This window comes from Glandiceps talaboti, chromosome 6, assembly GCF_964340395.1.
Source record: "Glandiceps talaboti chromosome 6, keGlaTala1.1, whole genome shotgun sequence".
Taxonomy (NCBI): Eukaryota; Metazoa; Hemichordata; class Enteropneusta; family Spengelidae; genus Glandiceps; species Glandiceps talaboti.
In genome coordinates, this window is record NC_135554.1 from 13,465,274 (window position 1) to 13,537,362 (window position 72,089).

General features: G+C 36.6%; 3 protein-coding genes across 3 annotated transcripts; all 3 read right to left on the reverse strand.

Annotated features, from left to right (window-relative positions):
• Positions 1 to 6,721: 6,721 nt before the first annotated feature.
• Positions 6,722 to 9,876, reverse strand: LOC144436866 (fucolectin-like). The gene is made up of 5 exons (XM_078125727.1): positions 9,834 to 9,876; positions 9,485 to 9,538; positions 8,833 to 8,859; positions 7,925 to 8,167; positions 6,722 to 7,197 (listed from the first exon to the last, which is right to left on the reverse strand). Exons 1-5 carry the CDS (start codon positions 9,874 to 9,876, stop codon positions 6,974 to 6,976), a joined length of 591 nt encoding a protein of 196 aa, XP_077981853.1. The 3' UTR covers positions 6,722 to 6,973.
• A 4,470-nt stretch (positions 9,877 to 14,346) lies between these two features.
• On the reverse strand, positions 14,347 to 15,231 carry LOC144436867 (uncharacterized). The gene has a single exon (XM_078125728.1). It carries the CDS (start codon positions 15,229 to 15,231, stop codon positions 14,347 to 14,349), a length of 885 nt encoding a protein of 294 aa, XP_077981854.1.
• Positions 15,232 to 15,342: 111 nt separating this feature from the next.
• On the reverse strand, positions 15,343 to 29,360 carry LOC144436868 (macrophage mannose receptor 1-like). Its single transcript, XM_078125729.1, has 12 exons — positions 29,162 to 29,360; positions 28,660 to 28,830; positions 24,661 to 24,955; positions 22,337 to 22,404; positions 21,674 to 21,968; positions 20,647 to 20,714; positions 19,501 to 19,795; positions 19,255 to 19,322; positions 18,770 to 19,064; positions 17,247 to 17,314; positions 15,874 to 16,056; positions 15,343 to 15,524 (listed from the first exon to the last, which is right to left on the reverse strand). Exons 1-12 carry the CDS (start codon positions 29,358 to 29,360, stop codon positions 15,343 to 15,345), a joined length of 2,187 nt encoding a protein of 728 aa, XP_077981855.1.
• Positions 29,361 to 72,089: the final 42,729 nt, after the last annotated feature.

Below are 72,089 nucleotides of genomic sequence, written 5' to 3' on the forward strand. Positions count from 1 at the left end.
TTATAGCTGCGGTAATTTTTACCGTCCGTAAGAACGGTTATACTTTAGGCATGAAAGGTGTGTGTACATGTGTGTGTGTTTGTTTGTGTGTGTGTGTGTCTGTCTGTCTGTCTGTCTGTCTGTCTGTCTGTCTGTTTATATGCCTGTTTGTCTTTGTATCTTTCTTATGACATTGGAACACCTAATGAGGAAACGTAAATCATAGATATTACACTTTTTAAATAAATATTTTCGACGGTAATTCTGAAATCAATAGCTTAGCTTGTTTGACTTAGCATGGGAAGTCGGAGATAGCATTTAAGGAAATAACGAACACGACACAAATAAAAGAATTATGATGATTATGATCAATATACACGGTATGATGAAATTCTGTAAAGTACTATATTTACTTTGGAACTGGAAACGAATGCGATTTTTCGTTCCGTCTACAGCATTAATGTCTCTCTCCGAACTTGCTGAATGGCTAGCAAGCAACTTTAATTTTCGGACATATTCTTATGCATTGCATTTCAATTTCACGTTTTAATGAGTTATTTTACTTGTTTTCAAAATTACTATTATTGCAATATAATGACATTAGGCTATTGCTAACGTTTGGTAATGGAGAGTTGGGTCAATGTCGTCAACATCATCTGTAGATTAACAATTATAGAAGTACCCACTTCAAAATTTCAAACCCATCCGCTAATTAGTTTTTTAGATACAATTTTTTGGTGAAAAAAGTCACATTCTTAGATTAAATTTGCATATCACTGATGCGATCATCATATAAACAATTCTTATTTTTTTATTTACATATCCCTATGGGAATTCTCGCCATATTTCATAACAATAATTAATCAGCCCAGTGTTTTTTATCTTGATTTTGATACCAAAAATAACGTTTTCACCGAAAGTACTCACTCATGGAGCGATCATTTTGAACAATTTTCACACTTGACACCAAAAGTAATATCCCCATCAAATATCACAGTAAGCGGTTTTGGAGTTGAAGTCAGCCCTCCCTTTCTATATAGCTACTAACACACACGCACACAAACACCGACAGACAGGCATACAGCCAGATAGAACAATACCTATAGCAATACTGAACATTACAGTTCAGTTGTGCTAAAAAAGACACAAAATATTGTTTTTACTATATAAATCATGTGATGGATTTGACATAACGTGGGAAGTTGGGAATGAAATTTTGCAAAACAGTTAAACACAAATATTACACTAATAATAATTTTGCTGGTAAGGATCAACTTACACAGGATGATAAAATTTCTCTGCGAGACTCTTCATAGTGTAGAGATTATTTCATCACGCTTAATACAACATTGAACTTCAGATTAATGACACAGAATTCAAAACTTACGTTTGTCATAATACACCAAAGAAGTTGATTTTCATTTCTAGTTTCATTTTAAAGTTTATTTTCCAAAACTAATTTAACATGGTGTTGGGGCGGTCATTTTGGATCCTAAAATAGCCTAATTTCGATAAACGTTTACCTCTTATTAGAGATAATATATAAATGTGTGCTAATTAAACTATGTTGATGTATAATTTATATACAGTTGACTCCTAATCAGCATATGCAATGAAATCTTCCTTGATGTCAATCAAGTATAAAGGAGAATGTGGCTATTGGTGTAACGTACATATTTACATCCCACTCACATTATCTGTCGGACTACTGCATCATTTTTTAAGGAACTTGCTATATATCGTTCTTATGTCATTGAGACCTCATGAGTAAACATATATCGTAGATATTATACTTTTTAATACATAATTTTAATGGTCATTTCTGATATCAATAGCTTGACTTTTTGATTACACATAGACATAGTGTCAGGTGATGACCTACTTCTACCTTGCCTTGGTAACCTTTGTTAAAGGATATTCATTCAAAATGTCAGTGTAACCTACTCTATTTGTCACTTTTTGAGTATAAGATTTAGTTGTTAATACATGTGTCAAGTATTTCTCAGTACAAGCTTGTAACGGAGGGTTGTATGTCGCCATCAGGTGACAGGGTGAGAGAGGACAACCACGTGTCAGGTCTTGCTACGTCAGCACATTCCATCAAACTATTTCTTGAGTGAACGGAGAAACTTGGTTCTCTGTCTGTTATTTGTATTTCCCTCAAGATTTACCGTAGTTACTCATTCATCCTACATTAAGTAACAACTCTCTACTTCTTTCACAGGTACGTTTAGCGATAGTTTCCAAATGTCCCGTTATTTAACCTATCCTCCCTAGTCTGATGATAGTGGAGCTTTACTTGATATAATGAACCATGGAAAGAGTGGGAAATCATGATACCATGATGAATGAAACAATAGTCCATCATTTGTTGTCTCTTTCCAAGTGTTCACTTCCTAATAAAACTGGTGTGACTCGTCGACTGTTCTGTTGTTGACCAGGTGAACGAAATAACTGCTTATAAGTACCAAACAGGCTCGTTACAACTCCAACTGACCAGAAACCTGAATTTAGATGAGTTTCTACATAACCAATATTCTAAAAACCTACAAATCTACGACAGAATATAGTGTTCTTCAGAAAAAATGCAAATGTTAAAGATAGTACGGAATAAATGCAATCTTCAAATTTCATATACTTTGGTGCATATAATTTCTTATTTGAGAAATAGTGCACGCAGCACGTGCATATGTGGAAAATATGGATAAGGGGAGAATAGGGAAGGTGTAGATTTGGACAAATTACTGATGTTCACGAGTCTTTTCATGGCACCAAAATGACGCTTGTCGTTTTCAAGAATGACTACCCTCTATGTAGTGTTTTCCAAAATGAACCCCACTTCAAGTTACTTTTTTCCCTTCAAAATGACCCCCCCCCCCAACAAAAACACCAGCCACTCCCCCTTCAGTCTCAGTCAGTTACAATGCCCATCTCCTTACAATGGAAGTTTAAGCCTTTAAGAAAACAAACCGTGTCATGAAAGAGCAAGAACTGGGCATCACCTACCTGTGAACTTTATTGGGTCTAAAATTAGTATTACAAAACAAACTGACTGGTGTATAGTTATTAGTAAAATGATATACACCGCACACTAAAATTATTCTAGTCATGACACGATTTGACGCCATATCCAGACACTTGACTCAATAGATACTGATAAATATAGGTTCCATGCAATAGACTTAAGATGATATACTTTGATGTCAACACATCCCTCTTTTGATTATTACAGTTACTCTTGCCAAGATCTATAACAAGTTCACACTTTAAAAAAATGTTATGCACTTTTATTCAAGTGGAATTTATAAGCTTTTAACTGAAGAGAAAATACTCACATGAAACATTGATTAAAATATTCTAGTGTAATGTTGATATCGATACTTGCATTCTATAGATGGCATACAGTGTCTTCTAATTCTGCTGGCATTGTTAGAACAGTTGGTTGCATTGTACTGATTTCATCGACATTTTTATGGGTATAATTAATTATCATAATATAAATAAACACAACATCTGTTTATAGTAATAAGTAACGGTTACACAAAGACTTGAAATAAAAATATACATTACTATGTAGTTCTCTATAAACTGTTTCAAAAGGTGTAAAAGTATAAAATATTTTCATAAGTCATCCATCTTATGCAGTCACTACTGTCACAATGAAAATCCACTAGAAATAAGGAAGAGCATTCATAAACAAAATATTGTTTCACATTAAAATATTACACTCACTTTATGGTCATTCTGTCGCATATCATTTGAGTAGCAACCCTCCCCTTGGTAATAATGGGCACAGGTGTAAATTAGGGCCACATACTCCAAAAATGTATTTAAAAAAATTAAAAAAAATTAAAAAGCCTTCATTTCAGCCAGAATATAACTAAGGGTGAAATGTCTACATTCTGCCACAAAATATAGAGTCGAAAGCCTTGGATAAATGTGAAAATGGTCAACCTGGAAACTACTCAGATCTGTTGGTAAAGATAATCGCAGTGAATGCAGCAAGTATTGTTTGAATAATGTTTATGAATCCTTTTAATTGGGTCTTTAGTCCAATTTAAATCCGACCTTTCAAAAACATGACTACGAACGATGACGAAAAAAGGTACATTCCAAGATTGGTGGCGCTGTTATGTTGTTTCCAGTCTAGTCGAACGCATGCGGTGTACGCGCGTGTACGGTAATTCGATTCGAAATGTTCTAGTAAAGCTCATAGTAATATGGTGACGGCAGATCACAACAAATGAGAAAAATAAAAACATACTACCACTATAATATTCGAAGGCCCTTCATCAACGTTTGTGCAGTGTTACAATGGAGACCAACATGATAACAAAAATAGCTCAATGGGATTTAAACCATTCAGACATCCGGCCAAAGTCAACAAAGAGTGTTGTATGGATATTTGCTCCAATGCCGTACAGTACACAATGGTATCCGTACTAACCGTAGACGGAGAGAAGTTCCTACCGATGCATATATTTCTAGACAAGCGTTCACTGAAGAGAGAGAGAGAGAGAGAGAGAGAGAGAGAGAGAGAGAGAGAGAGAGAGAGAGAGAGAGAGAGAGAGAGAGAGAGAGAGAGAGAGAGAGAGAGAGAGAGAGAGAGAGAGAGAGAATTTTAGGCGTCTTGCCTTAGTCTTAACTCTGTCTTAGTTTAATTTTGATTAGAGAAGAATGGACAAGATGTTTTTATTTAGTCAATAAAGAGAGAATTATATACAGTTGATAGAGAGAAAACTAGCCAGGGAAAGAACGAAAGAACGTTTTATATCACCACAACAATTAATTTTTCAATTGATCTAACATTCAACCAACCAACCAACCAACCAACCAACCAATCAATCAATCATTAGTTCGATCGATCAATTACACGCTTGCTGCTCCCTGTGTAGGCATCGATGGATAGCATCGAATATGTTTAATATTCATCACTTGATGGACTTTAACCCCACCCCTTGTCTCTTTCCCGATGGGTAAGGATATTAAATACTTGTTAATCCGTCAACATTGCATAATTTCATGGATTCTTGCATATTTCATCAGCACATACACATCGTATATCAATGTAAGTGTGACCTTTTCGTCCAGGGTTGGGGTGGGGGGTTTGGGGTTGAATCTTATGGTCAGATATTAGAGTTTTCATATAAAAACGTCGTGTAAACGCAGCCTTTGGTCAAACTTTAAAAAGACAACTCAAGGGCTCGCGTTTACTAGTAGATTCAAGTCTTTTCTGTACCGAATCACTTCTGTATTCACTTGGAATACACATACATCCATTATATTGATGTTGTTTTGCATGTTATAAGTTAGACTAATTGGTTACACGTGTTCGTAAGAATAAAAGGGTGTAAAATGTTTGAAGAGAAATTTAGAAGTGCAGTGTGCTAGCTCAGACGGGTACTAGGCATATTATGTTAAAAATTGAAAAGAACGAATTAATGATAACATGACCAAATGAATGGTGGAAGTAAAGTGGACAAAATAAGTCTTTCTTTCTCACCCTCCTCCTCCTCCTCCTTGACCACCCCTCCCCTCCGTCTCGTTCTTGTGGTTGATATATATAATTCTTCTTCACACAGTCACGTTTTACTATGATGCATGTTGAATGGAGGAGTTTAACTTTTCTATCTTAATGAACACAAAACCATCGTCAACCAGATTTAAACTCAATGCCTTCTGTAAGGGTAGTCTTGCGTGTGTATTCTTCCTACACATAACAATTGTCTGATTACAAAAATCTTGGATATAGTAGATGATATAACCCTCAATTGGCAAACAGGTGTGCCAGGCCAAACCGTAAGAAATCTGAAAGGAATGTGTGCTATCAATCTATCAAGTATGTAGTTGAACAGGTGTAATGGTTTTTTAAATGAAATTATTCAAAATTATATCAAATCTTAATAAATTATAACATACCTTTTAATAAAAGCAACCCAACGTTTTTTAAACAACCAAGGACGAAGTTAATCAACCGAAAATTGATCAATTCAAGCACAGAGTACAGAGTCAAACATAACAACATTTACTTTTTGCATTGTCCTGATTATGTTAATAAATGCACTGTGTTTTGGCAGCAAACTCACTCCTCAGTATCGAAATATGTATATAAAAAAATATTTTCAATTTTGATCGAAGAAGAAATTGTATGATTTATCTTGGCGAATTTTCCAGCAAGATTGCCCAAAGATGTGTTTTATTAACATGGTGTTCAAAGTTTAGCTCATTGGGTCAATATTCAAATGAGATAGGTCAAACCGTAACAAGAGTTTCCAACAGTTTACAGTTCTGCCATGCTCATGTGACCTATATGCTAATTAGCGGAAACTTAAATTACGTAAATAGTTCATTAATATTCATGGTATGTTTACCAAAACCTAATCAGTTCTTGCCACTACCCTAAAGAATATGTGCACCGAATTTCGGTTGAGCCAGCCGCTTTTTAAGAAATGTTGAGAGAGAGAGACAGACAGAGAGACAGACAGTGAGACAGACAGACTTTTCATCCCTACTATAATACCTTACGGAAGATAAAAATCAGTGCCTTACAAAATTAAAGATAAACGCGACAGTTTAAACATTTCCCCCTTGTTTAAATTCACAAAAGCAGGCGAATAAATGACGAGCATTAACTCCGTTTGTTGCAGATACTTTATTCCAAAGATTAGACTCTCCAATAAAGAAAACATTTTCCTAACTAAGCCTACAATATTTGCATAATAATTATATATTCTACATCCTATCACTTCAAGGTAATTTCACCTTGGTTCTCTTCATCTGCATGCTTTATAATCATATATACCAAATGTATACCGTCTGTGTCTAGATGATTGATTATAGTGAAGACCTTACATCTAAGCATTTAAGCAAACATTCTGGGATAACTTAGATCTACATCATATATTTTAAATATATAAAGAGTATTCTAATGTCTGGTAAGTAGAGAATGATGTAATCCGTCTCGTCATGTATTTATTACAATTGTGTGTCATTATTAGACGGGTACCATAACTTCGATTTCACAGAAGTTCAAAATCGTCTCCCTGTCAACAGCTGCAACGCTAACGTATCTGCCTTTCAATGGTGTATTGCAACCGCAGCGCACGTGTATTGTTTCTGGTCTAACCATAGAACCAGTTAACGACAGCCCGCACTTAGCGTTGTTACTGAAGTTTGAACTGTCACCAACTCGAACTTCGGTAAACTTCAGATGAAAAGCTAGAATAGGAAAAAGAAAATAGACAAAGATCAGTGAGGCCATACTTGTTTCTTTTAATTACATGAATAACCTTTGCCATGGGTATCGTAAATGAAGAATGGATCACAGAGGCTTGGAATTGGCCACATTTCTTTACAAATAGTTGTTTTGGTTTATTGTTTTTTTACAAGGACTATTGTTTTGTTTATTGTGTATCTTTTTTTGCTCTTTAAAAATATCTCTTCCCTACAAATGGTGGTGTTTTTTTCTAAATTAATTTTAGCTTGTTCTTTTGTTGGTTTTAATAAAACCAGCTTTACTATGACTACCTTATTAATTATTTATGAGTTTGTTCTACTGAGCGCCCTCAAGCATTGACCTTCATCCCCACACACCATGAAAAAACCTATTACATGGAGAGTGGGGACGAGGAGGGGTCACCGGTTGAGGTTTACTGGGTTATTGAAACCAGCAAAAGAACAAGTTGACATTGATTTAGGAAAAAACGACACCAGATTATCAAATCATTATTTTATTACATGACACCTTGTAGGAGATATTTAAAGAGCAACAGAAAACAATAAACAAAAAGAATTTTTAAAAACGCTATCTGTAAACAAATTTGACCAATTCCAAGCCCCTGTGCATGGATTGAAGATATGTATTAAGTTTTTATTGTTTCGATGCTGGCCACATAATACAATTGAAATATTGGGAGATATTAACGATTTTGAAGTGTCGACTTACCACAGCAGTCCTGTCTGTTGGTAATGACGATTTCATAGACATCATAACTTTGACCTAAGTCTACAACCCACCATGGATCTTGTTCTCTCTGAGTCTGAATACAAGACTGTCCATTCTTCATGTCACTGTTCTTGTTTCCATCAACTGCCTTTTCGGCTTCACCCTTCTTCTTCGTGTTTGTTGAACTTTGACTGACGGCTTTGCCTTGTGCTACATTCTTCAAATCATATGGAAAGACACATGCTGTAAGAAATGATAGCATATCACCTAATAATTCGAAGTACACACACACACACACACACACACACACACACACACACACACACACACACATATATGTATAGATGTATAATTCGATTTTTATGATAATTATTTAGCCAGTCTCTCTAGATCTTGTGAGTGGTATTTTTTCCTCTCCACCAAGTTTTCACCAGCTGTTGACATGAGACCTGCTACACCATGGTCACATTTTCAAGAACGTCACAAATGAATTGGAAAGTGAATGATCCCACACAAAAGGGGTGTAGGTTAAGTGGTTGAAAAGAGTAAAAGGAATTGGTAGTCGTGAAGGTGGTTTGTTATCCTATTCTTTATTTTTACGTTCAAAAATGTAGTTTATTGCTTTCCATACAACATTTTGTCTGTATTTTGTACTTTGCAATCTTTTTCTCCTTTTTATTTTTTTATTAAGTTCAACTTTTTCCCCGTTCACATCTTTTCTCTAGCTGCGTTTGATCTCTCAATTTCCTTTCACCTGATTCCCTGATATCTAAAAAAAAAAGAGAAAAAAAGAGGAGGCTATATCCCCTCGATAGCTAACATACTCCATCAATCACAGTTAGCCTGTAGATTGTCATCACCATTAAACATATACAATCTAATACAAAAAGAAAGCTAGTCATACTTACGAGGGTACGTTGGAACTGAAGTTGTAGCTGAAATGATAAGGAAAATATGACTTATAAAAGAGTAACTAGATCGGTTCGTGACCAGTTGCGGCCAACCTATTTCGTGTTTGTTAATTAAATGCCCATGGTTGTTACGGATCCAAATCACTAATAATCATTTTATTTATATATCACACCATGTAAGTACATACAAAGCCCTTGAAATATGACTGAAACATTAATGTGTACCTTTAATAAGTTAACAACAATGCCCTTGGTAAAAATATATATAAGTATCCATTTCATCACCATTTTGATACCTTTTTAAAAAAAAATGCCATCATGTCGTTTATGAAGCAATAAGACATAATGGCAACAGGAACATATACGACTGGACTAAGTAGTTATATCTCATCAATTGACAGAACGTTCAAAACTTCAGAAATTATGAAAAGACATGATATATATTTCTGTGTTATTTCAATGGTTTCGTTAGAGATGAGTACATTAAAAAGATTTTGTTCATAGCAGTTTGTTTAGAACGTTCTATTAGGGATTATATTTACTTTTCAGCTGAGTACAAACGTTTTGCTTGCTTAAGCAAGAACATAGTCCTGGTTTTGTATTATGCCATACTTTCAAGATCAAAAGTCAATTGCAACTATATACTTACCCAAATATGTTACAGTTGTAGCAGCTGGTTCTGGTGGAACAGTTTGTACCGGTACTGAAATTGTTGAGAAATGCAAAACTTGGTGAGCACTCAATCAATGTAAGGGAAAGGTAGACAATAACAAACTTTAGGACGATAAGTGAATGCTTCCCGGCAAGAAAGACGGAAAAGCTAATCTTTACATTGATATGTCTCTTCACTTTGCCTGTGCATAAACTTGCAAGTGCTTTGAAGTGTGAAGGAAAGCGTACGATGCCTTCTTTTGATAAACGAAAGCAACACGGTCTGAAAAAAAGTTTGGATCTGGTAAATTTGTTGAATGATGGACAATAGTGTAATACTTTGGTACCTATCCCAATGTTGTTGTGATGTCCCCAATTTATTATTGACATAATGTAATGTACATTTAATAAATCATACCTCTATAATCAATGCAACCATCGCAATCACAGTGTGCCGCTGTATTACCACAATAATCTACTGATGAACAGCATGGGGATTGTGAATCGGGATCACACTGTGCTGGGATACCATCGGACACGGGATAGTTGGGTCCACAGCGGCCGTCATCTCTCCATTTCTTGGGAGCTATTACATTAGACAGAGAAAATCTGATGGTTATTTACCAACCCAATTCATATCTCTACCTAACTCTTGTACATATTGTTACAAAGTTATCCTTGACCCCATTTATGCATTTAATAAATCTTACCTCCATTATCAATACAATCATCAAAATCACAGAGTGCCACTATGTTACTACATACACCATTCATATGGTGAACAGCATGGGGAAAGTGAATCAGGAACACACTGTGCTAGGCTACCATCGGACAGGGGATAGTTTGATCCACATTGGATGTCATCTCACCATTTCTTGGGAATATATTACATTAGACAGTGAAAACGTGCAGCAATTTAAATACAAAATCATGATGTGCCCGAAGGGATGCAAAATGTCCTCATCGCGGTGGGGCAAATGGTATAGCCAATGAGAATTCGTCTTTGGACACAGCAGAAATTTGATACTGTACATAATCCCCCCCCCAAAAAAAAAAAAAAAAAAAATCACTCCTTAACACTTTTAAAAGCGCTCCCAAAACCTGTCTGTGGTACACTCTTGGATGTCTACAAAATTAGCTGGTTATTTACTAACCCAATTCTTAACTCTACCTTACTGTTGCACATAGATGCAAAGTTATCCTTGTCTGTATTTATATATTTAATAAATCATACCTCTATAATCAATGCAACCATCACAATAACAGTGTGCCGCTGTATTACCACAATAATCTAATGATGAACAGCATGGGGATTGTGAATCAGGATCACACTGTGCTGGGATACCATCGGACACGGGATAGTTGGGTCCACAGCGGCCGTCATCTCTCCATTTCTTGGGAGCTATTACATTAGACAGAGAAAATGTGATGGTTATTTACCAACCCAATTCTTAACTCTACCTAACTCTTGTACATATTATTACAAAGTTATCCTTGACTCCATTTGAATTGAAATTGAATTGAAATTTATTCCACCAGAAGAGAAAAATATATACACAAACTCTGAAAGCAACGGATAAAACATTTCTGGTGAGGGCCATGGAAATAGTTCGTAGGAACTAATCAATGTCCATGGACCGTACATGTAGATAATAAATACAAATTTGGGCTGGTACGAGTTTCACAATAACAACAAAAATACAATTCTTAGTAAATAAGGAGAAGTGTTGGTGGCAAAATTAAATGGAAGCTTATAAACGTAACGGAAAAAAATAGTAAAATAAGAACAGGTAACAAGCACAAGTTCTAATATACAGAAATAAAATTACAGTGGCAAATTGAAAGAGACAACAGATAAAGGTTATTCCCTCAGAAGATACTGCTTTAAGTTTTTCTTAAAATTATGTCTATTGTTTATCGTTCTTACAGACATAGGCACAGAGTTCCAGGTTTTAATAGATGCGTACTTGAAGTTGTGTTGACTAATTGAGAGGTTAACCTTAGGGATTGGAAAGTTACCACTGTTGTTAGCACTGGTTGGATAGCTATGGGACAACTGGTATGTGATGTAATGGTCAAGAGTGTGTGTAAAGCGGTTATGGTTTAGATCGTAGATGAACATGCAAGTCTGAAGTTTACAAAGTTTATAGATGTCAAGAATATTAAGTTGGTTAAAGAGAGGAGTAGAGTGTGCATGGTAGTCAGAGAAGGTTATGAGACGAACTATTTTCTTTTGTAGACGGTAAAGTGGGTCAAGGGCTGTTGGATAAGTGTTTCCCCAGATTTCAACACAATAACTAAGGTGGGGGAGAATTAGACTATTATAGAGGAGGATGAGGACAGATTTAGGAACATAGTGCCGAATGCGTGAAATTATGCCAACTTTCGGGCTGATTGTGTTCCTCACTTTTTCAATATGTGACTTCCAAGTAAGGGAGGGGTCGATTGCTACGCCTAGGTATGTGGCTGACAACACTCCCTTCACGGGTGTATTGCCAATACAAAGACGTCCTTCCAAATGGGTGGATTTTTGGGGCGTTTTTATGACCATATAGTTTGTTTTTTCGATGTTAATTGTAAGTTTGTTTGCATTGCACCAGAGGTTGACTTTGTCAAGAGGTTTACTGAGAAGAGAAAGGTTAATATGGGTGGATGTCATGTATTTGAAAAGATTAGTATCGTCAGCAAATAGTCGAATGTTGAAAGCATCAGTAGATTTGTTAATATCGTTAATATAAATCAAGAAAAGGATAGGTCCCAAGATAGATCCTTGCGGTACGCCACATTTGATCTGTCTTGGGTTTGAAGTGAAGCCGTTGATATTAACAACCTGTTGACGATTTTCCAGATAGCTTTGGAACCAGCGGAGAGGTACACCTCTGATTCCATAGTAAGAAAGTTTTTTGAGTAGAATTTGGTGGTCAATAGTATCAAAAGCCTTTTTAAGGTCAATAAAGATGCCAAATGTAATTAGACCGTTGTCCATTTTGTCTGTAATGTCGGAAACCAAATCAGCTAAAGCAAGTTTTGTACTATATTTTTTTCGAAATCCATATTGGGTATTTATAATAATATTAAATTTGTCGAGGAAAGTGGTTAGCTGGTCAAGTACAATTGATTCGAAAACCTTACTGAGTATCGGTAGAATAGAAATGGGCCTATAGTTACTGGCTTCAAGCACTGAGCCTTTCTTGTAGATTGGTGATATTTTTGCAAATTTGAGTGGGTCTGGAAATATGCCTTCAGTGAGAGAACAGTTAATAATGTGGGTTAGTGGACGAGAAATGTAATGAACAGAATCAATGATGAGTTTAGGATGAATATGATCGTGTCCCATAGCTTTCCGGGGATCTAAGCGACTGATTTCCTTGGCAACATCGTTTTCATTAACTGGACGAACAAAGATTGAATTGGGGTAATTGTCAGTAAGGTAACTATCAAAACTTTCGGGAGAATTTATATTTGCTGCAAGATTAGGTCCAATATTTGAAAACAAGTCATTAAAAGTTTCAGCTATGTCACTGCTTTCTGTCAAGATTACATCAGTATGGTCACAGGCTTTTATTTGTTTTGGGGATGACAAGTTTTTGCTATTTTTGTTTAAAATCTCGTTAATTGTTTTCCAAATTTTGTTTGTGTTTCCTGTATTGGACAGAAACTTAATGTGGTAATAGTGCCTTTTCGCTGATTTGAGAAGTTTTGTCAGTATGTTACGATATAATTTGTATTTGTTCCTGATATCGCTATTATTGGGTGATTTCTTTACTTTTGAGAATAATTTGTGTTTAGTCCTGGTCGAAATTAGCAAGCCCTTTGATAGCCATGGCTTGCGAAATCCAGAACCTTTAATGTTAAAGTGCTTAATTGGGGCGTGTTTCGAGGAAAGTTGATAGAATATATTGCAGAAAGCAGTGTAAGCATTATTTGGGTCAGAGCAGTCAAAAACTGGTTGCCAGGAAATGTTGCTGAGATCAGACAGAAATGCCTCACAATTATACTTTGAAAAATCACATTTGAAGAAGGTTGAATTAGCGTTAAATACATACTCAAAATGATTGATTTTTGCGAAAACTGGGAAGTGGTCGGTGATATCAGTGTCAATACTCCCACAATCAATTAAATAATCTGTGATATTAGTTATTACGTGGTCAATAATTGTTTCTGTAGGGGTGGCGATTCTAGTTGGGGTGTTGATTGTCTGTACAAAATTATAACTATTTAAGAGGGCATTATACTCAGTATTTATGGAGGAATTCTGGTTGACGTCTATGTTGAAGTCTCGTAAAATTATACAATTCTTTTTCCTTGAAGACATGTAGTCCAGGCAGTTTTCCAAGCTCGTAAAAAATTCATGCACTGAGGTATTAGGCCTCCTGTATATTACGCCAACTACCAATTTCTTTTTGTCTATATACATCTCTACAAATACTGATTCGGAGTGTGCAATTTGAAAGGTGTTAATTTGGGAGAATGACAATGAACTGTGAATATATAAAGCTGCTCCTCCACCTTGGGAATGCTCACGATTGCAGGTGATAATTTTGTAAGACGGGAGATTGAATAATGAGCATTCAGTATTATTATGTAACCACGTCTCAGTTAACGCAATGACAGGGAAATTGGTCTGTAGACTATTTAAGAATGAAACTAACTCATCAAAATGTTTTCCTAGCGATCTGATATTCAAGTGAAAAGTAGAAAAAAATTGCCTGTTTACATTTGTAGAGGTTAAAGAAGTTGTACCTGAGTTAAATTGTTCCAGTGAATATGCTTTACAGTTGTAATTTACAGTTGATGGCTGAGTGTCAATAGAAACCATTATTTACAGAAGTCTATTTATGGTATTTACAAATATACAAGTTAATGAGCATACTGCAGACGTTCAATGTCGTTCACTGATGTTATCCTGATTGCTCTACTTTCTTCGTTCTTTCTCACCAATATGTTGCCGTTCATGGTCCAAATAAATTTCCATTGTAGAGACTTCTTCTTTTCGTTTGCTTTGTAGAAAAGTTGTTTGTTGGCGGGGCTCAGGTTCTCGTTGATATATATTCTGGTATCAGTGTGGTTGTCAATGTTCATGTCTCTTGTAGATTTGTTCTTGATGTGTTTTCGGGCAGAATATATGTTATTCCGGATGGTTCTTCTGGTAAACTTGACGATTATTGGAGCTGGTCTTGGGTGTGGGTGTGCATGTGTTCTGGACGGTAAACGGTGACTGATGTCAATGTCGCTCGTTGAGATGTGGATGCCGGCTGAATTGGCGACTTTTACAACCAAAGAGTCGGTATCTTCGTCAGGCTGCTCTGGGACACCGTGTATTTCTAAGTTGTTTCGCCTTGTGTACGGTTGTAGATCCCTCAGTTCTTGTTGTGTTGTGGTTAAGTTGTCGTTTATGGACACTAGTTGTTCTTTCAAGCTTTTGTTTTCTGCCTCAATGTTTTCCATTCGTTCCTTGTACATATTAAAGAAAGTACTAATATATTCGACGGATGCCTGTAGGTCATTAAGCTTCCTTTCTACGGTTGGTATTTTTTCAATCTTGTCACTCAGTGATGCTAGCGTTGACAAGATCTGGGAAAACTGGCTTTGTTCTTCTCGGTCGGCCATCTTGTCTTTGTCTTGGTGCTTACTTGAACTTGAACTTGGAGCTGGGAACCGCTTCGCCTCACATTTCTTGCAAAGGTCAAGGTCTCCTTGGCAAAGACGTACTCCTCGTGACTGACCACAATCATTACATTTCATCTTGCTGTACTTTGGGATGATTTACTGGGCTTACAATGGTAATTTTAGCGATTTTATACGGAGCGTTTTTCAAAAGCTGTTACTACCCATACGCCCATTGTCTCTCTCTCTTTAATAAATCATACCTCTATAATCAATGCAATCATCAAAATCACAGTGTGCCACTGTATTACCACACCAGTCATATGGTGAACAGCATGGGGAAAGTGAATCAGGAACACATTGTGCTTGGCTACCATCGGACAGGGGATAGTTTGATCCACAGCAGAGATCATCTCTCCATTTCTTGGGAACTATTATATTACATTAGACAGTGTAAACGTGCAGCAATTCATATACAAACAAGATGAATTGCCCCGAGGGATGTAAATTGTACTCATCGCCCTGGGGTAAATGGTGTGGCCATGGGAATCCCTCTTCGGACACAGAAGAAATTTGATATTTTACCTAATTCCCCCACCCCCAAAATGAAATCACTCCTTAACACTTTTAAACCTCTCCCAAAACCTGTCTGTGGTACACTCTTGGATGTCCACAAAATTAACTGGATATTTACTAACTCAATTCTTAGCTCTACCTAACTGTTGCACATATTGTTCCAAAGTTATCCTTGTCGGCATTTATATATTTGATAAACCATACCTCTATAATCAATGCAACCATCACAATAACAGTGTGCCGCTGTACTACCACAATAATCTAATGATGAACAGCATGGGGATTGTGAATCAGGATCACACTGTGCTGGACTACCATCGGACAGGGGATAGTTAGGTCCACAACGGCCGTCACCTCTCCAGTACTTGACAACACTTGGGGCAGAAGCTATTGCATGAACACAAATTGAAACAAATAATGACAAGTAAACATTTGCAAGTCCTTGTAGACTTATACATACCTCACGTACATATTGAGATATTTCTTATTTTTGTAATTTACCTGCGAATCTACTTTACTTTATATGTATGTATGTATGTATGTATGTATGTATGTATATATGTATGTATGTATGTATGTATGTAATATGTATGTATGTATGTATGTATGTATGTATGTATGTATGTATGTATGTATGTATGTAGTTTTGTATTGTATTGTATCACATCATATGTATTATATTATATTATATTTTATTATATTATATTATACTTAGATATAAGCTATGAGATGAAATGAGAGTATTACCGTAGTTTAGTTTCTCTAGGAACGAAGTTGAATTGAGAAACAACATGTGACTAGGATACTAATTATGTAATACATCACACATTGTGACACTATTTTCTGATATTTGGGATATATAATTTAAATAAGGTTCTTTCAATGTATCGTAATGTAATATCATATTTGTTCCTAGTAAATGGCCTCCTAAATGTCCTTATATCTTTTTAAAAAGTGCTTACTGTGGGAGGGGGAGGGGTATACTCCCTCACACACCTCCCAACTAGCTCTAATGGGGATGCTGTTTCTGCCCAGAATCAAGACTGAACGATAAAACGCTGTTGACTAAGTATCTCAAAGTACAGCCCAATGTGAGACCATTATTAAAAAGCCCACATGTATTTGTAAAGATGTTTTTTTCATTATGATGTATGGACGCAAAAATTGATTTCCACTGTTAGTTTAATGTAGTGTACCATACCGTACATCTCTGAAGTGGAGGTTGGGGTTGGGTTACAGTATAATTACACATTAAAATATGTGTAGCCGGGAGAGGGATGGGGCTTACGAACATTTGGTTAAATGTGGGGGAGGGGCTTGAAATGATGTGAGAGCGAAAATGAGGGGGGCGGGGTTGACATTTTTTTGACCAAATGATTTCTCCCCAGGCTCCCACCTTCCGTTAATTCTGACTCAAACCAAAGTATCATTTCTCTGGCTGCATTTCTACTTGACGAATGGTTTTGCACAAATGACATAAACTTTTTCTCTGTAAACAGCCATGTTTATTTAGAGTCGTCTGATATGATATACATAAGTACAAACACCCATACGTTACATAAAAATTCCTTACATACCATCTTCACATATGTAACCACGCTTGTCACTGCAATAATGGTCATCCCAGTTATAGTTAGCGGCACTCCTTTAGAACAGAACAGAAATACATATAAGTAGGCAAGTAGAAAGGTAGGTAGGTAGGTGTGACTTGTATTAGACAAAACAACATTAATTTAGACTATGTTACAATGTGAACTATGTCATGAACAAGTACCATGGACATAGTACAATCGGGTTAGCATTTGACTGATAGGTTACTCTAAAGGTAAAGCTGTCTATATATTGACCATGCATAATTTTGTTATATAAAGCTTCGCATCTAAAACCAGATTTAAACTGAATGCCTCCCGTAAGGGAATCACTAATTATGCAAATAACTCATTAAACTAAAAAAACTATGGTAACAGGCTTTGCTTTTTGGTCAAGCGTCCTTTCTTAGGTTAATGTATGTAAGCGTGTATGATACTGCTTAATGCAGTCTTCAGATATAGCCTAATTACCGAAAATCATTAATTATGCAAATTATTCATTAACACTGTAAGGTACATCAACTAACTTTATAGGACATACACAATATGTTATGGTTAATGTATGTACTGAATTGTGTTGAAATTGAAGCATGCAGTCGTAAGATATAGCCTAATTACCAAGAATCATTAATTGTGCAAATTATTCATTAACACTGAAAGGTACACCAACAAGCTTTACAGGACATATGCGATTGTTATGGTTAACGTGTGTACTGAATTATATTGGAATTGAAGTATGTATTCTTAAGATATAGCCTAATTACCGAAAATCATTAATTATGCAAATCATTCATTAACACTGTACGGTGCATCAACAAACTTGATTGGACATATGTGTTTTCTTATGGTTAACGTATGTACTAAATTATGTTGAATTTGAAGTATGTATTCTTAAGATATAGCCTAATTACCAAAAATAATTAATTATGCAAATTATTCATTAACACTGTACGGTACATCAACAAATTTGATAGGACATATGTGTTTTCTGATGGTTAATGTATGTACTAAATTATGTTGAATTTGTAGTATGTATTCTTAAGATATAGCCTAATTACCAAAAATAATTAATTATGCAAGATACATCAACGAATTTTATAGGACAAATGTATGTTGTTATGTTTAACGAATATACTAAATTATATTGAAATTGAAGTATGCAGTCTTAAGATATTGCGTAATTAGTTGATTTCATTAATATGCAAATTTCTCTAATTAAACATTAACAGATCTGGCTCAAAACCTACTCAGGTCTAGCTATTACCCTAAAGATTATATATCCCAAATTTCATTACAATTGAGCCAGCGGATTTTTAGAAAATGATGACACAGACACACAGACAGACAGACAGACAGACAGACAGACAGACAGACAGACAGACAGACAGACAGACACACACACACACAGACAAACATTCCCCTTTTAATACCTCCCGTACCCTTACGGGAGGTAAAAACCATTACTTATTGTGAAACAAATAACAATGTTACTATATAGATTTCCAACTCACCATAGATAGAAGCATTGATCTGAAGTGTCTGGTTGTCCAGATGCAAAATGTTTATATTCAATCGTTTCCCCATCCAGGTAAGTGGGGACACCATTGACATTTTTACCATCGATGTAAAAAGACTGGCCACTTTTTCCTGCTAAGATTATTTTGTTGACAAGGGTACTGTGTATCACATCACTTGTGTCTCTTGCAAGGCGAAGACCAATGGCCTCACATGCTGTAGCCGCTTCTGCCTGGGTTTTAGAGTCCGTAAATAAAAAGAATTTGTCCAACAAATTGTTGGCTTTTGGATCTTTAAAAATAAAGAAATATGACAGGTAAATGTTGATGTATCTAACAATATCCTTTATGACTCATCACTTGATAGAAACGAAAATGTTAAAATTACTTGCCATTTAAAAATTAAAAAAAATTAAAAAATGTCATTCACTTTAGTAATTTTTTTTCTACGTTTCCTTATTCGTATTGTACAGTATTCATACCTTTGTCACATACGTATCCACGTTTGTCAGTGCAGTAATGGTCATCCCAATCATATGTAACGGCACTCCTGTGAAACAGGAAGAGAAACATTGTTAAAAACTAGTAAGAATGTATGTATGTATGTATGTATGTATGTATGTATGTATGTATGTATGTGCACTCATGCGTGCATGTATCAAATACAAGTTGCTGTGCTCTTGTTAAATGATAAGTTAATAACATAGAATCATACAGTTTGAGCGCACCATAAATAAAAGCATTGATTTGTGGAGTCTGGTTGTCCAGATGCAAAATGTGTATATGTCATCACTTCCCCATCCAGGTATTGCGGAACACTGTTAACATTTTTGCCATCGATGTAAAAGGACTGGCCATCTTTCCCTTCTGAGAATATTTTGTTGACAATGACTGCATGGGTTTTGTCGCTTGAGTCTCTCGTAAGACGAAGACCACTTGCTTCACAGGCAATAGCCGCGTCAGCCTGCGTTTTAGAGTCCGAAAATAGATAGTAGTTGTCAAACAAATTTCGCACACTTGGATCTGTAAACAATGAAGAAAGACTCTTCATATTTTTTTGCTGATATCTAGTTTCAATGTATTAAGCAAGTGTGATCCCAGTGCACAATATTCAGGTTAATTGCATTATGACAAAAGATGTTATGGCTTGGACACTCGGGCAGTTTTGAAGCAGCCTTTTGATCAAGATCAAAAGTTAGGGCTATGATAGTTGAGTTCAATGATCTTCAATAGTCTCCTTAAAAAACAGTATAATGAAATTTACCCTCCTTTCAAGACTAAACAGCATTCTCTATAAATAAAAAATGTTGCTACCTTTGTTTCATATAAACTGATTTCAGGAATTCATGGTGTTGTTTAAGCCACATTTTCTTGACTGCTTCGTGTACAGCCGTGTGATGTGGCGATCATTTTTCCCTCTAGAGGATCACCGTGCATATTGAACCTGGCACTACATGTTTTAAGGCATTCTGTTTGAAGTTTACAGTATGTGTTTCATCATCATTACTCTGTGTTCACAGTTTTCCCCTAATCAATAGACCGTATTACACATTAAATAATGTGTATTTAATTTCGGTCATGACATGACCAAACTCATTTTTACAGTTAATATTTTACTTACATGAAGTGTCGGTCAGAGAATGTGCGAAATTATTACTTGGTTTCAATTCTACCGGATGTGTCAGATATTTGTGGAAGTTTAATGACATTTTACAAATAAACATTAATATTGATGAGTGCAATAACTTCAACTAATGTTGACATACAGTTTGGGAGGTTTAAGAATGTTGCTTGTCTTAGACGATCCTTTAAAGTGACATTTATGTCCATTAGACCTAAGAAGCAAATATTCAAATAAACAGCTCTGTACATACCTCCTTCACAAATGTAACCACGTCTGTCAGTGCAGAGATAGTCATCCCAGCTATATTGAGCCGCACTCCTGTAAAGCAGGGGAGAGAAATATGTGTATTGATTAACAAGCGTAAAGTAAAGCTTTTGTGTCTGTAAGTCTGTATGTCTGTATGTATGTATGTATGTATGTATGTATGTATGTATGTATGTATGTATGTATGTATGTATATGTGTGTGTATGTATGTATGTATGTATGTGTGTGTGTGTTTGTATGTATGTGTGTGTATGTATGTATGTATGTCTGTCTGTCTGTCTGTCTGTCTGTCTGTATGTCTGTATGTATGTATGTATGTATGTATGTATGTATGTATGTATGTATGTATGTATGTATGTATGTACGTACGTACGTACGTATGTATGTATGTATGTATGTACCTTCTCCTGAACAAATTTGCACAGTGACTCCATATATTTTTAGCACAACTGAGCTGGGGTTCAATAGTGTTATAGGCATGGTAAACATCTGTCTGTCTGTCTGTCTGTCTGTCTGTCTGTCTGTCTGTCTGTCTGCCTTGGTTTCGATGGGGACATTACTTTTATTGTCTAGTTGGGAAATTGCTTAAAGTAAGTTAGGTTAGTGGATACATATTCAAAACGTGAATGTACATGCCTATCAACAAGGCCCACGCTGAAATGCATAGCAACTGTTACAGTAAAATGGTGATGTATATTTCAAAAATGACAATATATATTGTTTGGCAAGTGAGTAAACCTTTGATCTATTAATGAGAAATTTGATGCAGCAAGCATGCAAACAGTAAAATTATTTTCATGTTAGAGTAAACTAGAGTATTATGTTAGAGTAAACTAGAATATTATGAACAATAATAACACATAAACTAAATAGTTCTGCTATATAACGCCATATTTCTTGGTGTTAAATGGAACATTATTTGAAATTCCTTAATAAAATAGCAGAAAATAGTGTTTTGACTTCCGAGAAGTATATGTTAAATATGGAAGTAGATTAAATATCTTAAACCCACCATAAATAGTAACATTGATTCAAAGCGTCTGGCTGTCCTGGGGCAAAATGTGTATATTCTATCAAATCACCATCTAAGTATTGGTTAACACCATTGACGTTTTTGCCATCGATGTAGAAAGATTGGCCCTTTTCTCCCGCTAAGGCTATTTTGTTGACAAGGACGTTGTGGATTCTGTCACTAGTGTCTCTTGCGAGGCGAAGACCAAGTACTTCACAAGCAGCAGATGCCTCAGCCTGAGTTTTAGCGTTTGTAAATAAAAAGTACTTGTCTAACAGATTCTTTACATTCGGGTCTGTGAAAGCGATGAAATATGAATTGGTAAGACTATGTATGTTTTCATGTTAGAGTAAACTAGAGTACTTCATTAATCAAAACGACTGTAAACTCTACAAGGATTGTGTTATGGTATTGTTAAAACATCAAAAACAACTAAAAATAACTAAAACTATACATACTGGTAAACAAAATATGATACAATCGTGATAAAATAAACAATAAATAAAAGGCTGCATTAAAATTGCAAATGGTAAAGTGCTTTAGGTAAAATTATGAACATGCACTACTCTTGCGTAAAGTCTCCATGATGCGAAATGTACTGTTTGGACCTTTTCTTGACTGTACTGTATCAATTTCGTTCATTGATAGCTATTTGTTGTTTACCTTCTTCACATATGTAACCACGTCTGTCAGTGCAGAGATAGTCATCCCAGCTATATTGAGCCTTACTCCTGTAAAACGGGAAGAGAAATATGTCAATGCATCGTTAAAAATTAGTAATATGTATGTATGTATGTATGTATGTATGTATGTATGTATGTGTGTATGTGTGTATGTGTGTGTGTGTATGTCTGTCTGTCTGTCTGTCTGTCTTTCTGTATGTATATGTCTGTCTGTCTGTCTGTCTGTCTGTCTGTCTGTCTGTCTGTCTGTCTGTCTGTCTGTCTGTATGTATGTATATGTCTGTCTGTCTGTCTGTCTGTCTGTCTGTCTGTCTGTCTGTCTGTCTGTATGTATGTATGTATGTATGTATGTATGTATGTATGTATGTGTGCGTGTATGTATGTATGTATGTATGTATGTATGTATGTATGTATGTATGTATGTATGTATGTATGTATTTATGTGTGTGTATGTATGTATGTAAACATTTACGTGTACATATCGACACTGGCATTGTCAATATATCAGACTCCTCATGATCAAGCGTAAACTCCGAGTAACGACTTATAACATCCTTATTCCTTGGAGTAAGTCTATAATGCTCTGCTACTAATATTGCATCGAACACTGATCTGAATGTATATATATATATATATATACATATATATATATATATATATATATATATATATATATATATATATATATATATATATATATATATATATATATATATATATATATATATATATTTATATAACTCGGTGAGTATCAACCTGCTAAGACAGTGCTCTATACCGTAGTGGCAGAGAGCAATAGTTTTGGTAGTACTGGAACTCTTTCTTGGTTGTAACTCGGAGTTTCACACATTGTGCGATCGTCAGACAACTTGTGAAACTCCGACTTACAACCAAGAAAGAGTTCCAGTACTACCAAAACTATATATATATATATATATATATGTGTGTGTGTGTGTGTGTGTGTGTGTGTGTGTGTGTGTGTGTGTGTGTGTGTGTTGTTATCTGGTGTGACTTGTGACCTGTATATTACGTTGGTTGATAGGCAGTTGCCGTTGAGTGGACACTGATTGCGATCTCTACAGCTGCAGTCGCAAACATTCTGGACACCACACCAGAGAGCACAACAAGTCAGTCAGTACAGACCATACACAGATAGAAAGGTAATAAATCCTCCACCTGTAGAGATCGTAATTAGTGTCCACTCAACGGCAACTGCCTATCAAGCAACGTAATATACAGGGCACAAGTCACACCAGACAAGAACAACACAAAACTGTACTTTGGGCTCACAGATTAGAGAACACATTTAAACAACGATTCTCAAACCACAAACACACATTTACCCATAGGAAGCTACAGTGCAACACAGAGCTATCCAAACAACTTTGGAATTTGAAGGAAAGGAACAAACCATATAATATCAAGGGGGATATCATCACCCAATCGGCTACTTATATAAGTGAGACAAAACGTAGTAACCTTTGTTTAACTGAGAAACTTTGTATAATCAATGCTGAAAAGAATATATTACTGAACAAAATATCCGAACTGGTCTCGAAATGTCGCCATGAAGGCAAATACTCCAATCGCCAACTAAGGAAGGAATAGTTCAGCCCGACCAACTTGTTACACGATATATACATACAAACCTGAAGTGTATGTACCAAATCTATCACTATTTAGTTGTCTGATGTTCGCTCGAAGCGTGAAACTCTGAGTAACGATTTATTCCATCCTTAGTCTTTTGAATTAAGTCTATATTTTTGATCTCTCTCTCTCTCTCTCTCTCTCTCTCTCTCTCTCTCTCTCTCTCTCTCTCTCTCTCTCTCTCTAAAGTTAATGTTCATGTATACTTTTAAAAGGCAAAACATAAGGTTAATGTTTTACTTTGATTTTGTATGTTATAACTTAAACAATATGTAGAAAGGCCAAATAAAAAAAGTTGCTTGGTTCCGGTTACTCGATCCCCACCTAGTTTTTCACGCTGATCCTCAATTTTTTTAGAGGAAAATAATATTAAAATCGCGAAAATCAGGAAGTCTCGCAAGGAACAGTGGGTGCGGAAACTGACATCAACTTAAAAGGACAATATAAAACTATTCTTCCAATCTGTAATGGTTGTACATCTAATAGAAAGAAGGAAACAACATATAGACCATTTGGAAAACAATAAACAAACTGAACTAGGCACTACCACATGAAAAACAATATAATAAAATCTACCTACCCCACCTACTTTAAAATTGAATGTAATCGGAACCACACAATTTCTTTTTTACGCCTAACTATAAATTTCAAACCCACCATAAATAGAAGCATTGATCTGACGCGTCTGGTTGTCCAGGTGCAAAATGTGAATATTCAATCACTGTACCATCCAGGTATTGAGGGACGCCATTTACATTTTTGCCATCGATGTAAAAAGACTGGCCACTTTTCCCTTCGGAGAGGATTTTGTAGTGAAGGGCAGCATGTATTGCATCACTTGAGTCTCTCGCAAGGCGAAGACCACTTGCTTCACAAGCGGCCACTGCTTCAGCCTGTGTTTTAGTGTCGGAAAATATGTAGTATTTGTCCAACAAATCCTTGAAATTTGGATCTGTGAAATGAAAGAAATGTCTAATGTAAAAACATTGTTAGGTCATCTACAGGAAATAGATGATAGATAACCTATCAAAGAATTATTATGTTTCACAATAGATATAATGGCGATTCCGACCCAATCCTTTTCTGTTGAGAGCACTACTAAAATTATGTGATCATAACAAATCGAATAATTTTATAACCAGTATATATGTGTAAAGACAAACAAATCGTGAAATATAATTGCCATATTAAAAAGGCTTTCCCATCAACATTGATCCCATTGTCCTTTATTTAAATCTTAACATGGCACAGTATGGTAATAACCAGAAGGCTAAGAGTAGAAACCAGAAAAGAGGTCCAAATCAAATTCCACACGTGAAAGAAGATTTTTGCCCGAGTTAATCAAACAATCAATCAATCAATCACCATATGAATTAGTATTACAACAGGGTACATGAAGTAGACTTGTGTTATTTCAACGAGGTGAATGAGTTGCGGGTTTACTGATAATCAAGTCAGCGATGTAACCATGAGTAATATTATTGAGTGCTTTGTATTATAGTACTTTGTATTGAATCATTTGGGCATGTAGAAGAGGGACAATGCCATTAGCTGGCAGCCAACGCACGAGGGCATTGCAATAGTCAAGGTTTGACGATAAAACTTCCTTTGTACGATACTGACGCATGCGACCTGTTGTTCGGACGAGGTGAAAAAAGAACTAAACTACGTACACGTCAAAACTGATGTTTTATGAGTAAATATGTAGGTAGCTTGTTGTTACAGTACTATTCGCGCATTTAATGTTTGCATTTTCAAAAAAGATACATCATTGCTTCAATATTTATTTAAAAGCCAAAAGTGTCACTCTATCTAATTGTGTTAATAGCTCGAAAAGCGGCCGCTTAGCGGCTCAATGACAAGTATGCATGCGCGTCCTATATACTATACTATCTAGGCCAACGACCAATATGCAAATTAGTAAAAAAATACATTTCTAGATCTGTCCTACAGATAGCAAAAGTGAGAAAAATGTGACATTGTTACATTATAGGATTTACTTTGGAAATTCTCATCTCCACAGCTTTGTATACATATTTACACAAATTGAGCAAGATATCTGAATTTAATTTAGCAATACTCATTAGAATTTGAAACTTATTGTAGTTGGATTGGTTGTGAGCATGCATGTAACAATCCATTCGTACTGGATTTTTGTTGGTTTCTGTCTATTAGATAAACGGATGCGCAAATTCTCTTTGATGAGAAGACTTGCTCATATGGGATCATTATTCTAGAATAAAATGTCAGTTATGTTTTAGTACTTACTTTAACATGCATATGTATCATTGACAGTACTATTTCACTATAGACTATTTATATATGGAGAGAATCGTTACGAGAGCTTCCAATGTTTCGTATGTGTAATCACGACATTATACACACTTGCTCTAAAGTATAAATAAAACGAACAGTGACCATAAATAATAGGTGACAGGTACCTCCATTGCTAACATATTGCATGTATTGTCAAATCTTATTCTGTTGCATCTTTGTTAATGTATACTAATATTCGATATTCTCATGTCGAAAGTTGCACAAGGTATACATTTTATATGTTTCAAACATATACATTGTGCGATATGCATAATAGGGGACAATTACTGGTCGAACTAGAAATTTTTCTTATAAACTTCACCAAGATAACCAGACCCAAACAAATGTATGAACTTAAGTTGTTCTGAATGAACTTTTATCGAGGGAACGTATAGAGATTGGAGAGATATATTCGTGTAATGAGTAATCTTGGTATGATGCGAACACAGAACATTGTGATAAATCAATCTGTATATTATCTCGTGTCTTCGAAAGTGATCGAGAGAGTGACGCTAAAATAAAATTCACAGCTTCACCTGAGAAGCACGCGCGTTTAAAGTGTTAACCAATCACAACCAAACAAAGTAGTTTGACATGAATGGATCACAAAAGGCTTCTATAGTAGGCCTATGTCATTCGAAAAGAACTATACATTTCTTTTGTACCATACACTCTCAAACAGAGTGAGTAGAGTAAATAAAGATTGAATGAATGGTTTACATGGTATATAGCTTGCATTGTACAGTTATACTATAAAAACAGGAGTTATGAGTATACCACATTGAAATAAAACAAGAGAATAAGAGATGAGGGCCCTCAGAATCGTCAAGTAGAGTGATATAACAATTACATGGATGCCGGGCATGTACCCATAGGTACGGGCCCGGGGGGGGGGGGTTCTGCATGCCGAACGTCATTAAGTATTTCCATTTACTTTGGTGCTCATGATCGTAATTTGGATGATGCCCAAGATATTTGAGGCGTGAATACATGTTGTTCTTCTAAAGGCTTGTTTATTACTGTGAAGATCACACCCTAACACTTAATTGTTCTATAAACGACACATGGACAAGAATACTATTCCCATACAGGTTAGTCTAGTTAATTCCTGATGGACCGTATTTCGTTCAGCGTTACGTTGTACATAACACGGTCCGTCAGAAACTATAGACGACATGGATGACATGGGTAGATACTGCCATAATATTCCCAATAGTCACTCAATTTTACTTAGCTAGAAATAATGTCCACAGACTCAAATCTGTCAGCACGTCTCTACTGTGAGTTTGTTGACGCTATTGGCCGGTCAGGTTTGTTAAGAAGTTTCATACACTAGCAATATTTGTGGCCCAATTTTAAACTATTATTGGAAACGATTGTCATGTCATCTAAATCTGTATTACTATGCATCAAACGCGTAGAAATGTGAAACACGTTTAGTGGTGGTGGTATGTAGTGCATAATGAAAAGGCGTACTACGAACATTTATTTCAAAATGAGCCCTGTGATATTACCATCTACGTGCGTCCTAACCATGTAGTTCATATCATAAGCCTGCTTATATATACATACATATATGTATCGAATACACTAGCTACACGTATAGCGTTTATGTACGTATTGATTGCAAGCACGGTAGATTTGAATATTCATTTGTTTACTGCCCGGTTATCGGGGTGAACTCATGAATATATTCTGAACTAAATGCAAATGTATTCAAATCACTTCCGACTTGCAATCTGAACTATTTACAGATCGAGTATAATCCGATTAGACAGGCGCTAATGGGAAAGTACAGAAACGTCCACCTCATCAACATTAAAGTTCAGAAATATATTTGATCTGAACTAAAGTACGGAAAATGTCGTAATCTGTACTATTTTATCTACTAGTGTTAGTCAGAACAGTGAAGAAGTTAATGATTACATGAGTGGTAGTGTATTGATATTTTGCGTCAATACTAAATGATGTTAAATCCGCGGACGGTGAGATTTTTGCAGCCCCAGACGTTTGTGACGAATTGGTGAACTTAGAAATAGAATACACAAGTCGAAAAGTGAAGAGGGCTCCTATCGAATGTCCTGTCCTTCTCAATGCACCTGTTATAAAGGTATAACTTTACGACAGGAGAACACCATTTCGCCTGAATTTGGATTCTCCAAAATCACCCCTCAACACTTTTAAAAACTCTCCCAAAACGTGTATGTCTGTTACACACTGGGATTTCTATAAAATCATTGGTTATTTACCTACCAACTTAATTCTTAACTCTACCTATATCTTGCTGCACATTGTTTCAAAGTTATCTTCGACTCCATTTATGTATTCAATAAATCATACCTCTATAATCAATGCAACCATCGCAATCACAGTGTGCCGCTGTAATACCACAATAATCTGCTGTTGAACAGCATGGGTAATCTGAATCAGGATCACACTGCGCTGGACTTCCATCTTCCAGGGGATAGTTGGGTCCACAACGGAAGTCATCTCTCCATTTCATGGGGGGAACTATTACATTAGACAGAGGAATTGTGCATAAATGGAAATGCATAATGATGAATTGCCCCAAGCGATGTGAAATGTACGAATCCCTATGGGGCAAATAGTATTGCCCATGCCAAACCCTCTTTGGACACTTGCGCTAGATGGAAGGAGCAGAAATTTGTTATTCTCAAAAATCACCCCTCAACACTTTTAAAAACTTTCCCAAAACGTGTCTATCTGTCATACTTGGTTAATTACCAACCTAATTCTTAATTCTACCTAACTCTTGCTGTACACATTGTTTCAAAGTTATCTTCGACTCCATTTATGCATTTAATAAATCAATAAATCATACCTCTATAATCATGGCAATTAGCGCAATCACAGTGTGCTGCTGTAATACCACACCAATCTGCTGGTGAACAACATGGGTAATCTGAATCAGGATCACACTGTGCTGGACTACCATCTTCCAGAGGATAGTTCTGTCCACAACGGAGGTCATCTCTCCATTTCTTGGATGGAACTATTACATTAGAGAGGGAAATGTGCATGAATTGAAAGCGATGTGAAATGTACAAATCTCCATTGGGCAAATGGTATTGCCTATGACAAACCCTCTTTGGACACTGGCGCTAGATGGAAGGAGCAGATATTTGATATTCTCCAAAATCACCCCTCAACACTTTTAAAAGCTCTCCCAAAACTTGTATGTCTGTTATATTCTGGGATTTCTACAAACTCATAGGTTATTTACCAACTTAACTCTTAACTCTATCTAAATCTTGCTGTACATATTGTTTCAAAGTTATCTTTGACTCCATTTATGTATTTAATAAATCATACCTCTATAATCAATGCAACCATCGCAATCACAGTGTGCCGCTGTAATACCACAATAATCTGCTGTTGAACAGCATGGGTAATCTGAATCAGGATCACACTGCGCTGGACTTCCATCTTCCAGGGGATAGTTGGGTCCACAACGGAAGTCATCTCTCCATTTCTTGGGGGGAACTATTACATTAGACAGAGGAATTGTGCATAAATGGAAATGCATAATGATGAATTGCCCCAAGCGATGTGAAATGTACGAATCCCTATGGGGCAAATAGTATTGCCCATGCCAAACCCTCTTTGGACACTTGCGCTAGATGGAAGGAGCAGAAATTTGTTATTCTCAAAAATCACCCCTCAACACTTTTAAAAACTTTCCCAAAACGTGTCTATCTGTCATACTTGGTTAATTACCAACCTAATTCTTAATTCTACCTAACTCTTGCTGTACACATTGTTTCAAAGTTATCTTCGACTCCATTTATGCATTTAATAAATCAATAAATCATACCTCTATAATCATGGCAATTAGCGCAATCACAGTGTGCTGCTGTAATACCACACCAATCTGCTGGTGAACAACATGGGTAATCTGAATCAGGATCACACTGTGCTGGACTACCATCTTCCAGAGGATAGTTCTGTCCACAACGGAGGTCATCTCTCCATTTCTTGGATGGAACTATTACATTAGAGAGGGAAATGTGCATGAATTGAAAGCGATGTGAAATGTACAAATCTCCATTGGGCAAATGGTATTGCCTATGACAAACCCTCTTTGGACACTGGCGCTAGATGGAAGGAGCAGATATTTGATATTCTCCAAAATCACCCCTCAACACTTTTAAAAGCTCTCCCAAAACTTGTATGTCTGTTATATTCTGGGATTTCTACAAACTCATAGGTTATTTACCAACTTAACTCTTAACTCTATCTAAATCTTGCTGTACATATTGTTTCAAAGTTATCTTTGACTCCATTTATGTATTTAATAAATCATACCTCTATAATCAATGCAACCATCGCAATCACAGTGTGCCGCTGTAATACCACAATAATCTGCTGTTGAACAGCATGGGTAATCTGAATCAGGATCACACTGCGCTGGACTTCCATCTTCCAGGGGATAGTTGGGTCCACAACGGAAGTCATCTCTCCATTTCTTGGGGGGAACTATTACATTAGACAGAGGAATTGTGCATAAATGGAAATGCATAATGATGAATTGCCCCAAGCGATGTGAAATGTACGAATCCCTATGGGGCAAATAGTATTGCCCATGCCAAACCCTCTTTGGACACTTGCGCTAGATGGAAGGAGCAGAAATTTGTTATTCTCAAAAATCACCCCTCAACACTTTTAAAAACTTTCCCAAAACGTGTCTATCTGTCATACTTGGTTAATTACCAACCTAATTCTTAATTCTACCTAACTCTTGCTGTACACATTGTTTCAAAGTTATCTTCGACTCCATTTATGCATTTAATAAATCAATACATCATACCTCTATAATCATGGCAATTAGCGCAATCACAGTGTGCTGCTGTAATACCACACCAATCTACTGGTGAACAACATGGGTAATCTGAATCAGGATCACACTGTGCTGGACTACCATCTTCCAGAGGATAGTTCTGTCCACAACGGAGGTCATCTCTCCATTTCTTGGATGGAACTATTACATTAGAGAGGGAAATGTGCATGAATTGAAAGCGATGTGAAATGTACAAATCTCCATTGGGCAAATGGTATTGCCTATGACAAACCCTCTTTGGACACTGGCGCTAGATGGAAGGAGCAGATATTTGATATTCTCCAAAATCACCCCTCAACACTTTTAAAAGCTCTCCCAAAACTTGTATGTCTGTTATATTCTGGGATTTCTACAAACTCATAGGTTATTTACCAACTTAACTCTTAACTCTATCTAAATCTTGCTGTACATATTGTTTCAAAGTTATCTTTGACTCCATTTATGTATTTAATAAATCATACCTCTATAATCAATGCAACCATCGCAATCACAGTGTGCCGCTGTAATACCACAATAATCTGCTGTTGAACAGCATGGGTAATCTGAATCAGGATCACACTGCGCTGGACTTCCATCTTCCAGGGGATAGTTGGGTCCACAACGGAAGTCATCTCTCCATTTCTTGGGGGGAACTATTACATTAGACAGAGGAATTGTGCATAAATGGAAATGCATAATGATGAATTGCCCCAAGCGATGTGAAATGTACGAATCCCTATGGGGCAAATAGTATTGCCCATGCCAAACCCTCTTTGGACACTTGCGCTAGATGGCAGGAGCAGAAATTTGTTATTCTCAAAAATCACCCCTCAACACTTTTAAAAACTTTCCCAAAACGTGTCTATCTGTCATACTTGGTTAATTACCAACCTAATTCTTAATTCTACCTAACTTTTGCTGTACACATTGTTTCAAAGTTATCTTCGACTCCATTTATGCATTTAATAAATCAATAAATCATACCTCTATAATCATGGCAATTAGCGCAATCACAGTGTGCTGCTGTAATACCACACCAATCTGCTGGTGAACAACATGGGTAATCTGAATCAGGATCACACTGTGCTGGACTACCATCTTCCAGAGGATAGTTCTGTCCACAACGGAGGTCATCTCTCCATTTCTTGGATGGAACTATTACATTAGAGAGGGAAATGTGCATGAATTGAAAGCGATGTGAAATGTACAAATCTCCATTGGGCAAATGGTATTGCCTATGACAAACCCTCTTTGGACACTGGCGCTAGATGGAAGGAGCAGATATTTGATATTCTCCAAAATCACCCCTCAACACTTTTAAAAGCTCTCCCAAAACTTGTATGTCTGTTATATTCTGGGATTTCTACAAACTCATAGGTTATTTACCAACTTAATTCTTAACTCTATCTAAATCTTGCTGTACATATTGTTTCAAAGTTATCTTTGACTCCATTTATGTATTTAATAAATCATACCTCTATAATCAATGCAACCATCGCAATCACAGTGTGCCGCTGTAATACCACAATAATCTGCTGTTGAACAGCATGGGTAATCTGAATCAGGATCACACTGCGCTGGACTTCCATCTTCCAGGGGATAGTTGGGTCCACAACGGAAGTCATCTCTCCATTTCTTGGGGGGAACTATTACATTAGACAGAGGAATTGTGCATAAATGGAAATGCATAATGATGAATTGCCCCAAGCGATGTGAAATGTACGAATCCCTATGGGGCAAATAGTATTGCCCATGCCAAACCCTCTTTGGACACTTGCGCTAGATGGAAGGAGCAGAAATTTGTTATTCTCAAAAATCACCCCTCAACACTTTTAAAAACTTTCCCAAAACGTGTCTATCTGTCATACTTGGTTAATTACCAACCTAATTCTTAATTCTACCTAACTCTTGCTGTACACATTGTTTCAAAGTTATCTTCGACTCCATTTACGCATTTAATAAATCAATACATCATACCTCTATAATCATGGCAATTAGCGCAATCACAGTGTGCTGCTGTAATACCACACCAATCTGCTGGTGAACAACATGGGTAATCTGAATCAGGATCACACTGTGCTGGACTACCATCTTCCAGAGGATAGTTCTGTCCACAACGGAGGTCATCTCTCCATTTCTTGGATGGAACTATTACATTAGAGAGGGAAATGTGCATGAATTGAAAACGATGTGAAATGTACAAATCTCCATTGGGCAAATGGTATTGCCTATGACAAACCCTCTTTGGACACTGGTCCTAGATGGAAGGAGCAGAAATTTGATATTCTCCAAAATCACCCCTCAACACTTTTAAAAGCTCTCCCAAAACTTGTACGTCTGTTACAATCTTGCTGTACATATTGTTTCAAAGTTATCTTTGACTCCATTTATGTATTTAATAAATCATACCTCTATAATCAATGCAACCATCGCAATCACAGTGTGCCGCTGTAATACCACAATAATCTGCTGTTGAACAGCATGGGTAATCTGAATCAGGATCACACTGCGCTGGACTTCCATCTTCCAGGGGATAGTTGGGTCCACAACGGAAGTCATCTCTCCATTTCTTGGGGGGAACTATTACATTAGACAGAGGAATTGTGCATAAATGGAAATGCATAATGATGAATTGCCCCAAGCGATGTGAAATGTACGAATCCCTATGGGGCAAATAGTATTGCCCATGCCAAACCCTCTTTGGACACTTGCGCTAGATGGCAGGAGCAGAAATTTGTTATTCTCAAAAATCACCCCTCAACACTTTTAAAAACTTTCCCAAAACGTGTCTATCTGTCATACTTGGTTAATTACCAACCTAATTCTTAATTCTACCTAACTTTTGCTGTACACATTGTTTCAAAGTTATCTTCGACTCCATTTATGCATTTAATAAATCAATAAATCATACCTCTATAATCATGGCAATTAGCGCAATCACAGTGTGCTGCTGTAATACCACACCAATCTGCTGGTGAACAACATGGGTAATCTGAATCAGGATCACACTGTGCTGGACTACCATCTTCCAGGGGATAGTTCTGTCCACAACGGAGGTCATCTCTCCATTTCTTGGATGGATCTATTACATTAGAGAGGGAAATGTGCATGAATTGAAAGCGATGTGAAATGTACAAATCTCCATTGGGCAAATGGTATTGCCTATGACAAACCCTCTTTGGACACTGGCGCTAGATGGAAGGAGCAGATATTTGATATTCTCCAAAATCACCCCTCAACACTTTTAAAAGCTCTCCCAAAACTTGTATGTCTGTTATATTCTGGGATTTCTACAAACTCATAGGTTATTTACCAACTTAATTCTTAACTCTATCTAAATCTTGCTGTACATATTGTTTCAAAGTTATCTTTGACTCCATTTATGTATTTAATAAATCATACCTCTATAATCAATGCAACCATCGCAATCACAGTGTGCCGCTGTAATACCACAATAATCTGCTGTTGAACAGCATGGGTAATCTGAATCAGGATCACACTGCGCTGGACTTCCATCTTCCAGGGGATAGTTGGGTCCACAACGGAAGTCATCTCTCCATTTCTTGGGGGGAACTATTACATTAGACAGAGGAATTGTGCATAAATGGAAATGCATAATGATGAATTGCCCCAAGCGATGTGAAATGTACGAATCCCTATGGGGCAAATAGTATTGCCCATGCCAAACCCTCTTTGGACACTTGCGCTAGATGGAAGGAGCAGAAATTTGTTATTCTCAAAAATCACCCCTCAACACTTTTAAAAACTTTCCCAAAACGTGTCTATCTGTCATACTTGGTTAATTACCAACCTAATTCTTAATTCTACCTAACTCTTGCTGTACACATTGTTTCAAAGTTATCTTCGACTCCATTTACGCATTTAATAAATCAATACATCATACCTCTATAATCATGGCAATTAGCGCAATCACAGTGTGCTGCTGTAATACCACACCAATCTGCTGGTGAACAACATGGGTAATCTGAATCAGGATCACACTGTGCTGGACTACCATCTTCCAGAGGATAGTTCTGTCCACAACGGAGGTCATCTCTCCATTTCTTGGATGGAACTATTACATTAGAGAGGGAAATGTGCATGAATTGAAAGCGATGTGAAATGTACAAATCTCCATTGGGCAAATGGTATTGCCTATGACAAACCCTCTTTGGACACTGGTCCTAGATGGAAGGAGCAGAAATTTGATATTCTCCAAAATCACCCCTCAACACTTTTAAAAGCTCTCCCAAAACTTGTACGTCTGTTACAATCTTGCTGTACATATTGTTTCAAAGTTATCTTTGACTCCATTTATGTATTTAATAAATCATACCTCTATAATCAATGCAACCATCGCAATCACAGTGTGCCGCTGTAATACCACAATAATCTGCTGTTGAACAGCATGGGTAATCTGAATCAGGATCACACTGCGCTGGACTTCCATCTTCCAGGGGATAGTTGGGTCCACAACGGAAGTCATCTCTCCATTTCTTGGGGGGAACTATTACATTAGACAGAGGAATTGTGCATAAATGGAAATGCATAATGATGAATTGCCCCAAGCGATGTGAAATGTACGAATCCCTATGGGGCAAATAGTATTGCCCATGCCAAACCCTCTTTGGACACTTGCGCTAGATGGCAGGAGCAGAAATTTGTTATTCTCAAAAATCACCCCTCAACACTTTTAAAAACTTTCCCAAAACGTGTCTATCTGTCATACTTGGTTAATTACCAACCTAATTCTTAATTCTACCTAACTTTTGCTGTACACATTGTTTCAAAGTTATCTTCGACTCCATTTATGCATTTAATAAATCAATAAATCATACCTCTATAATCATGGCAATTAGCGCAATCACAGTGTGCTGCTGTAATACCACACCAATCTGCTGGTGAACAACATGGGTAATCTGAATCAGGATCACACTGTGCTGGACTACCATCTTCCAGGGGATAGTTCTGTCCACAACGGAGGTCATCTCTCCATTTCTTGGATGGATCTATTACATTAGAGAGGGAAATGTGCATGAATTGAAAGCGATGTGAAATGTACAAATCTCCATTGGGCAAATGGTATTGCCTATGACAAACCCTCTTTGGACACTGGCGCTAGATGGAAGGAGCAGATATTTGATATTCTCCAAAATCACCCCTCAACACTTTTAAAAGCTCTCCCAAAACTTGTATGTCTGTTATATTCTGGGATTTCTACAAACTCATAGGTTATTTACCAACTTAATTCTTAACTCTATCTAAATCTTGCTGTACATATTGTTTCAAAGTTATCTTTGACTCCATTTATGTATTTAATAAATCATACCTCTATAATCAATGCAACCATCGCAATCACAGTGTGCCGCTGTAATACCACAATAATCTGCTGTTGAACAGCATGGGTAATCTGAATCAGGATCACACTGCGCTGGACTTCCATCTTCCAGGGGATAGTTGGGTCCACAACGGAAGTCATCTCTCCATTTCTTGGGGGGAACTATTACATTAGACAGAGGAATTGTGCATAAATGGAAATGCATAATGATGAATTGCCCCAAGCGATGTGAAATGTACGAATCCCTATGGGGCAAATAGTATTGCCCATGCCAAACCCTCTTTGGACACTTGCGCTAGATGGAAGGAGCAGAAATTTGTTATTCTCAAAAATCACCCCTCAACACTTTTAAAAACTTTCCCAAAACGTGTCTATCTGTCATACTTGGTTAATTACCAACCTAATTCTTAATTCTACCTAACTCTTGCTGTACACATTGTTTCAAAGTTATCTTCGACTCCATTTACGCATTTAATAAATCAATACATCATACCTCTATAATCATGGCAATTAGCGCAATCACAGTGTGCTGCTGTAATACCACACCAATCTGCTGGTGAACAACATGGGTAATCTGAATCAGGATCACACTGTGCTGGACTGCCATCTTCCAGAGGATAGTTCTGTCCACAACGGAGGTCATCTCTCCATTTCTTGGATGGAACTATTACATTAGAGAGGGAAATGTGCATGAATTGAAAGCGATGTGAAATGTACAAATCTCCATTGGGCAAATGGTATTGCCTATGACAAACCCTCTTTGGACACTGGTCCTAGATGGAAGGAGCAGAAATTTGATATTCTCCAAAATCACCCCTCAACACTTTTAAAAGCTCTCCCAAAACTTGTACGTCTGTTACAATCTTGCTGTACATATTGTTTCAAAGTTATCTTTGACTCCATTTATGTATTTAATAAATCATACCTCTATAATCAATGCAACCATCGCAATCACAGTGTGCCGCTGTAATACCACAATAATCTGCTGTTGAACAGCATGGGTAATCTGAATCAGGATCACACTGCGCTGGACTTCCATCTTCCAGGGGATAGTTGGGTCCACAACGGAAGTCATCTCTCCATTTCTTGGGGGGAACTATTACATTAGACAGAGGAATTGTGCATAAATGGAAATGCATAATGATGAATTGCCCCAAGCGATGTGAAATGTACGAATCCCTATGGGGCAAATAGTATTGCCCATGCCAAACCCTCTTTGGACACTTGCGCTAGATGGAAGGAGCAGAAATTTGTTATTCTCAAAAATCACCCCTCAACACTTTTAAAAACTTTCCCAAAACGTGTCTATCTGTCATACTTGGTTAATTACCAACCTAATTCTTAATTCTACCTAACATTTGCTGTACACATTGTTTCAAAGTTATCTTCGACTCCATTTATGCATTTAATAAATCAATAAATCATACCTCTATAATCATGGCAATTAGCGCAATCACAGTGTGCTGCTGTAATACCACACCAATCTGCTGGTGAACAACATGGGTAATCTGAATCAGGATCACACTGTGCTGGACTACCATCTTCCAGAGGATAGTTCTGTCCACAACGGAGGTCATCTCTCCATTTCTTGGATGGAACTATTACATTAGAGAGGGAAATGTGCATGAATTGAAAGCGATGTGAAATGTACAAATCTCCATTGGGCAAATGGTATTACCTATGACAAACCCTCTTTGGACACTGGCGCTAGATGGAAGGAGCAGATATTTGATATTCTCCAAAATCACCCCTCAACACTTTTAAAAGCTCTCCCAAAACTTGTATGTCTGTTATATTCTGGGATTTCTACAAACTCATAGGTTATTTACCAACTTCATTCTTAACTCTATCTAAATCTTGCTGTACATATTGTTTCAAAGTTATCTTTGACTCCATTTATGTATTTAATAAATCATACCTCTATAATCAATGCAACCATCGCAATCACAGTGTGCCGCTGTAATACCACAATAATCTGCTGTTGAACAGCATGGGTAATCTGAATCAGGATCACACTGCGCTGGACTTCCATCTTCCAGGGGATAGTTGGGTCCACAACGGAAGTCATCTCTCCATTTCTTGGGGGGAACTATTACATTAGACAGAGGAATTGTGCATAAATGGAAATGCATAATGATGAATTGCCCCAAGCGATGTGAAATGTACGAATCCCTATGGGGCAAATAGTATTGCCCATGCCAAACCCTCTTTGGACACTTGCGCTAGATGGAAGGAGCAGAAATTTGTTATTCTCAAAAATCACCCCTCAACACTTTTAAAAACTTTCCCAAAACGTGTCTATCTGTCATACTTGGTTAATTACCAACCTAATTCTTAATTCTACCTAACTCTTGCTGTACACATTGTTTCAAAGTTATCTTCGACTCCATTTACGCATTTAATAAATCAATACATCATACCTCTATAATCATGGCAATTAGCGCAATCACAGTGTGCTGCTGTAATACCACACCAATCTGCTGGTGAACAACATGGGTAATCTGAATCAGGATCACACTGTGCTGGACTACCATCTTCCAGAGGATAGTTCTGTCCACAACGGAGGTCATCTCTCCATTTCTTGGATGGAACTATTACATTAGAGAGGGAAATGTGCATGAATTGAAAGCGATGTGAAATGTACAAATCTCCATTGGGCAAATGGTATTGCCTATGACAAACCCTCTTTGGACACTGGTCCTAGATGGAAGGAGCAGAAATTTGATATTCTCCAAAATCACCCCTCAACACTTTTAAAAGCTCTCCCAAAACTTGTACGTCTGTTACAATCTTGCTGTACATATTGTTTCAAAGTTATCTTTGACTCCATTTATGTATTTAATAAATCATACCTCTATAATCAATGCAACCATCGCAATCACAGTGTGCCGCTGTAATACCACACCAATCTGCTGGTGAACAACATGGGTAATCTGAATCAGGATCACACTGTGCTGGACTACCATCTTCCAGAGGATAGTTCTGTCCACAACGGAGGTCATCTCTCCATTTCTTGGATGGAACTATTACATTAGAGAGGGAAATGTGCATGAATTGAAAGCGATGTGAAATGTACAAATCTCCATTGGGCAAATGGTATTGCCTATGACAAACCCTCTTTGGACACTGGTCCTAGATGGAAGGAGCAGAAATTTGATATTCTCCAAAATCACCCCTCAACACTTTTAAAAGCTCTCCCAAAACTTGTACGTCTGTTACAATCTTGCTGTACATATTGTTTCAAAGTTATCTTTGACTCCATTTATGTATTTAATAAATCATACCTCTATAATCAATGCAACCATCGCAATCACAGTGTGCCGCTGTAATACCACAATAATCTGCTGTTGAACAGCATGGGTAATCTGAATCAGGATCACACTGCGCTGGACTTCCGTCTTCCAGGGGATAGTTGGGTCCACAACGGAAGTCATCTCTCCATTTCTTGGGGGGAACTATTACATTAGACAGAGGAATTGTGCATAAATGGAAATGCATAATGATGAATTGCCCCAAGCGATGTGAAATGTACGAATCCCTATGGGGCAAATAGTATTGCCCATGCCAAACCCTCTTTGGACACTTGCGCTAGATGGAAGGAGCAGAAATTTGTTATTCTCAAAAATCACCCCTCAACACTTTTAAAAACTTTCCCAAAACGTGTCTATCTGTCATACTTGGTTAATTACCAACCTAATTCTTAATTCTACCTAACTTTTGCTGTACACATTGTTTCAAAGTTATCTTCGACTCCATTTATGCATTTAATAAATCAATAAATCATACCTCTATAATCATGGCAATTAGCGCAATCACAGTGTGCTGCTGTAATACCACACCAATCTGCTGGTGAACAACATGGGTAATCTGAATCAGGATCACACTGTGCTGGACTACCATCTTCCAGAGGATAGTTCTGTCCACAACGGAGGTCATCTCTCCATTTCTTGGATGGAACTATTACATTAGAGAGGGAAATGTGCATGAATTGAAAGCGATGTGAAATGTACAAATCTCCATTGGGCAAATGGTATTACCTATGACAAACCCTCTTTGGACACTGGCGCTAGATGGAAGGAGCAGATATTTGATATTCTCCAAAATCACCCCTCAACACTTTTAAAAGCTCTCCCAAAACTTGTATGTCTGTTATATTCTGGGATTTCTACAAACTCATAGGTTATTTACCAACTTAATTCTTAACTCTATCTAAATCTTGCTGTACATATTGTTTCAAAGTTATCTTTGACTCCATTTATGTATTTAATAAATCATACCTCTATAATCAATGCAACCATCGCAATCACAGTGTGCCGCTGTAATACCACAATAATCTGCTGTTGAACAGCATGGGTAATCTGAATCAGGATCACACTGCGCTGGACTTCCATCTTCCAGGGGATAGTTGGGTCCACAACGGAAGTCATCTCTCCATTTCTTGGGGTGAACTATTACATTAGACAGAGGAATTGTGCATAAATGGAAATGCATAATGATGAATTGCCCCAAGCGATGTGAAATGTACGAATCCCTATGGGGCAAATAGTATTGCCCATGCCAAACCCTCTTTGGACACTTGCGCTAGATGGAAGGAGTAGAAATTTGTTATTCTCAAAAATCACCCCTCAACACTTTTAAAAACTTTCCCAAAACGTGTCTATCTGTCATACTTGGTTAATTACCAACCTAATTCTTAATTCTACCTAACTCTTGCTGTACACATTGTTTCAAAGTTATCTTCGACTCCATTTACGCATTTAATAAATCAATACATCATACCTCTATAATCATGGCAATTAGCGCAATCACAGTGTGCTGCTGTAATACCACACCAATCTGCTGGTGAACAACATGGGTAATCTGAATCAGGATCACACTGTGCTGGACTACCATCTTCCAGAGGATAGTTCTTTCCACAACGGAGGTCATCTCTCCATTTCTTGGATGGAACTATTACATTAGAGAGGGAAATGTGCATGAATTGAAAGCGATGTGAAATGTACAAATCTCCATTGGGCAAATGGTATTGCCTATGACAAACCCTCTTTGGACACTGGTCCTAGATGGAAGGAGCAGAAATTTGATATTCTCCAAAATCACCCCTCAACACTTTTAAAAGCTCTCCCAAAACTTGTACGTCTGTTACAATCTTGCTGTACATATTGTTTCAAAGTTATCTTTGACTCCATTTATGTATTTAATAAATCATACCTCTATAATCAATGCAACCATCGCAATCACAGTGTGCCGCTGTAATACCACAATAATCTGCTGTTGAACAGCATGGGTAATCTGAATCAGGATCACACTGCACTGGACTTCCATCTTCCAGGGGATAGTTGGGTCCACAACGGAAGTCATCTCTCCATTTCTTGGGGGGAACTATTACATTAGACAGAGGAATTGTGCATAAATGGAAATGCATAATGATGAATTGCCCCAAGCGATGTGAAATGTACGAATCCCTATGGGGCAAATAGTATTGCCCATGCCAAACCCTCTTTGGACACTTGCGCTAGATGGAAGGAGCAGAAATTTGTTATTCTCAAAAATCACCCCTCAACACTTTTAAAAACTTTCCCAAAACGTGTCTATCTGTCATACTTGGTTAATTACCAACCTAATTCTTAATTCCACCTAACTTTTGCTGTACACATTGTTTCAAAGTTATCTTCGACTCCATTTATGCATTTAATAAATCAATAAATCATACCTCTATAATCATGGCAATTAGCGCAATCACAGTGTGCTGCTGTAATACCACACCAATCTGCTGGTGAACAACATGGGTAATCTGAATCAGGATCACACTGTGCTGGACTACCATCTTCCAGAGGATAGTTCTGTCCACAACGGAGGTCATCTCTCCATTTCTTGGATGGAACTATTACATTAGAGAGGGAAATGTGCATGAATTGAAAGCGATGTGAAATGTACAAATCTCCATTGGGCAAATGGTATTGCCTATGACAAACCCTCTTTGGACACTGGCGCTAGATGGAAGGAGCAGATATTTGATATTCTCCAAAATCACCCCTCAACACTTTTAAAAGCTCTCCCAAAACTTGTATGTCTGTTATATTCTGGGATTTCTACAAACTCATAGGTTATTTACCAACTTAATTCTTAACTCTATCTAAATCTTGCTGTACATATTGTTTCAAAGTTATCTTTGACTCCATTTATGTATTTAATAAATCATACCTCTATAATCAATGCAACCATCGCAATCACAGTGTGCCGCTGTAATACCACAATAATCTGCTGTTGAACAGCATGGGTAATCTGAATCAGGATCACACTGCACTGGACTTCCATCTTCCAGGGGATAGTTGGGTCCACAACGGAAGTCATCTCTCCATTTCTTGGGGGGAACTATTACATTAGACAGAGGAATTGTGCATAAATGGAAATGCATAATGATGAATTGCCCCAAGCGATGTGAAATGTACGAATCCCTATGGGGCAAATAGTATTGCCCATGCCAAACCCTCTTTGGACACTTGCGCTAGATGGAAGGAGCAGAAATTTGTTATTCTCAAAAATCACCCCTCAACACTTTTAAAAACTTTCCCAAAACGTGTCTATCTGTCATACTTGGTTAATTACCAACCTAATTCTTAATTCCACCTAACTTTTGCTGTACACATTGTTTCAAAGTTATCTTCGACTCCATTTATGCATTTAATAAATCAATAAATCATACCTCTATAATCATGGCAATTAGCGCAATCACAGTGTGCTGCTGTAATACCACACCAATCTGCTGGTGAACAACATGGGTAATCTGAATCAGGATCACACTGTGCTGGACTACCATCTTCCAGAGGATAGTTCTGTCCACAACGGAGGTCATCTCTCCATTTCTTGGATGGAACTATTACATTAGAGAGGGAAATGTGCATGAATTGAAAGCGATGTGAAATGTACAAATCTCCATTGGGCAAATGGTATTGCCTATGACAAACCCTCTTTGGACACTGGCGCTAGATGGAAGGAGCAGATATTTGATATTCTCCAAAATCACCCCTCAACACTTTTAAAAGCTCTCCCAAAACTTGTATGTCTGTTATATTCTGGGATTTCTACAAACTCATAGGTTATTTACCAACTTAATTCTTAACTCTATCTAAATCTTGCTGTACATATTGTTTCAAAGTTATCTTTGACTCCATTTATGTATTTAATAAATCATACCTCTATAATCAATGCAACCATCGCAATCACAGTGTGCCGCTGTAATACCACAATAATCTGCTGTTGAACAGCATGGGTAATCTGAATCAGGATCACACTGCGCTGGACTTCCATCTTCCAGGGGATAGTTGGGTCCACAACGGAAGTCATCTCTCCATTTCTTGGGGGGAACTATTACATTAGACAGAGGAATTGTGCATAAATGGAAATGCATAATGATGAATTGCCCCAAGCGATGTGAAATGTACGAATCCCTATGGGGCAAATAGTATTGCCCATGCCAAACCCTCTTTGGACACTTGCGCTAGATGGAAGGAGCAGAAATTTGTTATTCTCAAAAATCACCCCTCAACACTTTTAAAAACTTTCCCAAAACGTGTCTATCTGTCATACTTGGTTAATTACCAACCTAATTCTTAATTCTACCTAACTCTTGCTGTACACATTGTTTCAAAGTTATCTTCGACTCCATTTACGCATTTAATAAATCAATACATCATACCTCTATAATCATGGCAATTAGCGCAATCACAGTGTGCTGCTGTAATACCACACCAATCTGCTGGTGAACAACATGGGTAATCTGAATCAGGATCACACTGTGCTGGACTACCATCTTCCAGAGGATAGTTCTGTCCACAACGGAGGTCATCTCTCCATTTCTTGGATGGAACTATTACATTAGAGAGGGAAATGTGCATGAATTGAAAGCGATGTGAAATGTACAAATCTCCATTGGGCAAATGGTATTGCCTATGACAAACCCTCTTTGGACACTGGTCCTAGATGGAAGGAGCAGAAATTTGATATTCTCCAAAATCACCCATCAACACTTTTAAAAGCTCTCCCAAAACTTGTACGTCTGTTACAATCTGGGATTTCTACAAACTCATAGGTTATTTACCAACTTAACTCTTAACTCTATCTCAATCTTGCTGTACATATTGTTTCAAAGTTATCTTTGAGTCCATTTATACATTTAATAAATCATACCTCTATAATCAATGCAACCATCGCAATCACAGTGTGCCGCTGTATTACCACACCAATCATAGGGTGAACAGCATGGGAAATCTGAGTCAGGATCACACAATGTTGGACTACCATCTTCCAGGGGATAGTTGGGTCCACAATGGAAGTCATCTCTCCATTTCTTGGGGGGAACTATTACAATTCATTAGACAGAGAAAATGTGCATAAATTGAGAGCGATGTGAAATGTACAAATGTCAACGGGGCGAATGGTATTGCCCATGACAAACCCTGTTTGGACACTGGTCCTAGATGGAAGGAGCAGAAATTTGATATTCTCCAAAATCACCCCTCAACACTTTTAAAAGCTCTCCCAAAACTTGTATGTCTGTTACAATCTGGGATTTCTACAAAATCATTGGCTATTGACCAACTTAATTCTTAACTCTATCTCAATCTTGCTGTACATATTGTTTCAAAGTTATCTTTGACTCCATTTATGTATTTAATAAATCATACAACTATAATCAATGCAACCATCGCAATCACAGTGTGCCGCTGTATTACCACACCAATCATAGCGTGAACAGCATGGGTAATCTGAATCAGGACCACACTGTGTTGGACTACCATCTTTCAGGGGATAGTTGGGTCCACAACGGAAGTCATCTCTCCATTTCTTGGGGGGGGGGGGACTATTACAATTCATTAGACAGAGAAAATGTGCATAAATTGAGAGCGATGTGAAATGTACAAATGTCAATGGGACGAATGGTATTGCCCATGACAAACCCTGTTTGGACACTGGTCCTAGATGGAAGGAGCAGAAATTTGATATTCTCCAAAATCACCCCTCAACACTTTTAAAAGCTCTCCCAAAACTTGTACGTCTGTTACAATCTGGGATTTCTACAAAATCATTGGCTATTGACCAACTTAATTCTTAACTCTATCTCAATCTTGCTGTACATATTGTTTCAAAGTTATCTTTGACTCCATTTATGTATTTAATAAATCATACAACTATAATCAATGCAACCATCGCAATCACAGTGTGCCGCTGTATTACCACACCAATCATAGGGTGAACAGCATGGGAAATCTGAGTCAGGACCACACTGTGTTGGACTACCATCTTTCAGGGGATAGTTGGGTCCACAACGGAAGTCATCTCTCCATTTCTTGGGGGGGGGGACTATTACAATTCATTAGACAGAGAAAATGTGCATAAATTGAGAGCGATGTGAAATGTACAAATGTCAATGGGGCAAATGGTATTGCCCATGACAAACCCTGTTTGGACACTGGTCCTAGCTGGAAGGAGCAGAAATTTGATATTCTCCAAAATCACCCCTCAACACTTTTAAAAGCTCTCCCAAAACTTGTATGTCTGTTACAATCTGGGATTTCTACAAAATCATTGGTTATTGACCAACTTAATTCTTAACTCTATCTCAATCTTGCTGTACATATTGTTTCAAAGTTATCTTTGAGTCCCTTTATACATTTAATAAATCATACCTCTATAATCAATGCAACCATCGCAATCACAGTGGTCCGCTCTATTACCACACCAATCATAGGGTGAACAGCATGGGAAATCTGAGTCAGGATCACACAGTGTTGGACTACCATCTTCCAGGGGATAGTTGGGTCCACAATGGAAGTCATCTCTCCATTTCTTGGGGGGAACTATTACAATTCATTAGACAGAGAAAATGTGCATAAATTGAGAGCGATGTGAAATGTACAAATGTCAACGGGGCGAATGGTATTGCCCATGACAAACCCTGTTTGGACACTGGTCCTAGATGGAAGGAGCAGAAATTTGATATTCTCTAAAATCACCCCTCAACACTTTTAAAAGCTCTCCCAAAACTTGTATGTCTGTTACAATCTGGGATTTCTACAAAATCATTGGCTATTGACCAACTTAATTCTTAACCCTATCTCAATCTTGCTGTACATATTGTTTCAAAGTTATCTTTGACTCCATTTATGTATTTAATAAATCATACATCTATAATCAATGCAACCATCGCAATCACAGTGTGCCGCTGTATTACCACACCAATCATAGGGTGAACAGCATGGGTAATCTGAATCAGGACCACACTGTGTTGGACTACCATCTTTCAGGGGATAGTTGGGTCCACAACGGAAGTCATCTCTCCATTTCTTGGGGGGGACTATTACAATTCATTAGACAGAGAAAATGTGCATAAATTGAGAGCGATGTGAAATGTAAAAATGCCAATGGGGGCAAATGGTATGTGCTCTGCCATTGCGGTATAGAGCACTGCCTTAGCAGATTGATACTCACCGAGTTATATATATATATATATATATATATATATATATATATATATATATATATATATATATATATATATATATATATATATATATATATATATATATATATATATATATATATATATATATATAACTCTGTTAGTATCAATCTGCTAAGAGAGTGCTTTATACTGCAGTGGCGGAGCGTAATAGTTTTTGTAGTACTGGAACTCTTTCTTGGTTGTAACTCGAAGTTTCACGCATTTTGCGATCATCAGACAATCTCTACAATATGTGATGATCGCACAATGCGTGAAACTCCGAGTTATGTATGTATGTATGTATGTATGTATGTATGTATGTATGTATGTATGTATATGTATGTATGTATGTATGTATGTATGTATGTATGTATGTATGTATGTATGTATGTAGTATTGTATTGAGAGTATCACCGTAGTGTGGTTGCTCTAGCAACGAAGCCGAATAAGAAACAACTTGTGACTAGGATACTAATTATGTAATACATCACACACTGTGACACTGGTATCAGATATTTGTGATATGTAATTTAAATGAGGTTATTTTAATGTATTATAATGTAATATCGCATATTTCTGCCCAGAATCAAGATTGAAAGATAAAACACTGCTGACTAAGTATCTCAAAGTACAGCCCAATGTGAGACCATTATTAAAAAGAACGCATATATTCGTAAAGATATTTTTCATTATTATGTATGGACGCAGAAGTTGATTTCTACTGTTAGTTTAATGTAGTGTACCATACTGTACACTTTCGCTAGGTGTTCCCTAGATTCAGAAATGTTGCTGGTAGATTAATATGGTTTGGCGGAAGTCTTAAAATAACTACAGACGAGTATGCAGTCTAAAGACTAGGTAGCAAATTGCGTAATATTAATGTCTTGCTGCATAGCCTTGTTCTGGCGTACGCTGTCACGATGGTAGATTTATATGGTTTGGTGGAAGTCCTAAAATAACTACACACGAGTATGCAGTCGAAAGACTGGGTAGCAAATTGCGTAATATTAATGTCTTGCTGCAGAGGCTCGATCTGGCGCACGCTGTCACGATGGTAGATTTATATGGTTTGGTGGAAGTCCTAAAATAGCTACACAAGAGTATGCAGTCTAAAGACTGGTTAGCAAATTATGTAACATTAATATCTTGCTGCAGAGCCTCGTTCTGGCGTACGCCTTCAGGATGGTGGTCTTGTCAACATCGTGTGAGGACTACATGGAAGTTCCCGTGGCTTACAATCCTGTAAATCGTGTTTTGACTAAATATCCAAGGTAATTTTTCTTATTATGTATTAATAAGCTCATACAATGCGTACTTATATTGAATAAATGTTATGACAGGAAATTTGCAAGTCGTCAAATTACGGTTGATGCTAATGATTGTGGTTGTGCTGTGTCTGTGTCGAACTTTGTCCTTCTGGCTAGGAGCGTTCGTTGCGATGCTTGAAAAAAAAAATTCAGGACTAAATGTTTAGTTTATAGTCATTATCTGTGCCAAATGTGGTGTCTCTACCTTATGTGGTCTATATTTTGTACAGATTTTATTCTGACCTTGCAAGTTCTCAAGTTAATGATTGTGGGTACCTACGTACGTCTGTGTTGAATTTGCCGTTGCTGGCAAAGTGGGTTCATAATGTTCGAAATATCACAAAAGTTTGAAGACTAAAATCGTTGTTTATATCTATTATCTGTGCCAAATTTGAAGTCTTTACCTTGTGTTGTCCATACATCGTACGGATGTCAATTTGACGTGTAGTTAGAAAATTACTTAGACTGGGATGTAACCATATACCTGTGATGTAATAGTGTACCGCTACCGTGTGTGTACGCTTGGGGCTGCGATGGCCTTGAATGTATCTGTGCAGTATCTCAATAGCATTAATAAAGGGTCGTAAAATACTGTATTAAACTCGTCAAACTAATTTAAATGATTTGAATTTTTTTTCTTCATATGACTACTCATAGAATATACAATCGCTGATCTATGTTTTGTTTTGCTGTGGAGAATGTGTGTGTGGGTGTGTGTTTTCTTCTGCTTTTAGTAATTTCTGTTGTTGTGTTTTGAGTAAGTCGACAACTGGATCACAGCCTCCCACAGTATTTAGTCTCGAAAAAACGAAAGAGCAAAAAGTTATACCAAAACTGCCAAACGAGTGTGTGGAGTGACGATGTTGTATTTTCTCTCGAACTAGATAATACAGTGATACATGAACTTCGATGTCATTTTTGCCCTGATTTTAATGATTGGCATGCATGCATGTAATGTAAAGGAGTCACATTGTATTTTCCCGCCAAAATAAGAAACGTCACAAACATATGCATTCAGGGCTTGTTTTGGTGTTTTACATATAATTCCTTTGTCGTTGGTATTGGTAGCAAATTTACAAAAAATAAAATGTTGATTACATGAGGTTCTGCGCTAAAATCTAGCTCTTTTCTCAGGAAAATATGTCAGTGGCACAGTGTAATATATACGTCTGGTTGACGGCCATATTGATTATTACAAGTGTGATTTCTATCGGCCGTTTTTCATGGAATTATGCCTTGAAACGACCAAAATCAAACAAAAAACAATAAATATATGATGTAAAATTTCAAAAAATTCTAATTTTGAAACATAGTGACCATGATTCTGTAATTCATACAGATGTCAATTTACTGAAAATTGAGTTAACGAACACAGAACAGATCATGTAAAAGTCACTAAATTACACTATTCATGTTCAAATTTTGCATAACAACATACCTACCTTCATAAAAAAGACAGTCGATAACCTAAAATACTGTAACGACTGATAAAATCCTCTATTTCTTGAGCGAAAAAAACCAAGTCAGGTTCTCCAACGGTCACTGCAGCATGCAATGCATTGATAGCGTCTCGGATTTGGAGGGACATATCATTAACATATTAAAATTCGTACCCCATTTAAATTTAATAGCCTGTATCACAGACAAGTAATACTTGTCTGTGCCTGTATGGACTGGGTATCGAGTGCAGTAGTCAGTATGAAGGACTTTCTAACTAACATATATCATACCATCATATGATTAGGTGTATTGACACTGCCGAAACTCAACGATGCTCAAAAACCGATTGCAATGGTTAGGGTACAAACTGAACAGTTTCAACATACCCAACTTTCAGTTGACATGCTTTGTGGGCAGTTTCAACATACGCAACTTTCAGATGACATTCTTGGGGCATATAAAGCATATCAAAGGGAAGGTTTCTCGACAGTAAGACCGTGTCGGGTTCAATTCGTCAATATCTCAAGTCCGTTATCATTGATTCAAACATATAATGAGTGCGTGACTAGTGTATATTCATCGAAAACTTCACAAACAAACCTTTATATTGTTTTAAGTATTCTATTAATCATAAATTGAGTAAATTGGTTAGAAACAAGTCGTGTGGTCGGTTTGACATGACTCACGAAATCATTAACCATGTCAATCATTCCACGTGTCATATAAGAAAACAAAAATGAATCAAATATTGTCTTTTTCAGAAAACCAACCATGGATATTTTGACATACCTGCTGCTGCTGCTTGGGTAATGACAAGGAACACAGGGAAAAGTGCGACGGTGAATTTCATCTTCGCCAACGTTCTGTTGTCACACACAACAGAGTACAGCGAATGTTTGTCCGGCACTCAATCTGCAAATATGAAACAAAAATCAACACGCCGTCATCTACTCATGGAATTATCTAGCGTAAAATAGTATTTTCCAAATGGTTTTTTGTGATATTGTTTGCGGCTTTTTGGTGAAGAAATTTAACTTCCAATACGCCTTTTACACAGTCTCAGATTCAGAGCGGATTCATCAAATATATAATTGCAAACAGAATGATATTTGACAATCCTGGAATTGAGAACATGATACCGATTCCTTGTTCTGTACCTGAATAGATATATTCCCACCAGAAATAACATTCATACTAAAAAGTTACTTATTCGCCAAACTAACACTGTTAGTGATTCGGTCGCTCTTTTTTTTCAAAAGATAGCGTATATGTACATGTGACTTCCGAATTATGACCTCTGCATTTTATTTTGGTTCGATTTTTTGGTAAATCCGTAGCATTTGATTTCAAACCTTTCAATTTTTAACTAAAACTTTGCCACATGGAAGCTTGTTCTTTGTATTGTTGACAATCGTTGAAAAAAATGTGATTGTTCAGCTTATTCGTTCTGTCAATAAAATTACCATTTTCATGTTTGATGACAATTTCGAAACATAAGATAGACACATTTTGAGATAAAGTTTATCCCTAAAAAATTTGCGCGTGACAATGTTATATACTATCATAGCATTTTATCTTCCTACGTATGTATATCTTTGTGCCCAATCGACAGAGATGGTAACGTTTTCGTCAGAATAAAAAGCTAATGAGCTCAAATGTTTCAATTTGAATCGCTACGTTACCATCCTCACTGCAGATCCTTCAACAATGTACTACGGAAATAAATATCTACAACACAAACTTAAACTTTCTTTTTAAAAATTTTAAATATGTGTAATTTTTTAACTATCAACTTACCTTAACGGACTGCAAGGGTGGTTGTGCTTGGTGCCTACCTACCCCCTTTTTATATACAGTAGTTACATTTAAAAATAGTTACACTTCATAGGGAATAGGGAACTTGCAAACCCGCCATTTTGAATGTTACATCATTTGAAATTTGAAAATAGATACTAATGAATTAGTATTGTAAACAATGTTGATATATTGTTTGTAACCACAAATATCAATCCATAGTCATCCAGACAATTGCTGTAGGTTCATTTTATCAGTAGCATCAGATTAGGTAATACGATAACCACATATAATCTCATAGTCCTTTGCATCTGAGCATGTCCTGTCTGGATTGCAAGTTCCCTATTGGCCCGGACTGTATAACAGTTACATGCGTGCAGTGTAGGGTGAGTTAAATGGATGAATTAATTGTCTGTGTCGGCAAATTATGCATTCTACTCATTAATCCTAACGAGCAATCTCATTGGTAGAACCTAAATTCAGATTTGTTTTGTAAATGTTATATTCTTTAATTTGCAATGCCATAATCTACCATGTATGGGTACTAATTGATAATGGCATGGACACACACACACACACGTTATAGACATTACGAGAAAATGACATATTATAGCACGTTATAACGATTCAGACACACAGACACACAGACCCCCCCCCCCCCCCACACACACACACCTGTTAGGCGAAACAAATAATGAATGTGTGTTTCCGATAACATGGCCTCAGAAAATAGCCTAGGTAGGTCGGGATTTCATTTCATTTTATTTAATCTTTTTAATTTTGCTTGTTGGTATTTTTGAAAAATAGACCAAAACCATACGAAATGTCGGTCAGAATACCACTTCTGTGATAATTTGATGAAATATGTACAGGTATCGCTGAGGAAGAAAACAGACGTACATGAAGGTTAAGAAGACAAAGAATTTCTTGACTTTTTTGTTTTAAATGTTTAAAAACAATATTAGGGTCAGCGGCTTATCAGAAAGACATTTTTTTTATTTAACAGACAGAAGACTAAATTTTGACATTACTTTAGTTTTTTTCATTAAATATGTGGTCTGTTTGACATTAAAAGAGATCATATGAATGGATTAACGCATTGTAAAGGGTACTTCTGTACCTTTAAATAGAATGATAGACTTGTTACGTATGGGGAACACGTATAGTTAATGAAATCGAGACTTAGTACCCGTAGATGTATGTTAGCTGATCGTAGGTATGGCAAACGTAGGTTCAAACAATTTCAGAACGGTTGTTCAAGAATAGTGATACTACATGTCAACTATGTGACTAAAAACTAAATTTACATGTAAATTGGTATAGAGAATGACATTTTGGCGTTTCTAAAAGTGGCATACTTAGACAACCATCATATCTTTGTTGATTTTGAAGCCGATGTTGCAGAGTTCTATATGTGTACAGTGATAATGAATGCATGACACTTTATGCATAACTACGATAATCCTTGATCGGGTTGTCGGTTAAATTGTCTAAATATATCCTTTTGATTTATAAATAATCTCATAACTCACAAACACTTTTTTGGAATTTGTTTTTATCCTTTCAGCATACAATTGGAAACCATGATGTGCGGATCCATCTTCAGTCGCTTGGTTTTATCACTAATAGTGATTTTATCACAATAGGCTTGGGCGAGTTTTGGAAAAAAAAGGAGCCAGATAAAAATGTATGTATGTATGTATGTATGTATGTATGTATGTATGTATGTATGTATGTATGTATGTATGTATGTATGTATGTATGTATGTGTGTGTGTATGTGTGTGTGTATGTATGTATGTATGTATGTACAATGTACGTACGTACGTACGTACGTATGTATGTATGTATGTATGTATGTGATTTGCTTTCACCACAATGTGATGTCCATTTCCTATGATGTGCTGTGCTCTCATCACAACGTGATGGAAATTTGCATTGATTTGATAGGCTATTACCATAACTTGTCTAAAACAGAATTGCCGTCCAGCAGTCAGTTGGATCATATCATAACACATATTAATATGTATACATACATACATACATACATACATACATACATACATACATACATACATACATACATACATACATACATACATACATACATACATACATACATACATACATACATACATACAGACAGACAGACAGACAGACAGACAGACAGACAGACAGACAGACAGACAGACAGACAGACAGACACACAGACACACATACAGACACACACACACATACATACATACATACACACATATACATACATACATACATACATACATACATACATACATACGTACGTACGTACGTACGTACGTACATACATACATACATACATACATACATACATACATACATACATACATACATACATACATACATACATACATTTTTATCTGGCCCCTTTTTTTCCAAAACTCGCCCAAGCCTATTGTGATAAAATCACTATTAGTGATAAAACCAAGCGACTGAAGATGGAACCGCACATCATGGTTTCCAATTGTATGCTGAAAGGATAAATACAAATTTCAAAAATGGTCTACCACATCAGCGTTCTCGCCATATTAGTAACCATATTAAAAAGAAAAAAAAAACAGTGAGAGGAAACAGTATTTAAAACTTTATATGAAACATACAGAAAATAATATTAGAAATCCGGAAAATCGCGAGAACAAATTGATTATTTGTCATTTTTTCCTGTGATTATATCTCAAATTGACCTCTAAACAGTGTGTGAAGTAATCTCTCCGAACAATAAGAGTGGTGATTGTTTTAGCGAAAGGACCAAATAACTAACAATTTCAAAATCGCCATGCGCAAGTTTGCGTATAATGTTTCGAGATATTTTGATTTTCAGATAAAATGGTCTCCGAGGCACATTCTACCTCATACGACTTGCCTTGAAACGGGTAGTTTAAGCATACACAGTGGAGGGGAAAGTATGCGTATCTGTGGTTTAAACAGACAGTCGGGATGAAACACATAATGATATTCCTTAGTACAGACTGATTACCTGGCAGACTTTCCTCTTGAAACATGCAGCCATGTACGTTGGTCGTATATAGCTTGGAAAGCAAATGTGGTTCCGCAGTAAACAGACAAGTTTGGCACCAGAGTATATAACAGCGGGTACTCGGTAACGTGTGATGTCAACAGCAACCGGTACAAATTAATATTGTTGGGGCAGGCAGCTCAGAGCAACAGTCTGGTGTATAAACAGTTTGCCAAAGTTGAAAATTTGAGTTGAGTATTTATAAGAAAGCACATCGATACCATATATAAACAGCAATATGTACGCTGTTTTCGAAAACACCAACATGAAAACCATTTAATGGCTCATAAAAGCCTCTATTTAGTTGATCTCTCTATATGATTCCACGTGACCTTCCTAATACTGCAAGTAGGTCTAGCATTGCACAATAGCCAACAATTACCCTTAAATTACAATAACACACATTTATTGATAATCATTCTCTACCAAAAAAGTGTTTGTGAGTTATGATATATTTAGACAATTCAACCGACAACCCGATCAAGGATTATCGTAGTTATGCATAAAGTGTCATGCATACATTATCACTGTACACATATAGAACTCTGCAACATCGGCTTCAAAATCAACAAAGATATGATGGTTGTCTAAGTATGCCACTTTTAGAAACGCCAAAATGTCATTCTCTATACCAATTTACATGTAAATTTAGTTTTTAGTCACATAGTTGACATGTAGTATCACTATTCTTGAACAACCGTTCTGAAATTGTTTGAACCTACGTTTGCCATACCTACGATCAGCTAACATACATCTACGGGTACTAAGTCTCGATTTCATTAACTATACGTGTTCCCCCATACGTAACAAGTCTATCATTCTATTTAAGGGTACAGAAGTACCCTTTACAATGCGTTAATCCATTCATATGATCTTATTTAATGCCAAACAGACCACATATTTAATGGAAAAAAACTAAAGTAATGTCAAAATTTAGAGTCTTCTGTCTGTTAAATAAAAAAATGTCTTTCTGATAAGCCGCTGACCCTAATATTGTTTTTAAACATTTAAAACAAAAAAGTCAAGAAATTCTTTGTCTTCTTAACCTTCATGTACGTCTGTTTTCTTAACCTTCATGTACGTCTGTTTTCTTCCTCAGCGATACCTGTACACATTCCATCAAATTATCACAGAAGTGGTATTCTGACCGACATTTCGTATGGTTTTGGTCTATTTTTCAAAAATTCCAACAAGCAAAATTAAAAAGATTAAATAAAATGAAATGAAATCCCGACCTACCTAGGCTATTTTCTGAGGACATGTTATCGGAAACACACATTCATTATTTGTTTCGCCTAACAGGTGTGTGTGTGGGGGTGGGGGGTGGGGGGTCTGTGTGTCTGTGTGTCTGAATCGTTATAACGTGCTATAATATGTCATTTTCTCGTAATGTCTATAACGTGTGTGTGTGTGTGTGTCCATGCCATTATAAATTAGTACCCATACATGGTAGATTATGGCATTGCAAATTAAAGAATATAACATTTACAAAACAAATCTGAATTTAGGTTCTACCAATGAGATTGCTCGTTAGGATTAATGAGTAGAATGCATAATTTGCCGACACAGAAAACTAATTCATCCATTTAACTCACCCTACACTGCACGCATGTAACTGTTATACAGTCCGGGCCAATAGGGAACTTGCAATCCAGACAGGGCATGCTCAGATGCAAAGGACTATGAGATTATATGTGGTTATCGTATTACCTAATCTGATGCTACTGATAAAATGAACCTACAGCAATTGTCTGGATGACTATGGATTGATATTTGTGGTTACAAACAATATATCAACATTGTTTACAATACTAATTCATTAGTATCTATTTTCAAATTTCAAATGATGTAACATTCAAAATGGCGGGTTTGCAAGTTCCCTATTCCCTATGAAGTGTAACTATTTTTAAATGTAACTACTGTATATAAAAAGGGGGTAGGTAGGCACCAAGCACAACCACCCTTGCAGTCCGTTAAGGTAAGTTGATAGTTAAAAAATTACACATATTTAAAATTTTTAAAAAGAAAGTTTAAGTTTGTGTTGTAGATATTTATTTCCGTAGTACATTGTTGAAGGATCTGCAGTGAGGATGGTAACGTAGCGATTCAAATTGAAACATTTGAGCTCATTGGCTTTTTATTCTGACGAAAACGTCACCATCTCTGTCGATTGGGCACAAAGATATACATACGTAGGAAGACAAAATGCTATGATAGTATATAACATTGTCACGCGCAAATTTTTTAGGGATAAACGTTATCTCAAAATGTGACTATCTTATGTTTCGAAATTGTCATCAAACATGAAAATGGTAATTTTATTGACAGAACGAATAAGCTGAACAATCACATTTTTTTCAACGATTGTCAACAATACAAAGAACAAGCTTCCATGTGGCAAAGTTTTAGTTAAAAATTGAAAGGTTTGAAATCAAATGCTACGGATTTACAAAAAAATCGAACCAAAATAAAAATGCAGAGGTCATAATTCGGAAGTCACATATACATATACGCTATCTTTTGAAAAAAAAGAGCGACCGAATCACTAACAGTGTTAGTTTGGCGAATAAGTAACTTTTTAGTATGAATGTTATTTCTGGTGGGAATATATCTATTCAGGTACAGAACAAGGAATCGGTATCATGTTCTCAATTCCAGGATTGTCAAATATCATTCTGTTTGCAATTATATATTTGATGAATCCGCTCTGAATCTGAGACTGTGCAAAAGGCGTATTGGAAGTTAAATTTCTTCACCGAAAAGCCGCAAACAATATCACAAAAAATCATTTGGAAAATACTATTTTACGCTAGATAATTCCATGAGTAGATGACGGCGTGTTGATTTTTGTTTCATATTTGCAGATTGAGTGCCGGACAAACATTCGCTGTACTCTGTTGTGTGTGACAACAGAACGTTGGCGAAGATGAAATTCACCGTCGCACTTTTCCCTGTGTTCCTTGTCATTACCCAAGCAGCAACAGCAGGTATGTCAAAATATCCATGATTGGTTTTCTGAAAAAGACAATATTTGATTCATTTTTGTTTTCTTATATGACACGTGGAATGATTGACATGGTTAATGATTTCGTGAGTCATGTCAAACCGACCACACGACTTGTTTCTAACCAATTTACTCAATTTATGATTAATAGAATACTTAAAACAATATAAAGGTTTGTTTGTGAAGTTTTCGATGAATATACACTAGTCACGCACTCATTATATGTTTGAATCAATGATAACGGACTTGAGATATTGACGAATTGAACCCGACACGGTCTTACTGTCGAGAAACCTTCCCTTTGACATGCTTTATATGCCCCAAGAATGTCATCTGAAAGTTGCGTATGTTGAAACTGCCCACAAAGCATGTCAACTGAAAGTTGGGTATGTTGAAACTGTTCAGTTTGTACCCTAACCATTGCAATCGGTTTTTGAGCATCGTTGAGTTTCGGCAGTGTCAAAATACACCTAATCATATGATGGTATGATATATGTTAGTTAGAAAGTCCTTCATACTGACTACTGCACTCGATACCCAGTCCATACAGGCACAGACAAGTATTACTTGTCTGTGATACAGGCTATTAAATGGGGTACGAATTTTAATATGTTAATGAGATGTCCCTCCAAATCCGAGACGCTATCAATGCACTGCATGCTGCAGTGACCGTTGGAGAACCTGACTTGGTTTTTTTCGCTCAAGAAATAGAGGATTTTATCAGTCGTTACAGTATTTTAGGTTATCGACTGTCTTTTTTATGAAGGTAGGTATGTTGTTATGCAAAATTTGAACATGAATAGAGTAATTTAGTGACTTTTACATGATCTGTTCTGTGTTCGTTAACTCAATTTTCAGTAAATTGACATCTGTATGAATTACAGAATCATGGTCACTATGTTTCAAAATTAGAATTTTTTGAAATTTTACATCATATATTTATTGTTTTTTGTTTGATTTTGGTCGTTTCAAGGCATAATTCCATGAAAAACGGCCGATAGAAATCACACTTGTAATAATCAATATGGCCGTCAACCAGACGTATATATTACACTGTGCCACTGACATATTTTCCTGAGAAAAGAGCTAGATTTTAGCGCAGAACCTCATGTAATCAACATTTTATTTTTTGTAAATTTGCTACCAATACCAACGACAAAGGAATTATATGTAAAACACCAAAACAAGCCCTGAATGCATATGTTTGTGACGTTTCTTATTTTGGCGGGAAAATACAATGTGACTCCTTTACATTACATGCATGCCAATCATTAAAATCAGGGCAAAAATGACATCGAAGTTCATGTATCACTGTATTATCTAGTTCGAGAGAAAATACAACATCGTCACTCCACACACTCGTTTGGCAGTTTTGGTATAACTTTTTGCTCTTTCTTTTTTTCGCGACTAAATACTGTGGGAGGCTGTGATCCAGTTGTCGACTTACTCAAAACACAACAACAGAAATTACTAAAAGCAGAAGAAAACACACACCCACACACACATTCTCCACAGCAAAACAAAACATAGATCAGCGATTGTATATTCTATGAGTAGTCATATGAAGAAAAAAATTCAAATCATTTAAATTAGTTTGACGAGTTTAATACAGTATTTTACGACCCTTTATTAATGCTATTGAGATACTGCACAGATACATTCAAGGCCATCGCCAGGGGGGACGATGCCTGTCACGTGACACGCTATCGCGTCAGCGCAATGAAGCTCAGTATTGATACACTGTCGAGTGCACTTCCTGCCTACCCCTAGCACTGTGTACTACCGGATACAAATTCGCTGTTGACAACAGATTGACAAGGTACGTACATTTTCACGTTTCATACGTTTTAAATTCGTCTTTCCTTTATTTTTGCCATCGTAATTTATTATGTGTACTGGTACCAAATCAGATCGAAAAGTATTCAGCGACGTCACCGTGTATACCATACCGTACGTGTACATGCCGGCCTGCAGTTCATTGTATTTGTAGTTCGGTATATACGCGATATACGGTAGGTCGCGGTCGTGAAAAAAGCACATGGATATTCCATTTTCTAGAATGAACTTCAAGGCAGCATTTGTTGGATACCTACATGTCCATTGATAATTAATGACTGTGATAGTTGTGACATTCAACGCCCAGCAAGCGATGTCTACGTCTAGTACGCTAGTGTGCAAGCTCGAGGTCAGGTGATCAGTGCACTACGCCTGGCATAACGTACCGCACCCGCCCATAAGTTTACGTTCTTTCTGTGTTCTCTGTCTTGCCGTACTTACTGAAAAATGAAGTTTCATTCGTGTCGACAAGTAAACTATGTAGTTGTTTAACATTTTTACATGTGTATTGTTTCAGATACGTGCTGTTCCCAGTGAAATGAAACTTCGACGCATTTCTTGCAGAGAGAGTGAGGAGTACTCCCGTCAGAAATATTATGTGATCGCTGCATAATGTATCCAGGGTGGCCCTAGTTATACGACAATGACACGAAAAAATGTATTATATAAAATAAAATAAAAATGTGAGATTTACGGTGTTTTTTTTTTGTATTTATAACAGCATTTCTGGCAAAGTGGTTTGTTCGAAAGTGTATGGTACTATTACTAGTACAACGTTACATTAGGGGTAGACCATTCGATATCCTGGGGGGGGGGGGGGGCTTGGAAGATTGGTGGAGAGTCATTATTTTTTTCCCCACCTGCTTGCCTGAGCATTATTTTTTTTCTCCTTCGCCTATGCTGGCAACTTTTTTTTTCTTTGCTTCTTTGAGATATCCAGATTTTTTTTTTACGTCAACGTTGAACACCTACATTTGTTGCCACAATTTTCTGTGTGGTTTTCACACAAGGTAATACAGAGAGTAAAAAGATGCTGTTCTATAACACACAGATATTATTTAGAAAACTACATATTTCACACGTTTGATTTTCAATTAAATAAACATCATTGACAGTTTTTATGCCATGGTATGATGACACACTGAAAATACAAATCGGAAACTTGATTGGTGAGCTCAGACATTTAGATAGACCGGTCAGTTTCTCCAGCTTGGGGGGATGGGGGGTGTCAGTGTTAATTATTTTCCATTGGGCCAACAAAAAGTCACTGACCCCATGAATAAAGTTTCATAGCATCTGACAGTAAGCTGTAGAGGAAGAGCTTTAAGACTGGGATATGTGTACCTCTTGTGTGAGTGTGTGTGAATGGGGGGGGGGGGGGTTCTAGGGGGTCTCCCCCGAGAAGCCCTGGAGGATTTTTACTTCTAAAGGCAATGTTTAGGCCATTCACAGACACTTGCAGACAATAATTAAGTTCTTTTACAAAATTACCGTTACAAAACAGTCAAGTTCACTTTTGCCCCAAAGTGCAAGATAAGTGAAGCACTGATTGTGAAACAGCCAAAAAATTACATGTAACTAGTGTGGTAGCTAGGTAATACATGTATTATATGTATAATTGTATGTATAGTTATGTTTGAACCCTTACATGAAGTAATATTTAAACCATTTATGAAAGAAACAGAGACAAGAACAAATATATATATGTACCACAGGCTAACGAAACTGACTGGTCCCTGACATGTGTTTGAAACTGTTCGTCATGATTTGACAAGTGTCTTGGTTGAAGAGATACGAGCAGGTTGAACAGTATACTCGAACCTGTGCATCATTTCCCTATCAAGATATTTTTTTTTCTAGCAGCAGTGGTCCATCTTTTTTTTTCCATCACCAACTCGTATCCGGATTTTTTTTTTCCAGCAAATCCACTTGGCATCTTTTTTTTTTCCCGAAATCTTCCAAGCCCCCCCCCCCCCAGGACATCAAATGGTCCACCCCTTATAGGAATATGACGAGGCGTGCGTCGCCATCTTGAAATTAAGACAGTTTCGACTACTCTTTGATGCTACCGTATAGTCATTATTCGTGGAGCACTTAGTGGTGGCAAGATATAACGTAAATTATCATGAATCAAAATGTATGATTTTTTTCATTGAATACATGGTGTTCTTCTGTGAAAAAAACATCGGAAAATAGCGTTCGTCGAAAGCTCTGACCAAGTAGTTTGACCTGTCTCCTGCATTCGAACATAAATAATTTCACAACTGGACGTTTTTGATATTATTTAAGCAGTTTGGGATGATGCTTTATAGCTTTACAACAAATGTGGAATTTTTCTTGAGAAATTATTTACATATACACTCAAAATTCATTGATACTCGCTTGTACTAAGTTGTAGTGCAGCGGGGTCACGCTCTATTGTTCTAGGGGTCAAACAATATCACGTGGTAGGTATCGTCCCCCCCCCCCCCCGGCCATCGCAGCCCCAAGCGTACACACACGGTAGCGGTACACTATTACATCACAGGTATATGGTTACATCCCAGTCTAAGTAATTTTCTAACTACACGTCAAATTGACATCCGTACGATGTATGGACAACACAAGGTAAAGACTTCAAATTTGGCACAGATAATGGATATAAACAACGATTTTAGTCTTCAAACTTTTGTGATATTTCGAGTATTATGAACCCACTTTGCCAGCAACGGAAAATTCAACACAGACGTACGTAGGTACCCACAATCATTAACTTGAGACCTTGCAAGGTCAGAATAAAATCTGTACGAAATATAGACCACATAAGGTAGAGACACCACATTTGGCACAGATAATGACTATAAACTAAACTTTTAGTCCTGAATTTCTTTTTTTCAAGCATCGCAACGCTCCAAGCCAGAAGGACAAAGTTCAACACAGACACAGCACAACCACAATCATTAGCATCAACCGTAATTTGACGACTTGCAAATTTCCTGTCATAACATTTATTCAATATAAGTACGCATTGTATGAGTTTATTAATACATAATAAGAAAAATTACCTTGGATATTTAGTCAAAACACGATTTACAGGATTGTAAGCCACGGAAACTTCCATGTAGTCCTCACACGATGTTGACAAGACCACCATCCTGAAGGCGTACGCCAGAACGAGGCTCTGCAGCAAGATATTAATGTTACATAATTTGCTAACCAGTCTTTAGACTGCATACTCTTGTGTAGTTATTTTAGGACTTCCACCAAACCATATAAATCTACCATCGTGACAGCGTACGCCAGAACAAGGCTATGCAGCAAGACATTAATATTACGCAATTTGCTACCTAGTCTTTAGACTGCATACTCGTCTGTAGTTATTTTAAGACTTCCGCCAAACCATATTAATCTACCAGCAACATTTCTGAATCTAGGGAACACCTAGCGAAAGTGTACAGTATGGTACACTACATTAAACTAACAGTAGAAATCAACTTCCGCGTCCATACATAATAATGAAAAATATCTTTACGAATATATGCGTTCTTTTTAATAATGGTCTCACATTGGGCTGTACTTTGAGATACTTAGTCAGCAGTGTTTTATCTTTCAATCTTGATTCTGGGCAGAAATATGCGATATTACATTATAATACATTAAAATAACCTCATTTAAATTACATATCACAAATATCTGATACCAGTGTCACAGTGTGTGATGTATTACATAATTAGTATCCTAGTCACAAGTTGTTTCTTATTCGGCTTCGTTGCTAGAGCAACCACACTACGGTGATACTCTCAATACAATACTACATACATACATACATACATACATACATACATACATACATACATATACATACATACATACATACATACATACATACATACATACATAACTCGGAGTTTCACGCATTGTGCGATCATCACATATTGTAGAGATTGTCTGATGATCGCAAAATGCGTGAAACTTCGAGTTACAACCAAGAAAGAGTTCCAGTACTACAAAAACTATTACGCTCCGCCACTGCAGTATAAAGCACTCTCTTAGCAGATTGATACTAACAGAGTTGCTGGCAAAGTGGGTTCATAATACTCGAAATATCACCCTATGATTGGTGTGGTAATACAGCGGACCACTGTGATTGCGATGGTTGCATTGATTATAGAGGTATGATTTATTAAATGTATAAATGGAGTCAAAGATAACTTTGAAACAATATGTACAGCAAGATTGAGATAGAGTTAAGAATTAAGTTGGTAAATAACCAATGATTTTGTAGAAATCCCAGATTGTAACAGACATACACGTTTTGGGAGAGCTTTTAAAAGTGTTGAGGGGTGATTTTGGAGAATATTAAATTTCTGCTCCTTCCATCTAGGACCAGTGTCCAAACAGGGTTTGTCATGGGCAATACCATTCGCCCCATTGACATTTGTACATTTTACATCGCTCTCAATTTATACACATTTTCTCTGTCTAATGAATTGTAATAGTTCCCCCCAAGAAATGGAGGGATGACTTCCATTGTGGACCCAACTATCCCCTGGAAGATGGTAGTCCTACACTGTGTGATCCTGACTCAGATTTCCCATGCTGTTCACCCTATGATTGGTGTGGTAATACAGCGGACCACTGTGATTGCGATGGTTGCATTGATTATAGAGGTATGATTTATTAAATGTATAAATGGACTCGAAGATAACTTTGAAACAATATGTACAGCAAGATTGAGATAGAGTTAAGAATTAAGTTGGTAAATAACCGATGATTTTGTAGAAATCCCAGAATATAACAGACATACAAGTTTTGGGAGAGCTTTTAAAAGTGTTGAGAGGTGATTTTGGAGAATATCAAATTTCTGCTCCTTCCATCTAGGACCAGTGTCCAAACAGGGTTCCTTCATGGGCAATACCATTCGCCCCATTGACATTTGTACATTTCACATCGCTCACAATTTATGCACATTTTCTGATTCAGTGATCCTGGTTCAGATTACCCATGCTGTTCATTAGTAGATTATTGTGGTATTACAGCGACACACTGTGATTGCGATGGTTGCAATGATTATAGAGGTATGATTTATTAAATACATAAATGGAGTCGAAGATAACTTTGAAACAATATGTACAGCAAACATTAGGAAGAGTTAAGAATTGATTTGATAAATAACAGCACATTTTCTCTGTCTAATGTAATATCTCCCTAGAAATGAAGTGATGACCGCCGCTGTGGACCCAACTATCCCCTGTCCGATGGTAGTCCAGCACAGTGTGATCCTGTTTCACTTTCCCCACTGTGGTCATCATTAGATTGGTGTGGTAATACAGCAGCACACTGTGATTGCGATGGTTGCATCGTTTATAGATATATAATTATTATGCAAATATTGTAAGCTTACTTGGGAAAAGGTTATTCATTAATCATTCAGTATTTTCTTTATTGGAGAGTCTAATTATCGGAATAAAGTATCTGCAACAAACGGAATTAATATTTGTCATTTAATCACTCGCCCTCTTTGTGAATTTAAGCAAGCTAGAGATGTTTAAACTGTCGCGTTTATCTTTAATTTTTGTTAGGCATTGATTTTTATCTTCCTTAAGGTGTTATAGTAGGGATGAAAAGTCTTTCAGTCTGTCTGTCCATCTCACCACTTCTTAATTAACGGCAGGCCTATTTCAAACGAAATTGGGTGTACATTGTACATGATCATTAATGAGCAATTAACATAATTTACATTGCCACTAATTAGTTTATAGATTGCATGCGCATGGCACAACTGTACCAGATGTAAACTGAGCGCCTCCCGTAAGGGAAGCACCAATTATTAAAATAAAACTATAAAAAAAAGTGGTATAAAGAAATTTGTATTGCTGATGAGAACTATGAAATTGGTATACACCATGATAATTTTTATTTCTGAACGATGTATACCGTACTACATTTGTATATGTGTGAATGTTCGAAGAGCATGAAGTGAACTGTAAGTTTACGTAATGTGTTCGATCCTGTAACGAAGCTGAAAAAAAGTGGTTTCAGTTTGAATTGAGTTATTGAAATGGTGACATGGGTCTTGTGATGTGGTGTATTTATTAATTGCTTCGGTTGTGAAGGAAGATGCTTCTCCGGAATGGCCATGCTATTGATGGAGACCTTGTGTAATGAAGTCTATTAATAAGTAACCAATGTCGTGTATAAGTAATGTCTAATGATAATATTTCGTAGTTTCTAAACTCAATTGAGCAATATAATGTGTTGAAGCCTCAAATGGGCAATATATATATTTGTTTCCTCAAATGGGTGATATATTTACACTTCCTCAAATGGGTGGTATATGAATACTTTTTCCTTTCAATGCTCTTTTTCCTTTCAATGCCCAAAAATGATCTAGTATTTTATCCTGTAAAAGAAAATAGAAAAGAAAAATTAATATGTTGGAGCTTGGGAAAGGTTGAGAGAGACAGTCATTATCACTATATACAACTACTACTTTGTTGACTGTAAACTCCAAATTATGATATCTAGAAAGTGAGTAAATATACCTTCAGAACTGACACGTTACAACTGAATTTCTTTGTTTATTGCAAATGGGAATATGAATGGGCCAGTACACAGAGTTTATACATGCTCAAATAGTGTTTAGACACCAGTATAAAGTCTACATTTTCTAAAAAAACAATAAACAAAATGACAAATGGATGAATACCTATTTGTTATTAATATATAAGTATTTCTGATATTGATAGTGGAATTGATTTGGAAATGATACTGCCATTATAGGATTGATTTTTAACTAAACCACTCTTTTATGTTATGTTATGTTGTTGTTGTTGTTGTTATGTTGTTGTTGTCATCATCATTGTTGTTGTGTATGTAGAGTAATAAGTTACAGTATAATCTTATATTAAGTGCAAAAATCGTAGCTTTCATTTAATTGAAACACTTTCCTATTCTTTTATATATTTCTTTTTGTGTGGGTCAGTACAACTCAAGGCAAACACCCAGGTTTACAAATGTATGTATGTATGTATGTATGTATGTATGTATGTATGTATGTATGTATGTATGTATGTATGTATGTATGTGCGTGCATGCATGTGTGTATGTATGTATGTATGTATGTATGTATGTATGTATGTATGTGGTGGTGGAGTAATGTGTGTGTGTGTGTGTGGGGGGGGGGTTGTTAAATTATTGAGCAAAATATAACTGTGCATGCCCAAATTTGCAATACAAACATTGTACTTTAATAAATTATTCCAAAATTAAATACAAGTGTATCAGGATGTAATTATTTAAATCATGAATTTATGGGATCAAAATTGTGTGATATTGAGAATACAATATTTTATTGTTGTCATTGTTTTTGGAATCACTAACAAGATCTATAAAAAGTTACTAATCTAGTACTGAACAGCCAAGTGTAACCTTGGTCAACTTATATCCACATAATGAAGCACATTATTTTTGTGATAAATCCAAAACCCTTTACTTTGTACAAGTCTGTGAGATGCAAAACAAAACAGACTCATACCCGTCCCACAATAAAATAGATGGCATCATATCTCCCACCCCAAATTTAAACTATGTTCAAGTCAAATTGTGTCAGCTTTTAATTCAGGTAGAGCTTTCGTCTAACAAATGTACATAATTAATAGTAATGCCATCAACTAGCAGCTATGCAATAATTTTTTACCTCCTGTTATAATTTTGAACGTTTTTCCTTCTATTTTTGAGCCTTCCAAACAATACAATTCCAGTAACATAGATGAAATTACGCTGAAAAATAGCTATAGTTATGCTGGCAAGTCTCTATTACTGACACAACCCTCAACGAAGGGAAGGAAGGGACGACTCACTTCGTATGCAAGCAGGACTAGGGTTAGACTTAGAGTGAGTATGTTCGATTTTATGCCAAGCGAGGCGTAATTTAGCTAAAAACCCACTCAACTTTGCAATTTAGATGTGAATCGCTTCTATTTGCGTTTACATTGTAGGATTTGGTTCACGCCGAATTCAATGTCACAAAAATAGAAGAAGCAGCCCCAAAATCACAGCAAACTACTACAAATTACAATACGTGTATATACTGTCAACATGATCGTGTCATGGACGCCATCTTGCCATATTACACTCATGGTTTGCTACGTTCAGCCGAGTCTTCATTGCATTCTCTCACGGAATTGAACTTCGTAAAGGTATAACTCAATTGAAATGTAGACACTAGAGCCAAAGGGAAGATCTAAAAAATATGTAGTAATAGTATTTGTATACTCACCAAACGTTTCGGATTTGGTCTGCTCGATCCGCTAATTTGGGCAGACTAGAACGGCGAGTATAAAGTTGGCGTCAGATTCAGATTCAGATTCAGATAGCGTCATATTGAGCGTCTTATTACGCACCTGATGCTGGATATGGCGCTGAATATGACGCTAGCTGAATCTAAATATGAAGCCAACTTTATACTCGTCAGACTGGACGCAACATCATAAAACCATTGACAGTGACCGGCCGCTGAGGGCAGCCTTCCGAGTTTACTCAAATTAATATAGCGTAATTATATTATATTAATTCATATTGTCTTAACAGTTTAAAGTACATGAACAAATGTATTTTGTTATGTTTGATGAATATACTAATTTTTATTGAAATCGAAGTATGGAGTCTTAAGATATTGCTTAATTATTTGATTTCATTAATATGCAAATTTCTCTAATTAAACATTAACCGATCTGGCTCAAAACCTAATCAGGTCTAGCTATTACCCTAAGGATTATATATTCCAAATTTCATTACAATTGAGCCAGCCGAATTTTAGAAAATGATGACACAGACACACAGACAGACAGACGGACAGACAGACACACAGACACACCTTCCCCTTTTAATACCTCCCGTACCCTTACGGGAGGTAATAAAATGATGGAAACTCTTATTACGTTTTGACCTATCCCAATTTGAATATTGACCCAATGATCTAAACGTTGCACACCGCGATAAACCATATCTGCGGGCAATCTTGCTGGAGAATTCGCCAAGATAAATCATACGATCTCTTCTTCGATCAAAAATGAATATTTTCTATATAAATATTTCGATAAGCTAGAGATGTTTAAACTGTCGCGTTTATCTTTAATTTTTGATAGGCACTGATTTTTATCTTCCATAAGGAAGGTGATAGTAAGGATGAAAAGTCGTTCAGTCTGTCTGTCCATCTCACCACTTCCTAATTAACGGCAGGCCTATTTCAAACGAAATTGGGTGTAAATGATCATTAATGGAGAGATGATTTCCGTTGTGGACCCAACTATCTGGAAGATGGTAGTCCAGCACTGTGTGATCCTGATTCAGATTACCCATGCTGTTCACTAGTAGATTATTGTGGTATTACAGCGGCACACTGTGATTATTAAATACATAAATCGAGTCGAAGATAACTTTGAAACAATATGTACAGCAAGAGTTAGGAAGAGTTAAGAATTGATTTGGTAAATAACCAGCACATTTTCTCTGTCTAATGTAATATCTCCCTAGAAATGGAGTGATGACCGCCGCTGTAGACCCTGACTGACAGACTGAGTAGCAAGTTTGCTGCCACAATGCAAATGAGAAAAGTAAATATGGTTACATTGAACTCTGTACTCGATTCTTGAATTGTCAAATTTCCGACATTGATTTGCTTCATTCAAGACCCTTCAAAATATTTGGATTGTTTATATTAAAAGGCAGCTATATAAGTTTCCGTCCATATTTGATTTTTAAATTTGGAAAAACCAATCAATTTTGAGAGCCATGGAAATTCACTTTATTGTGGCATGCATCACATAATTCTTGAACTGAGTGCTACATAAGGATGATGGAATAAACGAGTTGTATAGAATCGAAGTACAGACCTGTACATGTATTATGCTTACCATGAAGTATTTAAACTTTCCGATGTTAGCACAGTACTGGCACTAGCGATGATGTTAGGAGGGTTTGAAATTCATTTTTATTATTTGCCATGGAAACGAGTGTCTGGTATGTAGGGGATCGCAAAGGCCAAGTGAAGTTGAGACATGCTGTCACATGGTCTTCTTGTTCATTTCCAGATTCGTCGCAAGACTGCATTCAGCTCCAGTTTATGCAGCTTCCGACTCTCTTTTCGATGTTTGGAATATAATTCATTCAGATTTGATAGACAATACAATGAGTGAAGCCATCAAAGAATGACCACTCTAAACAATCATTTACTATTTTCAAATGATACCAATAAGAGATCCTAACATTTGTTCTGCAAATGTACGTGTATATGTCTGTAAATTTGAATAATTTAAACAATTACACCTGTACCACGACATTCTTAGATTGATATCACATAGTCCTTTCAGGTTTCTAGATACTTTGGCCATAGGCCCTCTATATGGTCTATAGTTTGGCACATGTTTTTGCCAATTGAGGGGTATATCTTATAGCCAAGATGTTTGCATTCCAGCAATTATCACCTGTGGGAACAAAACAACTCAATGCTTAGATTACCCTTACGGAAGGTATTCAGTTTATAAAATCTGGGTGATGATGGTTTTGTGTTCATTAACATACAAAACGTTAAACTCCTGCATTCGACATACACATACAAAGTAAAACGTGACTATCACATTCTTTTGTGTGTGTGAAGAAGGAGAAGAATAACAGTGTAACGCGTATCATGCTAGGCACAACATTAGTCAAGTTCTGTGTATACCGTATGCTTGTAATGCTGTCACTTGGTAAATTGTATCATGTACTGATATTATATTCTGGCATTCGAGAGAGAAATTAGATAAATAAAATTTAAAACTGTAAGTAAATGTATGTACTTGTACTATTGTTACGGATGACAGAATACAACTTTTTAATATTCGCTAAGTTTTGATGTTTTGCGAGGTCACCGTGAACTCTCAGCTGTCATGAATTAATACTTTAATAGAACAAATGTTTGCATTTCTCGAATAGTATTCTTGTAAGATGACAACATTATGTCATTATAAGATCAACAGTGTCAAATAATGACTGATTACAGACAGTTGGAAGGACGATGACGTGATCACATTGTTTAGCTAGTTTTCATATTTGTCAATAACATTTGTATTGAATTAAGGCGACGGCAATACTTCCGTTTTAGTCATTTATGGTGCTGATTATTTAATCACCCAATCGTTTGAGTATTGTATATTTTATTTTTATAAGAATTAAATGATATACAAATTATGGATTCATTCTTTGGAAGTTGGAACTGAAGGCAACAGCTAGGCCTAGACAAGGAGTTTCGATCTGCTTCGTGGCCACTTCTAAATAACCAAGATTAATCATGAACATTGTGTGTAGTCCAGTACCGTAGCCTGCGGGGGGGGGGATTTTTTTTTTTTTTTTGGGGGGGGGAGCAAGAAAAAGTGACTTTTTGAATACATAGCAATTTTATTAAAATCGTTATTTACGTGATGATTCCCAGCCTGCGCGATTTAAATTGATGGTTCACTAAAGTCAAAAGTGACTGTACACTGACTCCTCGCTAATATGTATCTTATATCGCTATTGCACGCTGGCTTAACTTTGAATAAAGGAATGTGTCCAGTTAAAAAGTGTAACTTTTAAAAATTCTTTGTGCGGGAAAGTACAAAAGAAGTTAACATGCACTGTGCATTTTCCGAGAGTAACAGTAGTCTTGAAAGTCTCCTAATTCATTTGAATATAGCAAATCGCAATAATGTCAGAGAGTGGAACTCAAAAAAAAAGACGGAAAAAGTCGTTCAACGTGAGGTCGCCTGTTGCATGCAGTGACTCCGAAGATGCACTCGACCTCGTTTACATCTTGTTCCTTATAATAGAACATTTACTGATAAAACGGCAGATCTCTTTTTGTAATATTTGGTGGCCCTGAAAACTATTAAACTAGGTACGCAATTTAAGATACACTCTTTAAAGATCCACTTTCAATAATTGTGTTCGGCGTTGTCTTTGGTTAAAATGTCGTTTGATATAATTATCTCATTGCACTAACACTAACGTTATTACACAATTCATTTTGAAGCGACAACTTGCTATGGAAAGAATGGCCCTGAATTTGTTGTGTTACTTATTTGAGAAAGCACCATCCAATTTCTTTTTTATTTAAAAGTTTGAGTGTTTATACTTTGAATGTGATATCTTTTCGGCAACTACTTTGATAGATGTCGTTAGGTTTAGAAAAAATGAAAAAGCTGTTCAACCTACCCATATATTTTTTGGTGATAGGCAATATATCCTCATGCGGGCTTCGCATTTGTTTCAAAATTAAGGATATTTCTTTATATCTTCTGAATAGTACATGTAACAATATACATTTGAGTCTATTCCAAATTATATAATATCTTATGCAGTGGTTTACTTGGCTCTGCAGATGCATACAAGCATGGATTGAGATTAAATTAAGCTGTTGCATATCCAATGTGCACTAAAAAGAATTGAGCAAATGTTTACGACCATTGGAATGGGCTGACCAGTCATAGGGCCATCAAAGTCTGAAAGTCTTGAAATGTTTTGCTCTTTATTCGTGATTTTTTGGAACCAAATTAAACTTCAGGAGAAGTCATTTACCAAGTGCACACCCGCAAAATATCTTTCAGCTTTGCCACAACAAAATACACTTCCAGATAATAGCATTATTGTTTCAAATCTGG

What these genes read in the sequence shown, in the direction of transcription:
- LOC144436867 (XM_078125728.1), bottom strand. Translation starts at nt 15,231, where the DNA reads ATGAAATGTAATGATTGTGGTCAGTCACGAGGAGTACGTCTTTGCCAA.
- LOC144436866 (XM_078125727.1), bottom strand. Translation starts at nt 9,876, where the DNA reads ATGTCAATAATAAATTGGGGACATCACAACAACATTGGGATAG. An exon ending in TCACAACAACATTGGGATAG is followed by an intron (nt 9,539 to 9,833) that starts GTACCAAAGTAT and finishes CAACAATTTCAG; the next exon opens with TACCGGTACAAACTGTTCCA. An exon ending in TTCAGTTCCAACGTACCCTC is followed by an intron (nt 8,168 to 8,832) that starts GTAAGTATGACT and finishes CATTTCTTACAG; the next exon opens with CATGTGTCTTTCCATATGAT.
- LOC144436868 (XM_078125729.1), bottom strand. Translation starts at nt 29,360, where the DNA reads ATGCACATTTCCCTCTCTAATGTAATAGTTCCATCCAAGAAATGGAGA. An exon ending in GATCAATGCTTCTATTTATG is followed by an intron (nt 22,405 to 24,660) that starts GTGGGTTTGAAA and finishes CCCGTTTTACAG; the next exon opens with GAGTAAGGCTCAATATAGCT. An exon ending in TGGTTACATATGTGAAGAAG is followed by an intron (nt 21,969 to 22,336) that starts GTAAACAACAAA and finishes TCGCTTTCACAG; the next exon opens with ACCCGAATGTAAAGAATCTG.